This window comes from Pagrus pagrus (assembly GCF_965226575.1).
Source record: "Pagrus pagrus genome assembly, chromosome: 22".
Taxonomy (NCBI): Eukaryota; Metazoa; Chordata; class Actinopteri; order Spariformes; family Sparidae; genus Pagrus; species Pagrus pagrus.
Window position 1 is genome coordinate 15040163 of NC_140204.1, and position 72089 is coordinate 15112251.

The 72089-nt window shown below is 44.6% G+C and overlaps 1 protein-coding gene across 1 annotated transcript; it reads left to right on the forward strand.

Annotated features, from left to right (window-relative positions):
- Positions 1-1472: 1472 nt before the first annotated feature.
- LOC311251270 (uncharacterized protein) lies at positions 1473-35685 on the forward strand (the record flags this gene model as incomplete). Its single annotated transcript, XM_084343647.1, has 6 exons — positions 1473-1478; positions 1614-1697; positions 33652-34783; positions 34991-35055; positions 35220-35404; positions 35553-35685. The coding sequence occupies 3 exons, from the start codon at positions 1473-1475 to the stop codon at positions 34495-34497; spliced, it is 936 nt and encodes a 311-aa protein (XP_084199773.1). The 3' UTR covers positions 34498-34783; positions 34991-35055; positions 35220-35404; positions 35553-35685.
- Between the last annotated feature and the right edge of the window lie 36404 nt (positions 35686-72089).

Here is a 72089-nt window from a genome sequence, read left to right on the forward strand (position 1 = left end):
TACACACTTGCCGTTTGCCATTGACAAGTAAAAGGACATTATACCATAGTTCTAACAAGTGATTAAGAAATATATAAGAGCTCTGCATGGCATTATAAGGAAGTAAGCAAAATCTCCCTCTTAAGCAATAGATGGCTAGCTGAGAAAGTATAAAAAATACAGCAACAGAGGAGACGATGTTCTTCCTCCGCTTTCCTACTGTGGATTAACCTACAAAATGGAGTATGTGAGCAGCCTATCATCGCAGAATGGACTTCAATAGATTAGCATTGGATCCAAGGATAACAGAGCACAAGGAGGATTGACCATTTTCACCAACCAACTGCGGATTATACACTGAACAAAAATATAAACGCAACACTTTTGTTTTTGCTCCCATTTCAGCTGAACTCAAAGATTTAAACATTTTCCATGTACACAAAAGACCATTTCCCTCAAATATTGTTCACAAATCTGTCTAAATCTGTGTTAGTGAGCACTTCTCCTTTGCTGAGATAATCCATCCAACCTCACAGGTGTGGCATATCAAGATGCTGATTAGACAGCATGAATATTGCACAGGTGTGCCTTAGGATAGCCACAATAAAAGGCCACTCTGAAATGTGCAGTTTTGCTTTATTGGGGGGGCCTGGGGGGGGGGGTCAGAAAACCAGTCAGTATCTGGTGTGACCACCATTTGCCTCACACAGTGCAACACATCGCCTTCGCATAGAGTTGATCAGGTTGTTGATTGTGGCCTGTGGAATGTTGGTCCACTCCTCTTCAATGGCTGTGCGAAGTTGCTGGATATTGGCAGGAACTGGAACACGCCGTTGTAAACACCGATCCAGAGCATCCCAAACATGCTCAATGGGTGACATGTCCGGTGAGTATGCTGGCCATGCAAGAACTGGGATGTTTTCAGCTTCTAGGAATTGTGTACAGATCCTTGCAACATGGGGCCGTGCATTATCATGCTGCAACATAAGGGGGGTGCTCGTGGATGAATGGCACAACAATGGGCCTCAGGATCTCGTCACAGTATCTCTGTGCATTCAAAATGCCATCAATAAAATGCACCTGTGTTCGTTGTCCATAACATACGCCTGCCCATACCATAACCCCACCGCCACCATGGGCCATTCGATCCACAACGTTGACATCAGCAAACCGCTCACCCACACGACGCCACACACGCTGTCTGCCATCTGCCCTGAACAGTGAAAACCGGGATTCATTCGTGAAGAGAACACCTCTCCAACGTGCCAGATGTAATACAATTATATCAATGTCTTTGATAGATTTCATGAATTCAGGGTTTCCGCTCTTCGACTCAAAGGTTGAAGAGTGGAGACCCTGAATATTCCAACAGCTCATATGAAATGAACGCATTAAAATACAATCAAAATGAACCTGTATAGTGAGACAAATATTAAGACAGCTACAACTATCTATACATTTATAATACTAAATAATAATTTCATATGAATTCCATGGAGGTATGTATTATTTTCACTAATATTACCATTGTACTGAATACTACTATTGCTATTATTACTATTATTAACTAACAATATATTTCCATGTTGTTCTGTTAATCAAATGGGAAAGTGTTCTGAGTCTGTATATCTTAGCTGGACAGAAGCCGGGTGCACAGGGTGTGCAGCATCTCCCGGATGTACCCCAGCTCAGAGGTAGCAGAGGGAGGGACTGTGGCAGTAGGCTGGGCTACAGCTGCAGCATAGCTCCGCTGCTGTGGGTGGGGAGGGGGACCAGGGGCAGGTGCTGTTGTATAGCTCCGCTGTAGTGGATGGGGAGGGGGACCAGGGGCAGGTGCTGCTGCATAGCTCCGCTGCTGTGGGTGGGGAGGGTCAGGTGCCGCTGCAGAGTTCTGCTGCCGATTCTGTAAAGGGGGGTGGTGGGCTCTCTCAATTCAGTTCAATTCAATTCAATTCAATTGAAAGGGGCTTTATTGGCATGAAAGTTTTACAACAATGTTGCCAAAGCATTATCAATTCAATTCAATTCAATTCATTTTTTTCATTTTTTTTAAATATCTCTCTCTCTCTCTCTCTCTCTCTCTCTCACACACACACACACACACACACACACACACACACACACAATTACTTGTTATAACTCATTGTCACAATGAAGGAACATCGTTGAACATTACATGGAATGCACCAGCAACTTGTTTCACAGGAAATAAAAAGGGAGTGGCTGACTGATAGCTGACAGTCTTGATCGATTTTATCAGAGCCAATCTTTTATCCCAACAGAAGACAGTGTGTGACACTTCTGAACCGTTCTTTTTACCTGAGGAAACACTGGAGCGTTTTGTCCTGGTTGATGCAGGGATGCTTGGTAGAGTTTTCTCCCAAGTTAACCCAACAACCTGCCTTTTAGATCCCATCCCCACATCACTTTTTAAAACATTTTATGGATTTTTTGAGGATGAGTTGTTAAGCATTGTGAATTGCTCTCTCCAGACTGGTGTCTTCCCTGCTGCCTTCAAAACAGCAGGGGTGAGGCCCTTTCTGAAGTAGAGTAACTTAGATCCCAACACTCTTAACAACTACCGACCTGTATCCAACTTACCTTTTTTAAGCAAAATTTTAGAAAAACTGGTTTATATTCAACTCAATGAATTTTTAAATAGAAACAATATTTTAGAGAAGTATCAGTGGGGTTTTAGGATGAACCACAGCACCGAGACAGCCCTGTTGAAAATTGTTAATGACATCAGGTGTAACATGGACTCACAGAAACTTTCAGTCCTCTTGCTACTGGATCTTAGCGCTGCCTTCGATACAATAGATCACCACACCTTGATAAACAGACTCAAAAACCTGGTGGGCCTCTCTGGCACTGTTTTAAACTGGTTCAACTCCTACCTTAGTGACCAACAATTTTTTGTAAGTATGGATGCATGTTCCTCAAAAAACTATGAAAAAACTGTGGGGTGCCCCAAGGCTCAATTTTAGGCCCAATACTTTTTAATCTATATATGCTTCCGCTTGGCGACGCCATCAGGAGACACGGCGTAAATTTTCATAGTTATGCCGATGACACACAGCACTATATCGCCGTGTCTCCTGAAGGCATGAGGCCAGTTGACATTCTTCTTAACTGCATTTTAGATATAATATCATGGATGGCAGAGAATTTCCTGCAGCTCAACCGGGACAAAACAGAAGTTTTAATTATTGGTCCTGAAGCCAAGAGAGAAAAACTTTTACCAAAACTACAAGACTTTAAACCTTCACAATGTGTCAAGAACCTGGGCGTCATTTTTGATTCTGAGCCTGACTTTATTCCTCATATTAAAAATACTACAAAGCTAGGGTTTTATCATCTCAAGAACATAGCCAGAATCCGCTCGTTTCTCTCTCGGTCAAACACGGAGGTGCTGATGCATGCTTTTACCTCATGTCGTATAGATTACTGCAACGCCCTGCTTTCTGGTCTTCCCATAAAGAGCACTACAAACTCCAGCTACTTCAAAATTCAGCCACACGTGTGCTGACGAGGACCAGAAGGCAGGAGCACATTACACCTGTTTTAAAATTGCTGCATTGGCTCCCCGTGCGTTTCAGGATTGATTTTTAGGTTCTTTTATTAGTTTTTAAGTGTCTTAACGGTCCTGGGCCTTCATATCTATCTGATGCTTTTACATTACCAACCCTCGCGGACCCTGAGGTCCTCCGGTTCCAACCTTTTAGTCATCCCAAGTGTTCGGACAAAAACCCACAGTGAGGCATCCTTTTATTACTACGGCCCACGTCTGTGGAATGGCCTGCCGGAGAGCCTCAGGGCCGCAGAGACTGTTGATGTTTTTAAAAGCAGGCTCAAGACACACCTTTTTAACTTGGCTTTTAATTGATTTCTTCTTATCCTTGTTCTAAACTTCTTTTAACTAGTCATTTATGGTGATCTTAGGTTTGTTTTTTAGGAACTTTTAGGATGCAGCTTTAAGAATGGTATCTTAGCTTTTTTCTTTTAGTCTCTTTCTTAATATTCTTAACTACTTTTAACTTCTTTTAATGTTGATTTTATCCTATTTTCTTCTTATCTTCTAGCTCCAGTTTTCCTCACGGGGGGCCCTCCATGCTGGGAGTAGTTTGAACCGCCTATGGGGGTGCTGCCCTGGGGGCTGTCCTGGCCTGGATAGAGTGGCACTGCACCACGGCCATCTCCACAGCTGTGGTGTGGGCTACATCAGGTACATGTCATGTCATTATCCATCATCACCTTTCAAAACATTAAGCACTTCAGAAATGTTGACTGTTTTTATTCCCTCGCAATTAACTTACACACAAGCAGACATACAGCAATAATCCACCAGCAATTGTATTTGTATCAGGAAGAGGTGAAATAACAACAATAATACTGCATCAACAGTGACAATAACAGTCAGAATATCAGTAATAATAAAGCAAGTAAGTAAGAATTTGACTGTTTTTCCATCACAATGTACTTCAACACAAACAAAAATGCAGCAGTATCGACCACAAGTGTTTTTTCTGACATTAAGCCTGGTGTGATTGTCGTTCAATTACCAAGTAATTATTATGATCGTTTCTCAGAATATTACAACTTTTTTTCTCATAGTATGATTTAATTATTGTAATCTCTTTGTGATATCGTTGGTCGTATATAGTTCTCTGACTTTAGTCAAGGTCTTCTTCAGTCCAGCTACAGACAGACAGTCCCTTTGGCCCCTTCACGTGGAGCCTGATGCAGAGACACCGCTTCAGATGTCAAAAGAGAAAGAATGGAGTCTCATTTTACTAAAAACCTGCATCCTTGACTCCTCTTTTCTTTTTATCACTTCCTCATGTCTTCATTGTAATTGACTGTGACACAAGGAAAAGATTTAACCAGTGTCTCAAGAGTGGCCAAACTTTCTACAGCACCCCCATAAGATTGATAACAACTTGATTTTCAGAGGGGAAAAGTGCAAAACAACTGACATTCTTATAGTGTAATTTGACTTTGTCCTTGTCTAATGTCAACATTTTTTAAAGAAGAAACATGATAAAGTGCCCTCTATGGTGCATTTTTGCTTGCTGGTGCCCTTTTCATTTTTTAGAAGGTTTGGGTAGATAACCCGAAACGTTGTTGTCAATAAACTTAATTGCAAGTGAAGTGGACAGTGTGCAGGAGTCTTTTTCCTGATTTTGTCAGCCTTCTGTCTTCTCCAATGCACCTGTCGCCATTAAGGTGTGCAAACGCTGCACTCTATGAATAGAAACATCAAAATTATGGGGAGATGTTTTTGGGCATCCTTGCATGGACTCGTGATCCTGCAGTCAATTACAGCATTTCACCACCACCATCTTTCTTCGGGGTGTATTTTTTTTGGTGGTGGAAGTGGTGTGATGCTGATAAATTTTTTCGATAAAATAGCAATAAATACTTTATTTTAGGTTGTAACGCATTATTGGACATAGTGATTGTAATAATATAACATAAATACTATTAGAAACACATTATATCACTCTGTTACTGCTTAAAGTGATATATTACTGTAGGGTGTTTCTTTTGTCACGTTATCACCAACTTTGATTTATTATTGAGAGCTTGGCATGTGATTGTATTCTACTGCTCTTAAATGCCACTCAGGTGCAGTTTTTTTTGTCAGAGTACACCTTGTGCAAGCCTTCACTAAAAACTGTAGTTGTGCTGCAGAATGGATCCTGGACAGTGATTGGTGGTGAAGACTGAAACAACCCCTTAAGCAAGTCATCTTTATGGCATTCAGCCTTTTTCTTCCTTGCATCAGGCTCCGCGTGAAGGGTATGTATGTTACGCTTACACAGTAATGGTGATGGTGAAATTAACATTTGTGTGAACAATAAACCACACAGAGGGGAAACTTATGCCTGATCAAATATGGTCTCAATAGGGCTGGCTAATATATATGATATATTTATCGTTATCGTGATATGGGACGATATATCATTTTAGATTTTGGATATGGCAGAAGTGCTGTCTTTTCCTGGTTTTACAGGTTGAATTGCAGTAAAGTGATGTGATTTTCTGAAATGCCAGACTGTTCCACTTGTTCTAATACTGAACCCACTGATGATAATTGTGTTAATATTCTGTGAAAGTACCAGCAGTCATCCCTACAATATTGTCGCAATATTGATATCGAAATTGATATATTTGATCAAAATATTGTGATTTGATTTTGACACCCAGTCCTAGCATTAACAAAGTGCTTTTGAGGAGATTTCGAGATATCAAGGTATATATCATGTATCGCAATATGGCTTGTAACTGTATCTACTGCACTAACTCAGAGAAACACTGATGTGCATTTTAAATGTATCATATCATCTATAAACAGATTTACTCCAATAACTACAAATATTATGTACAATATTTATTGAATGTGTTTGAATAAGCAACTTCTTTAGCACATTACTCTTTTTCCTTTGCTAAAACTTTAATTACTTGTGTATCATAACTTGTTACACTGGTTGAACCTCCATGAACATTCTCAAAGGTGGAATGCACCAGCACCTTGTTTCACAGGACAAAAGAAGATGGTGGCTGTGCAATTATACTGAAACAAGAAAATGACAGATTGACAGGTGAAATTCCCATCCTTTCATTTGGTTTTCTTCACCATTGGTGTCACAACATTTTGAAAATGTTTTATCTATGAGTCATGGCATTAGCCTTTTGGTCAATCCATGCCAACTGACTCATAATTTAAACCTTTTCTCAGTCCCAGTGACTGGGAATGAGCTGGTTAAATACATGCAGGGCTGATGAGGGAGAGTGGAAACAGGTGTGGCCAGACAACTGTAGAGTTGATGAGGGAAGGGAGATGTGACAGTCAGGTGATCAGGTGAGGAGGGAAACTGTGGGGACATCTGTTGGACAAGAGGAGAAGGGCTATAAATGTGTTTGAGGAGGTGGGAATGTGACTGGAACCAGGAACACTAATCCCTTACTGCTCCTTTGGGTTGTTTAAAAGCCATTTCAGACACTGAGTGATTGTTCTGCAGGCCTCAGAGCAGATATTACATATTTGAACATTTTTCACCAACTCCTAAATTGCAATTATTGCCTCTGTTAGAGTTAATCATGGGCTTCGCATGGAACTATGTTGACTTTGTAATCCAAGCTTTTCCACATTAAGTGACTTTGAAACCAAATGTAGTTTTGCCACTCTTTATGCAATATCATCTACCACAAGATGTTGCTGTTGATTGTCTTCTAAAACAAGGTGTGTTGACTTCTGAATCTAGCCATTAATACGTTTAAATCCCTAAAGCTTCTAAACCTTGAGAATGGCGCTTTGTTCGAGATCTGAAAACTGTGAATGTGATTGCTGCAATTCCAGTTTTGACTGATGCACCACAATTAGATATTTTACAAAAAGGAAGGCAGGAAAAATTAGATATTTTCTCTTTACTTATCATTTTTTCAATTTTTCAAATCTTATTTTTTTATCCTCAATAATATAATAGTTATATTCGTGGTGAACATACATATTGTTCTGTTAATATGAAGGAACAAAATGTGTACCAAAGTATACCCATGTTCATCCCCAGGGGGTGCCATCACATTACTAACAATGTGTTTCTCCATCATGAGACACAGTACACAATCTGCTCTAGGAGTGTAATTTTAAATTATGTCAGAATTGATCTCAGTTAGTGTGATGTTGTACGCAAAATATAAAAGGATATTCTATACAAACAATAGAATAGGAGATATACTGGATCATGTTGATGTCATGGATTTGCAGTTATCCAGAGAAATATTATAGTTATTTTATTACCAATATTGTCTTAGTTTTTCTTTTCTTGCATGTCCTCTTGCTCTTTTAGCACTTCACTAACATTTCACAACTTTGTTTAAAGTTATTGTCACACTGAAGTAACTTCCCTCAACATTACCAGTGTAAGGTGGAATGCACCAGCAACTTGTTTCACAGGAAATACAAAGGGAGTATACCATGATACTGAGCCAGGAAGTTGGCAGATTAATAGCTGACAGTCTCTACTTAGTGATTTGATTAAGGTCATTACTAAGGTGTCACAACATTTCTTTTGACCAAGATGAACATGTTTCCCACTTGAAATTATTCATTGTAATTCCAAGTCAATATAGTCATAATATAGGCATGCATAATACCTGTCTGACTGACTGAGATATAAGTCAAATTATTGATGAAACTCAACTTGTGCTGTGCTGACTTGCTGTGTCAGTAAGTAAAACACTTAAACCAGCTGCTCTTTAAAGGTGCAATGTGTAAGAATTGGCCCCATTCACAAAATTCAAACAAATAGGGGGCAGCATAACACCAGATTAACCCATAACTGCTGATAGCTGTAGCTGCCGTTTGCTAGTGATTATATTAGCTCAGAATTATGAATTAATTATTGGTAGTAGACTGGGGTAGTTCATTGTCATGAAATATTTGTTTTTGTAGTTTCTTCTTGTATTTTCTGCGTTTTGTATTCACTGAAATCAAGTTGAAACAATAAACAACACTGGTGATTTCCACTTTAATGTTTCCTGCAAATATTATATACATGATGTCAATAGTGGTACTGGGAGTATGCCAATATATATTTATATAGTATATATATATATATATATATATATATATATATATATATATATATATATATATATATATATATACATATATACATATATGTATATATATATAATCACCTAGCCCTAGCAAATCACATGAATGCCAGTTGGGTCAAGACCCACAATTGGCCCGAATGACTCTGAGACTGGATGACTGAGAAACTTCATCAACAACTATAATTCTGTTCTCAGATCTCTGTAACACAAAGTAGAACCACAGTACTGATAGATCTCATCTCAGAAGTCAATTGGTTAGAAAAAAATAGCACAATATCGCACAATGCATGTTGAACAACAGGCCACAATACAATTAATTGTATTAACTGCTGCATCACTGCCCTGGTTATAATTATGAGTCATATGATTATTGCCAGACCAGTCTGACTTATGAAAACAAGTGCTTGGTGGCTAACAATAACTGCAGGAAGTGAAGTGCAGAAACAACACAGGGATAAACCATGTAACCTTAGACGTCATGGAAACCAAAAGCTGTGATAACAAACATGTAAAACAAAAAGAACAGCAGGATACATTATATAATAACGATAATGTTACAAGCTACATTAGCTTGGAAACTAATTGACGCATAAGCTCATTATGGGCAAATATCAATTTTGGTCTTCATTTTCATTGCTTAATCCATTCATCCATTTTATGCTGATTTCTGTTTTCATGTTGCATTAATTGAATTAATCATATCACTAACACTAATTACATTCTGCTTATACTGTTGTATGTACTGTTGACTATTTATTAATTCTGAAAAAGTCTTGAATTTGACAGGATGAACCCTGCAGAAACCCTGTAAAAGCACCTGCACTTTTACTTGTCTTTACTACAATATGCTGTAATTGTTAAAAAAATTCTGTGTTTTCCACTGATGTTGATGTTGAATATCAAAATCCATAAAGATATTCACTATTTATAAAAATGCCAATTTTATACTGGATCATGTAAATGGATCATGGGTTTGTACTTATTTGGATACAAGATTATCAAATAAAACCGAGATGCTATTCTTTTATAAATTATGTACTCTTTACTGTACAGATTTACTCCAGTGTTTGAATATTCCATAATCATAGGTTTTGTTTTCTTGTCTTGCATGTCTCTCCTTCCAACACTTCACTGGAACTCAATTTCTATTTGTGTATCATTACTTGTCACACTTGTTGAACCCCGGCCAACATTCACAAAGGAATGTACCTGTAGCTTTCACAGAAGAAAAGATGGGAGTATGCCATTGTATTGAGCCAAGAAAATGACAGGCATGATTGAGTTTATTCATTGCTGAGAGTGTCAAAGCATTTCAGCAAAATGCATCAGGTATGAGTCACGTCACTAGCCTTTATTCAGTGAAGATATATAAAGGCCTCCATAGATGTGGAGTGTCACTTTGGTGAAAGGTTTAAAATATTACAGGTGTGAATTGGTCTCAACATCTTAGTCCGATAGTAAAGGGGAATTTACAACTTTTCATCTTATATTTTAATTTTGGGTAAGTTCCATTTTTGAGTCCAACCCTAACTCTTTTGTATAAGTCTGCTTGATGTTTGTGCATTTAGTTTTAAAATTGTATAAATTTACAACAATATTTCTATTTCATTCTCATATTATATCACATTTAATGTCACGTGAAGTTAAAGGTGCACTATGTAGTTTTGAGGAAAATATTTTAAGACTAGAGAAAAATCTTCATTTACTGATTTTCTTGACTGAATAAACTAAATAAACAAACTCTCATCAAAGGACAACACAATTTAATACTGTGTCACTTCATATTAGTCAGAATCTTTCAAGTAGATACCTGCTTTAGCTAGAACAGTGTTCTGGGGACCTTATTCCACTCAAGGGCAGCTTGTTTATGTGGAAATGTATCAAAAAACTATTTATGAGTTTGTATTATTACCTTATTAATATTGTAAATATTGATACTGATTTCTTTTCCAAAACTACAAAGCGCACCTTTGATAGTTTTTTAGCAATATGTTATAAATTCTGATTCCGTGCTTTCTCTCTTTCGGCCATTATAATTGCACATGTAGCAGTTTTTTCTCAGCATGGTAAAGATGCACTGTTTCAGGTACAAACACACCAGCATCATAGTATTAAAATCAGATAAAATAAGTATAACAATTCAATTGATTGATAAAATCAATAAGAATGTGATCCATTACTGATTTTTGAAGGGATCTCTTTTTGTCCTCTACTGTCCTGTTTTAGAGTTCAGGTTCAGCCTGTTCCGTAAGAGGTGTACAGTTCTTTGCTCAAAGACATTTCAGTCAGCTTTATGTTTTTTAACCGTTGCACAGACTGAGTGATTAGGGTGGTTAAACAGCAGTCCTCCTCACTCAGTGCACCTGCCTGTTGCAGTACTGTGCCTGTTGATGTAGTGCATGAAGACATGTCTATTCTGTCAACTTTTATCTGGATAAAATCTAATGAGACATACACTCTAAATGATGTTTAAAAGTATTATGATCAAAATAATGATATGATGTTAGCATGTAAAATGTACCTTTAGATGAAGGCTGCAAGTATGAATTTAATGATTTTGTGTTCTCTCAGAATAAAGGCTTTTTTCATTAAAAACAGGAAAGGAACAGAGATACACAGCGAAAACGTATTAGCATTAAATTTAGATTGGTAAAATTATCGTTTTATCTATAGAAGATTTTTAACACATTCTATGTTCCCAGGGATTCCATCAATGACATGACAGTGAAAGTAATGATTCTATGGGCTAGTCACCTTTGTACAAAAGGTTTCGACATGGTGAAAGGAGCAGTTAATCTCTGCATTGTTTGATTATTTATTTATAGAAGGAAGACAAGATGGGTGTGGCACGGATCATCACAATTTTCCTGATTGTAACAGGTAAGATGAGTGATATTACTTCAATTGCCTTTACGGTGTCTTGATACAAAATAATTAAAATAAAAGGTATAAGGAATGACATGACTTAAAGGTAGTATTCTGTCCTGCACTCATCAAGTATTTCTTATGCAAAGACACATCAGAGTCGAGCACCAACCTGAGATAACAATTAGTAAACAAATATAAAAGGGAAGTTGTGGTCTGGTCAAACTTAAATACCTCAGATAACTTTATTTTTTGTGTTTATAACCAAGTTTGTTTAAATTGCATGAAACCTATGGTTAAGTTAGTTGGACCACTGAGTGACCTGCCAAGTATCCAGCCAACCACATACGCGCATACATTTATGTGTTTATGCATTCTCACGACCTCCATCTATTGTTCTCGGGCTGATTTTTTAATTGAGATGAAGAAACTGGACAGTAAATTGTGGTTTTATATTATCATTAAAACAAAACATGAGAAGCACTTGCCAAACCGTGAACAATGTCACAAAAATTGGGTAGAACATTGAAAACAATTGAACAATATAATCTCTAATCCATCTACAAATGTCTGTCAACCCTAGCCATGACTACAAACATGCCGCTGTTCTTGCTTGGTTATGATTGGCTATTCGTCTTCTGCTTCTATACGAAGGCGGGCGGCAACTGGTGGTTCAGGTACAGGTGTTAGCTTTACAGTATTTCTGTCAGACGTTTAAAAGCATTTGTTACATTTCTATGTAGGAAAATTATATTGAAAATATTGTCATTATCATTGATCACTCAGGCCAAATATCAGCCTCAGATGGCCGAAACTGTGGCCACCCGGAGTGGGAAAGTTTTGGGGACTGAAGGACGAACCAACTGAAAGACCAACTGACCATAAGACTGACTGACCAACACACAAACAAAGTGACCTATAGAGCTGCTGCTCGCAGATAAAAATGAGTGCTAACTTCTACATTATAGTTACAGTGGATATAAATCCTATGGAAACAACAACCACCGCTGCCACAACAACAACCACAGCTGCTCCAACAACAACAAGTATAGCTGCCCCGACAACAACAACCACAACAGCTCCAACGACAACTACAGCTGCTCCAACAACAACAACCACAGCTGCTCCAACAACAACAACGACAGCTGCTCAAACAATGACAACCACAGCAGCTCCAACAACAAGTACAACTGCCCCAACAACAACAACCACAGCAGCTACAACAACAACCACAGCTTCTCCAACAACAACTACAACTGCCCCAACAACAACAACCACAGCAGCTACAACAACAACCACGGCACCTCCAACAACAACTACAGCTGCTCTAACAACAACAACTACAGCTGCTCCAACAACAACCACAGCTGCTCCAACAACCACAGCTGCTCCGACTACAACAACTACAGCTGCACCGACAACAACCACAGCTGCTCCAACCACAACAACCACGGCACCTCAAACAACTACAGCTGCTCCAACAACAACCACAGCTGCTCCAGCAACAACAACAACCACAGCTGCACCAACGACAACCACAGCAGGTCTGACAACAACAACTACAGCTGCCCCAACAACAACCACTGCGTCTCCAACTACAACAACTACAACTGCCCCAACAACAACAACCACAGCAGCTACAACAACAACCACAGCTTCTCCAACCACAGCTGCTCCAACAACAACAACCATGGCACCTACAACTACAACTACAGCTGCTCCAACAACAACCACAACAGCTCCAACAACAACGACAGCTGCTCCAACAACGACAACCACAGCTGCCCCGACAACAACAACCACAGCATCTCCAACAACGACAACTACAGCTGCTCCAACAACAACAACCACAGCTGCTCCAACAACAACAACCACAGCTGCTCCGACTACAACAACTACAGCTGCACCGACAACAACCACAACTGCTCCAACCACAACAACCACGGCACCTCCAACAACAACCACAGCTGCTCCAGCAACAACAACAATGACAGCTGCTCCATTAACGATAACCACAGCAGCTCTGACAACAACTACAGCTGCCCCAACAACAATAACCACTGTGTCTCCAACTACAACAACTACAGCTGCCCCAACAACAACAACCACAGCAGCTACAACAACCACAGCTTCTCCAACAACAACAACCACGGCACCTCCAACAACAACTACAGCTGCTCTAACAACAACAACTACAGCTGCTCCAACAACAACCACAGCTGCTCCAGCAACAACAACAACGACAGCTGCACCAACAACGACAACCACAGCAGTTCTGACAACAACAACTACAGCTGCCCCAACAACTACAACCACTGCGTCTCCAACTACAACAACTACAACTGCCCCAACAACAACAACCACAGCAGCTACAACAACAACAACAGCTTCTCCAACCACAGCTGCTCCAACAACAACAACCACGGCACCTCCAACTACAACTACAGCTGCTCCAACAACAACCACAGCAGTTCTGACAACAACAACTACAGCTGCCCCAACAACAACAACCACTGCGTCTCCAACTACAACAACTACAACTGCCCCAACAACAACAACCACAGCAGCTACAACAACCACAGCTTCTCCAACCACAACAACCACAGCTGATCCAACAACAACAACCATGGCACCTCCAACAACAACTACAGCTGCTCCAACAACAACAACGACAGCAGCTCCAACAACAACCACAGCTGCTTCAACGACAGCTGCTCCAACAACGACAACCACAGCTGCCCCGACAACAACAACCACAGCATCTCCAACAGCGACAACTACAGCTGCTCCAACAACAACCACAGCTGCTCCAACAACAACAACCACAGCAGCTCCAACAACAACCACAGCAGCTCCAACAACAACCACAGCTGCTCCAACAACGACAACCACAGCTGCCCCGCCAACAACAACCACAGCATCTCCAACAGTGACAACTACAGCTGCTCCAACAACAACCACCGCTGCTCCAACAACAACAACAACCACAGCTGCTCCGACTGCAACAACTACAGCTGCACCAACAACAACCACAGCTGCTCCTACCACAACAACCACGGCACCTCCAACAACTACAGCTGCTCCAACAACAACCACAGCTGCTCCAACAACGACAGCTGCTCCAACACCGACAACCATAGCTGCCCCGACAACAACAACCACTGCGCCTCCAACTACAACAACTACAACTGCTCAAACAGCAACTACAACTACAGCTGCTCCAACAACAACCACAGCAGCTCCAACAACAACAACTACGACTGCCCCAACAACAACAACCACAGCAGCTACAACAACAACCACAGCAGCTACAACAACAACAACTACAGTTGCTCCAACAACAACCACAGCTGCTCCCACAACAACTACAGCTGCCCCGACAACAACAACCACAGCATCTCCAACAACAACAACCACAGCTGCTCCAACAACAACAACCACAGCTGCTCCGACTACAACAACTACAGCTGCACCAACAACAACCACAGCTGCTCCAACAACAACAACCATGGCACCTCCAACAACAACTACAGCTGCTCCAAAAACAACCACAGCTGCTCCACCAACAACAACAACGACAGCTGCTCCAACAACGACAACCACAGCAGCCCTGACAACAACTACAGCTGCCCCAACAACAATAACCACTGCGTCTCCAACCACAACAACTACAACTGCCCCAACAACAACAACCACAGCAGCTACAACAACCACAGCTTCTCCAACCACAACAACCACAGCTGATCCAACAACAACAACCACGGCACCTCCAACAACTACAGCTGCTCCAACAACAACCACAGCTGCTCCAACAACGACAGCTGCTCCAACACCGACAACCACAGCTGCCCCGACAACAACAACCACTGCGCCTCCAACTACAACAACTACAACTGCTCAAACAGCAACTACAACTACAGCTGCTCCAACAACAACCACAGCAGCTCCAACAACAACAACCACTGCCTCTCCAACTACAACAACTACGACTGCCCCAACAACAACAACCACAGCAGCTACAACAACAACCACAGCAGCTCCAACAACAACAACTACAGTTGCTCCAACAACAACCACAGCTGCTCCCGCAACAACTACAGCTGCCCCGACAACAACAACCACAGCATCTCCAACAACAACCACAGCTGCTCCGACTACAACAACTACAGCTGCACCAACAACAACCACAGCTGCTCCAACAACAACAACCATGGCACCTCCAACAACAACTACAGCTGCTCCAACAACAACCACAGCTGCTCCACCAACAACAACAACGACAGCTGCTCCAACAACGACAACCACAGCAGCCCTGACAACAACTACAGCTGCCCCAACAACAATAACCACTGCGTCTCCAACCACAACAACTACAACTGCCCCAACAACAACAACCACAGCAGCTACAACAACCACAGCTTCTCCAACCACAACAACCACAGTTGATCCAACAACAACAACCACGGCACCTCCAACAACTACAGCTGCTCCAACAACAACCACAGCTGCTCCAACAACGACAGCTGCACCAACACCGACAACCACAGCTGCCCCGACAAGAACAACCACTGCGCCTCCAACTACAACAACTACAACTGCTCAAACAGCAACTACAACTACAGCTGCTCCAACAACAACCACAGCAGCTCCAACAACAACAACCACTGCCTCTCCAACTACAACAACTACGACTGCCCCAACAACAACAACCACAGCAGCTACAACAACAACCACAGCAGCTCCAACAACAACAACTACAGTTGCTCCAACAACAACCACAGCTGCTCCCACAACAACTACAGCTGCCCCGACAACAACAACCACACCATCTCCAACAACAACAACCACAGCTGCTCCAACAACAACAACCACAGCTGCTCCGACTACAACAACCACAGCTGCTCCAACAACAACAACAACCACAGCTGCTCCGACTGCAACAACTACAGCTGCACCAACAACAACCACAGCTGCTCCTCCCACAACAACCACGGCACCTCCAACAACTACAGCTGCTCCAACAACAACCACAGCTGCTCCAACAACGACAGCTGCTCCAACACCGACAACCACAGCTGCCCCGACAACAACAACCACTGCGCCTCCAACTACAACAACTACAACTGCTCAAACAGCAACTACAACTACAGCTGCTCCAACAACAACCACAACAGCTCCAACAACAACAACCACTGCCTCTCCAACTACAACAACTACGACTGCCCCAACAACAACAACCACAGCAGCTACAACAACAACCACAGCAGCTCCAATAACAACAACTACAGTTGCTCCAACAACAACCACAGCTGCTCCCACAACAACTACAGCTGCCCCGACAACAACAACCACAGCATCTCCAACAACAACAACCACAGCTGCTCCCACCACAACTACAGCTGCCCCGACAACAACAACCACAGCATCTCCAACTACAACAACTACAACTGCTCAAACAGCAACTACAACTACAGCTGCTCCAACAACAACCACAGCAGCTCCAACAACAACAACCACTGCCTCTCCAACTACAACAACCACAGCAGCTACAACAACAACCACAGCAGCTCCAACAACAACAACTACAGTTGCTCCAACAACAACCACAGCTGCTCCCACAACAACTACAGCTGCCCCGACAACAACAACCACAGCATCTCCAACAACAACAACCATAGCTGCTCCGACTACAATAACTACAGCTGCACCAACAACAACCACAGCTGCTCCAACAACAACAACCATGGCACCTCCAACAACAACTACAGCTGCTCCAACAACAACCGCAGCTGCTCCACCAACAACAACAACGACAGCTGCTCCAACAACGACAACCACAGCAGCCCTGACAACAACTACAGCTGCCCCAACAACAATAACCACTGCGTCTCCAACCACAACAACTACAGCAGCTCCAACAACAACAACTACAGTTGCTCCAACAACAACCACAGCTGCTCCCACAACAACTACAGCTGCCCCGACAACAACGACCACAGCATCTCCAACAACAACCACAGCTGCTCCAACAACAACAACCATAGCTGCTCCGACTACAACAACTACAGCTGCACCAACAACAACCACAGCTGCTCCAACAACAACAACCATGGCACCTCCAACAACAACTACAGCTGCTCCAACAACAACCGCAGCTGCTCCACCAACAACAACAACGACAGCTGCTCCAACAACGACAACCACAGCAGCCCTGACAACAACTACAGCTGCCCCAACAACAATAACCACTGCGTCTCCAACCACAACAACTACAGCTGCCCCAACAACAACAACCACAGCAGCTACAACAACCACAGCTTCTCCAACCACAACAACCACAGTTGATCCAACAACAACAACCACGGCACCTCCAACAACTACAGCTGCTCCAACAACAACCACAGCTGCTCCAACAACGACAGCTGCTCCAACACCGACAACCACAGCTGCCCCGACAACAACAACCACTGCGCCTCCAACTACAACAACTACAACTGCTCAAACAGCAACTACAACTACAGCTGCTCCAACAACAACCACAGCAGCTCCAACAACAACAACCACTGCCTCTCCAACTACATTAACTACGACTGCCCCAACAACAACAACCACAGCAGCTACAACAACAACCACAGCAGCTCCAACAACAACTACTACAGTTGCTCCAACAACAACCACAGCTGCTCCCACAACAACTACAGCTGCCCCGACAACAACCACAGCATCTACAACAACAACAACCACAGCTGCTCCAACAACAACAACCACAGCTGCTCCGACTACAACAACCACAGCTGCTCCAACAACAACAACAACCACAGCTGCTCCGACTGCAACAACTACAGCTGCACCAACAACAACCACAGCTGCTCCTACCACAACAACCACGGCACCTCCAACAACTACAGCTGCTCCAACAACAACCACAGCTGCTCCAACAACGACAGGTGCTCCAACACCGACAACCACAGCTGCCCCGACAACTACAACCACTGCGCCTCCAACTACAACAACTACAACTGCTCAAACAGCAACTACAACTACAGCTGCTCCAACAACAACCACAGCAGCTCCAACAACAACAACCACTGCCTCTCCAACTACAACAACTACGACTGCCCCAACAACAACAACCACAGCAGCTACAACAACAACCACAGCAGCTCCAACAACAACTACAGTTGCTCCAACAACAACCACAGCTGCTCCCACAACAACTACAGCTGCCCCGACAACAACAACCACAGCATCTCCAACAACAACAATCACAGCTGCTCCAACAACAACAACCACAGCTGCTCCGACTACAACAACTACAGCTGCACCAACAGCAACCACAGCTGCTCCAACAACAACAACCATGGCACCTCCAACAACAACTACAGCTGCTCCAACAACAACCACAGCTGCTCCACCAACAACAACAACAACGATAGCTGCTCCAACAACGACAACCACAGCAGCCCTGACAACAACTACAGCTGCCCCAACAACAATAACCACTGCGTCTCCAACCACAACAACTACAACTGCCCCAACAACAACAACCACAGCAGCTACAACAACAACCACAGCAGCTCCAACAACAACTACAGTTGCTCCAACAACAACCACAGCTGCTCCCACAACAACTACAGCTCCCCCGACAACAACCACAGCATCTCCAACAACAACAACCACAGCTGCTCCAACAACAACAACCACAGCTGCTCCAACAACAACAACAACCACAGCTGCTCCGACTGCAACAACTACAGCTGCACCAACAACAACCACAGCTGCTCCTACCACAACAACCACGGCACCTCCAACAACTACAGCTGCTCCAACAACAACCACAGCTGCTCCAACAACGACAGCTGCTCCAACACCGACAACCACAGCTGCCCCGACAACAACAACCACTGCGCCTCCAACTACAACAACTACAACTGCTCAAACAGCAACTACAACTACAGCTGCTCCAACAACAACCACAGCAGCTCCAACAACAACAACCACTGCCTCTCCAACTACAACAACTACGACTGCCCCAACAACAACAACCACAGCAGCTACAACAACAACCACAGCAGCTCCAACAACAACAACTACAGTTGCTCCAACAACAACCACAGCTGCCCCCACAACAACTACAGCTGCCCCAACAACAACCACAGCTGCTCCAACAACGACAGCTGCTCCAACACCGACAACCACAGCTGCCCCGACAACAACAACCACTGCGCCTCCAACTACAACAACTACAACTGCTCAAACAGCAACTACAACTACAGCTGCTCCAACAACAACCACAGCAGCTCCAACAACAACAACCACTGCCTCTCCAACTACATTAACTACGACTGCCCCAACAACAACAACCACAGCAGCTACAACAACAACCACAGCAGCTCCAACAACAACTACTACAGTTGCTCCAACAACAACCACAGCTGCTCCCACAACAACTACAGCTGCCCCGACAACAACCACAGCATCTACAACAACAACAACCACAGCTGCTCCAACAACAACAACCACAGCTGCTCCGACTACAACAACCACAGCTGCTCCAACAACAACAACAACCACAGCTGCTCCGACTGCAACAACTACAGCTGCACCAACAACAACCACAGCTGCTCCTACCACAACAACCACGGCACCTCCAACAACTACAGCTGCTCCAACAACAACCACAGCTGCTCCAACAACGACAGGTGCTCCAACACCGACAACCACAGCTGCCCCGACAACTACAACCACTGCGCCTCCAACTACAACAACTACAACTGCTCAAACAGCAACTACAACTACAGCTGCTCCAACAACAACCACAGCAGCTCCAACAACAACAACCACTGCCTCTCCAACTACAACAACTACGACTGCCCCAACAACAACAACCACAGCAGCTACAACAACAACCACAGCAGCTCCAACAACAACTACAGTTGCTCCAACAACAACCACAGCTGCTCCCACAACAACTACAGCTGCCCCGACAACAACAACCACAGCATCTCCAACAACAACAATCACAGCTGCTCCAACAACAACAACCACAGCTGCTCCGACTACAACAACTACAGCTGCACCAACAACACCCACAGCAGCTCCAACAACAACAACCACAGCAGCTCCAACAACAACCACAGCTGCTCCAACAACAACAACCACAGCTGCTCCGACTACAACAACTACAGCTGCACCAACAACAACCACAGCTGCTCCAACAACAACAACAGCACCTACAACTACAACTACAGCTGCTCCAACAACAACCACAGCAGCTCCAACAACAACAACCACAGCAGCTCCAACAACAACCACAGCAGCTCCAACAACAACAACCACATCTGCTCCGACTACAACAACTACAGCTGCACCAACAACAACCACAACTGCTCCAACAACAACAACCATGGCACCTCCAACAACAACTACAGCTGCTCCAACAACAACCACAGCTGCTCCACCAACAACAACAACGACAGCTGCTCCAACAACGACAACCACAGCAGCCCTGACAACAACTACAGCTGCCCCAACAACAACAACCACTGCGCCTCCAACTACAACAACTACAACTGCTCAAACAACAACAACAACTACAGCAGTTCCAACAACAACTACAGTTGCTCCAACAACAACCACAGCTGCTCCCACAACAATGACAGCTGATCCAACAACGACAACTACAGCTGCTTCAACAACAACCACAGCTGCTCCAACAACAACAACCACAGCTGCTCCGACTACAACAACTACAGCTGCACCAACAACAACCACAACTGCTCCAACAACAACAACAACCGCGGCACCTCCAACAACTACAGCTGCTCCAACAACAACCACAGCTGCTCCAACAACGACAGCTGCTCCAACAACGACAACCACAGCAGCTCTGACAACAACTACAGCTGCACCAACAACAACCACAGCGGCTCCAACAACAACAACCACCGCACCTTCAACAACGACAACTACAGCTGCTCCAACAACAACCACAGCCGCTCCGACTACAACAACTACAGCTGCACCAACAACAACCACTGCCTCTCCGACTACAACAACTACAGCTGCACCAACAACAACCACTGCCTCTCCAACTACAACAACTACAACTGCCCGAACAACAACAACAACCACAGCAGCTACAACAACAACTACAGCTGCACCAACAACAACCACTGCCTCTCCAACTACAACAACTACAACTGCCCGAACAACAACAACCACAGCAGCTACAACAACAACCACAGCAGCTCCAACAACAACAACTACAGTAGCTCCAACAACAACCACAGCTGCTCCCACAACAACTACAGCTGCCCCGACAACAACCACAACATCTCTAACAACAACAATCACAGCAGCTCCAACAACAACAACTACAGTTGCTCCAACAACAACCACAGCTGCTCCCACAACAACTACAGCTGCCCCGACAACAACCACAACATCTCCAACAACAACAACCACAGCTGCTACACCAACAACAACCACAGCGGCTCGAACAACATCAACCACCGCACCTTCAACAACGACAACTACAGCTGCTCCAACAACAACCACAGCAGCTCCAACAACAACAACCACAGCAGCTCCAACAACAACCACTGCCTCTCCAACTACAACAACTACAACTGCCCGAACAACAACAACCACAGCAGCTACAACAACAACCACAGCTTCTCCAACAACAACAACCACTGCCTCTCCAACTACAACAACTACAACTGCCCCAACAACAACAACAGCAGCTACAACAACAACCACAGCAGCTCAAACAACAACAACTACAGTAGCTCCAACAACAACCACAGCTGCTCCCACAACAACTACAGCTGCCCCGACAACAACCACAACATCTCCAACAACAACAATCACAGCAGCTCCAACAACAACAACTACAGTTGCTCCAACAACAACCACAGCTGCTCCCACAACAACTACAGCTGCCCCGACAACAGCCACAACATCTCCAACAACAACAACCACAGCTGCTCCAACAACAACAACCACAGCTGCTCCGACTTCAACAACTACAGCTGCACCAACAACAACCACAGCTGCTCCAACAACAACAACCACCGCACCTCCAACAACGACAACTACAGCTGCTCCAACAACACCCACAGCAGCTCCAACAACAACAAACACAGCTGCTCCAACAACAACAACCACAGCTGCTCCGACTACAACAACTACAGCTGCACCAACAACAACCACAGCTGCTCCAACAACAACAACAACATCTGCTCCGACTACAATAACTACAGCAGCTCCAACAACAACCACAGCTGCTCCAACAACAACCACAGCAGCTCCAACAACAACAACCACAGCAGCTCCAACAACAACCACAGCTGCTCCAACAACAACAACCACATCTGCTCCGACTACAACAACTACAGCTGCACCAACAACAACCACAGCTGCTCCAACAACAACAACCATGGCACCTCCAACAACAACTACAGCTGCTCCAACAACAACCACAGCTGCTCCACCAACAACAACAACGATAGCTGCTCCAACAACGACAACCACAGCAGTACTGACAACAACTACAGCTGCCCCAACAACAACAACCACTGCGCCTCCAACTACAACAACTACAACTGCTCAAACAACAACAACTACAGCAGTTCCAACTACGACAACCACAGCAGCTCCAACAACAACAACTACAGTTGCTCCAACAACAACAACCATTGCCTCTCCAACTACAACAACTACAACTGCCCGAACAACAACAACCACAGCAGCTACAACAACAACCACAGCTTCTCCAACCACAGCTGCTCCAACAACAACAATCACAGCATCACCAACAACAACAAGCACAGCTGCTCCAACAACAACAACCACAGCTGCTCCGACTTCAACAACTACAGCTGCACCAACAACAACCACAGCTGCTCCAACAACAACAACCGCGGCACCTCCAACAACTACAGCTGCTCCAACAACGACAGCTGCTCCAACAACGACAACCACAGCAGCTCTGACAACAACTACAGCTGCACCAACAACAACAACCACAGCTGCTCCGACTACAACAACTACAGCTGCACCAACAACAACCACAGCTGCTCCAACAACAACAACAACGGCACCTCTAACTACAACTACAGCTGCTCCAACAACAACCACAGCAGCTCCAACAACAACAACCACAGCAGCTCCAACAACAACCACAGCTGCTCCAAGAACAACAACCATGGAACCTCCAACAACAACCACAGCTGCTCCAGCAACAACAACAACGACAGCTGCTCCAACAACGACAACCACAGCAGCTCTGACAATAACAACTACAGCTGCCCCAACAACAATAACCACTGCGTCTCCATCTACAACAACTACAACTGCCCCAACAACAACAACCACAGCAGCTACAACAGCAACCACAGCTTCTCCAACCACAACAACCACAGCTGCTCCAACAACAACAACCACGACACCTCCAACAACTACAGCTGCCCCAACAACGACAGCTGCTCCAACAACGACAACCACAGCAGCTCTGACAGCAACTACAGCTGCCCCAACAACAACCACTGCGTCTCCAACTACAACAACTACAACTGCCCCAACAACAACAACCACAGCTTCTCCAACCACAACAACCACAGCTGCTCCAACAACAACAACCACGGCACCTCCAACAACAACTACAGCTGCTCCAACCGCAACTACAGCTGCTCTGACAACAACCACAGCTGCTCCAACAACAACCACAGCTGCTCCAGCAACAACAACAACGACAGCTGCTCCAACAACGACAACCACTGCACCTCCAACTACAACAAACACAGCAGCTCCAACAACAACGACAGCTGCTCCAACAACGACAACCACAGCAACTCTGACAACAACAACTACAGCTGCCCCAACAACAACCACTGCGTCTCCAACTACAACCACAGCTTCTCCAACCACAACAACCACAGCTGCTCTAACAACAACAACCACGGCACCTCCAACAACAACTACAGCTGCTCCAACAACAACCAGAACTGCTCCAACAACAACAACCACAGCAGCTCCAACAACAACCACAGCTGCTCCAACAACAACAACCACAGCTGCTCCAACTACAACAACTACAGCTGCCCCGACAACAACCACAGCTGCCCCAACAACAACCACAGCATCTCCAACAACGACAACTACAGCTGCTCCAACAACAACCACAGCTGCTCCGACTACAACAACTACAGCTGCAACAACAACAACCACAGCTGTTAGGACAACAACAACGACGGCACCTCCAACAACAACTACAGCTGCTCCAACAACAACCACCGCTGCTCCAGCAACAACAACAACCACAGCAGCTCCAACAACGACAACCACAGCAGCACTGACAACGACAACTACAGCTGCCCCAACAACAACAACCACTGCGTCTCCAACTACAACAACTACAACTGCCCCAACAACAACAACCACAGCAGCTACAACAACAATCACAGCTTCTCCAACCACACAAACCACAGCTGCTCCAACAACAACATCCACGGCACCTCCAACAACTACAGCTGCTCCAACAACAACCACAGCTGCTCCAACAACAACATCCACAGCTGCTCCAACTACAACAACTACAGCTGCACCAACAACAACCACAGTTCCTCCAACAACAACCACAGCTGCTCCGACTACAACAACTACAGCTGCAACAACAACAACCACAGCTGCTAGGACAACAACAACCACAGCACCTCCAACAACAACTACAGCTGCTCCAAGAACAACAACCATGGAACCTCCAACAACAACCACAGCTGCTCCAGCAACAACAACAACGACAGCTGCTCCAACAACGACAACCACAGCAGCTCTGACAATAACAACTACAGCTGCCCCAACAACAATAACCACTGCGTCTCCATCTACAACAACTACAACTGCCCCAACAACAACAACCACAGCAGCTACAACAGCAACCACAGCTTCTCCAACCACAACAACCACAGCTGCTCCAACAACAACCACGACACCTCCAACAACTACAGCTGCCCCAACAACAACGACAGCTGCTCCAACAACGACAACCACAGCAGCTCTGACAGCAACTACAGCTGCCCCAACAACAACCACTGCGTCTCCAACTACAACAACTACAACTGCCCCAACAACAACAACCACAGCTTCTCCAACCACAACAACCACAGCTGCTCCAACAACAACAACCACGGCACCTCCAACAACAACTACAGCTGCTCCAACCACAACTACAGCTGCTCCGACAACAACCACAGCTGCTCCAACAACAACCACAGCTGCTCCAGCAACAACAACAACGACAGCTGCTCCAACAACGACAACCACTGCACCTCCAACTACAACAAACACAGCAGCTCCAACAACAACCACAGCTGCTCCAGCAACAACAACAACGACAGCTGCTCCAACAACGACAACCACAGCAACTCTGACAACAACAACTACAGCTGCCCCAACAACAACCACTGCGTCTCCAACTACAACCACAGCTTCTCCAACCACAACAACCACAGCTGCTCTAACAACAACAACCACGGCACCTCCAACAACAACTACAGCTGCTCCAACAACAACCAGAACTGCTCCAACAACAACAACCACAGCAGCTCCAACAACAACCACAGCTGCTCCAACTACAACAACTACAGCTGCCCCGACAACAACCACAGCTACCCCAACAACAACCACAGCATCTCCAACAACGACAACTACAGCTGCTCCAACAACAACCACAGCTGCTCCGACAACAACAACCACAGCTGCTCCGACTACAACAACTACAGCTGCAACAATAACAACCACAGCTGTTAGGACAACAACAACGACGGCACCTCCAACAACAACAACAGCTGCTCCAACAACAACCACCGCTGCTCCAGCAACAACAACAACCACAGCAGCTCCAACAACGACAACCACAGCAGCACTGACAACGACAACTACAGCTGCCCCAACAACAACAACCACTGCGTCTCCAACTACAACAACTATAACTGCCCCAACAACAACAACCACAGCAGCTACAACAACAATCACAGCTTCTCCAACCACACAAACCACAGCTGCTCCAACAACAACATCCACGGCACCTCCAACAACTACAGCTGCTCCAACAACAACCACAGCTGCTCCAACAACAACAACCACAGCTGCTCCAACTACAACAACTACAGCTGCACCAACAACAACCACAGTTCCTCCAACAACAACCACAGCTGCTCCGACTACAACAACTACAGCTGCAACAACAACAACCACAGCTGCTAGGACAACAACAACCACAGCACCTCCAACAACAACTACAGCTGCTCCAAGAACAACAACCATGGAACCTCCAACAACAACCACAGCTGCTCCAGCAACAACAACAACGACAGCTGCTCCAACAACGACAACCACAGCAGCTCTGACAATAACAACTACATCTGCCCCAACAACAATAACCACTGCGTCTCCATCTACAACAACTACAACTGCCCCAACAACAACAACCACAGCAGCTACAACAGCAACCACAGCTTCTCCAACCACAACAACCACAGCTGCTCCAACAACAACCACGACACCTCCAACAACTACAGCTGCCCCAACAACAACGACAGCTGCTCCAACAACGACAACCACAGCAGCTCTGACAGCAACTACAGCTGCCCCAACAACAACCACTGCGTCTCCAACTACAACAACTACAACTGCCCCAACAACAACAACCACAGCTTCTCCAACCACAACAACCACAGCTGCTCCAACAACAACAACCACGGCACCTCCAACAACAATTACAGCTGCTCCAACCACAACTACAGCTGCTCCGACAACAACCACAGCTGCTCCAACAACAACCACAGCTGCTCCAGCAACAACAACAACGACAGCTGCTCCAACAACGACAACCACTGCACCTCCAACTACAACAAACACAGCAGCTCCAACAACAACCACAGCTGCTCCAGCAACAACAACAACAACAGCTGCTCCAACAACGACAACCACAGCAACTCTGACAACAACAACTACAGCTGCCCCAACAACAACCACTGCGTCTCCAACTACAACCACAGCTTCTCCAACCACAACAACCACAGCTGCTCTAACAACAACAACCACGGCACCTCCAACAACAACTACAGCTGCTCCAACAACAACCAGAACTGCTCCAACAACAACAACCACAGCAGCTCCAACAACAACCACAGCTGCTCCAACAACAACAACCACAGCTGCTCCAACTACAACAACTACAGCTGCCCCGACAACAACCACAGCTGCCCCAACAACAACCACAGCATCTCCAACAACGACAAATACAGCTGCTCCAACAACAACCACAGCTGCTCCGACAACAACAACCACAGCTGCTCCGACTACAACAACTACAGCTGCAACAACAACAACCACAGCTGTTAGGACAACAACAACGACGGCACCTCCAACAACAACTACAGCTGCTCCAACAACAACCACCGCTGCTCCAGCAACAACAACAACCACAGCAGCTCCAACAACGACAACCACAGCAGCACTGACAACGACAACTACAACTGCCCCAACAACAACAACCACTGCGTCTCCAACTACAACAACTACAACTGCCCCAACAACAACAACCACAGCAGCTACAACAACAATCACAGCTTCTCCAACAACAACATCCACGGCACCTCCAACAACTACAGCTGCTCCAACAACAACCACAGCTGCTCCAACAACAACAACCACCGCAGCTCTGACAACAACTACCACAGCAGCTCCAACAACAACCACAGCTGCTCCAACAACAACAACCACAGCTGCTCCAACTACAACAACTACAGCTGCACCAACAACAACCACAGTTGCTCCAACAACAACCACAGCTGCTCCGACTACAACAACTACAGCTGCAACAACAACAACCACAGCTGCTAGGACAACAACAACCACAGCTGCTCCAACAACAACAACCACAGCTGCTCCAACAACAACAACCACAGCTGCTCCAACTACAACAACTACAGCTGCACCAACAACAACCACAGTTGCTCCAACAACAACCACAGCTGCTCCAGCAACAACCACAGCTGCTCCAACAACAACTACAGCTGCCTCGACAACAACCACAGCTGCTGCCACAACAATGACATCTGCTCCAACAACAAGAACTACAGCTGCCCCAACAACAACCACAGCATCTCCAACAACGACAACTGCAGCTGCTCCAACAACAACCACAGCTGCTCCAACAACAACAACCACAGCTGCTCCGACTACAACAACTACAGCTGCACTAACAACAACCACAGCTGCTCCAACAACAACCACCGCACCTCCAACAACAACTACAGCTGCTCCAACAACAACCACAGCTACTCCAACAACAACAACCACAGCAGCTCCAGCAACAACAATGACAGCTGCTCCAACGACAGCCACAGCAGCTCTGACAACAACAACTACAGCTGCACCAACAACAATAACCACTGCGTCTACAACTACAGCAACTACAACTGCCCCAACAACAACAACCACAGCAGCTACAACAACAACAACCACAGCAGCTCCAACAACAACCACAGCTGCTCCAACAACAACAACCACGGCCCCTCCAACAACTATAGCTCCTCCAACAACAACAACTACAGCTGCTCCAACAACAACCACAGCTGCTCCAACAACGACAACCACAGCAGCTCTGACAACAACAACTACAGCTGCCCCAACAACAACAACCACTGCGCCTCCAACTACCACAACTACAACTGCTCAAACAACAACTACAGCAGTTCCAACTACCACAACCACAGCAGCTCCAACAACAACAACCACAGCTGCTCCCACAACAATGACAGCTGCTCGAACAACAACAACTACAGCTGCCCTGATAACAACAACTACAGCATCTCCAACAACAACAACCACAGCTTCTCCAACCACAACAACCACAGCTGCTCCAACAACAACCACGACACCTCCAACAACTACAGCTGCCCCAACAACAACGACAGCTGCTCCAACAACGACAACCACAGCAGCTCTGACAGCAACTACAGCTGCCCCAACAACAACCACTGCGTCTCCAACTACAACAACTACAACTGCCCCAACAACAACAACCACAGCTTCTCCAACCACAACAACCACAGCTGCTCCAACAACAACAACCACGGCACCTCCAACAACAATTACAGCTGCTCCAACCACAACTACAGCTGCTCCGACAACAACCACAGCTGCTCCAACAACAACCACAGCTGCTCCAGCAACAACAACAACGACAGCTGCTCCAACAACGACAACCACTGCACCTCCAACTACAACAAACACAGCAGCTCCAACAACAACCACAGCTGCTCCAGCAACAACAACAACAACAGCTGCTCCAACAACGACAACCACAGCAACTCTGACAACAACAACTACAGCTGCCCCAACAACAACCACTGCGTCTCCAACTACAACCACAGCTTCTCCAACCACAACAACCACAGCTGCTCTAACAACAACAACCACGGCACCTCCAACAACAACTACAGCTGCTCCAACAACAACCAGAACTGCTCCAACAACAACAACCACAGCAGCTCCAACAACAACCACAGCTGCTCCAACAACAACAACCACAGCTGCTCCAACTACAACAACTACAGCTGCCCCGACAACAACCACAGCTGCCCCAACAACAACCACAGCATCTCCAACAACGACAAATACAGCTGCTCCAACAACAACCACAGCTGCTCCGACAACAACAACCACAGCTGCTCCGACTACAACAACTACAGCTGCAACAACAACAACCACAGCTGTTAGGACAACAACAACGACGGCACCTCCAACAACAACTACAGCTGCTCCAACAACAACCACCGCTGCTCCAGCAACAACAACAACCACAGCAGCTCCAACAACGACAACCACAGCAGCACTGACAACGACAACTACAACTGCCCCAACAACAACAACCACTGCGTCTCCAACTACAACAACTACAACTGCCCCAACAACAACAACCACAGCAGCTACAACAACAATCACAGCTTCTCCAACAACAACATCCACGGCACCTCCAACAACTACAGCTGCTCCAACAACAACCACAGCTGCTCCAACAACAACAACCACCGCAGCTCTGACAACAACTACCACAGCAGCTCCAACAACAACCACAGCTGCTCCAACAACAACAACCACAGCTGCTCCAACTACAACAACTACAGCTGCACCAACAACAACCACAGTTGCTCCAACAACAACCACAGCTGCTCCGACTACAACAACTACAGCTGCAACAACAACAACCACAGCTGCTAGGACAACAACAACCACAGCACCTCCAACAACAACTACAGCTGCTCCAACAACAACAACCACAGCTGCTCCAACTACAACAACTACAGCTGCACCAACAACAACCACAGTTGCTCCAACAACAACCACAGCTGCTCCAGCAACAACCACAGCTGCTCCAACAACAACTACAGCTGCCTCGACAACAACCACAGCTGCTGCCACAACAATGACATCTGCTCCAACAACAAGAACTACAGCTGCCCCAACAACAACCACAGCATCTCCAACAACGACAACTGCAGCTGCTCCAACAACAACCACAGCTGCTCCAACAACAACAACCACAGCTGCTCCGACTACAACAGCTACAGCTGCACTAACAACAACCACAGCTGCTCCAACAACAACCACCGCACCTCCAACAACAACTACAGCTGCTCCAACAACAACCACAGCTACTCCAACAACAACAACCACAGCAGCTCCAGCAACAACAATGACAGCTGCTCCAACGACAGCCACAGCAGCTCTGACAACAACAACTACAGCTGCACCAACAACAATAACCACTGCGTCTACAACTACAGCAACTACAACTGCCCCAACAACAACAACCACAGCAGCTACAACAACAACAACCACAGCAGCTCCAACAACAACCACAGCTGCTCCAACAACAACAACCACGGCCCCTCCAACAACTATAGCTCCTCCAACAACAACAACTACAGCTGCTCCAACAACAACCACAGCTGCTCCAACAACGACAACCACAGCAGCTCTGACAACAACAACTACAGCTGCCCCAACAACAACAACCACTGCGCCTCCAACTACCACAACTACAACTGCTCAAACAACAACTACAGCAGTTCCAACTACCACAACCACAGCAGCTCCAACAACAACAACCACAGCTGCTCCCACAACAATGACAGCTGCTCGAACAACAACAACTACAGCTGCCCTGATAACAACAACTACAGCATCTCCAACAACAACAACCACAAATTCTCCAACCACAACAACCACAGCTGCTCCAACAACAACAACCACGGCACCTCCAACAAGTACAGCTGCTCCAACAACAACCACAGCAGCTCCGACAACAACCACAGCTGCTCCTACTACAACTACAGCTGCTCCAACAACAACCACAGCTGCTCCAACAACAACAGTTGCTCCAACGACGACAACCACAGCAGCTCTGACAACAACAACTACAGCTGCCCCAGCAACAACAACTACTGTGCCTCCAACTACAACAACTACAACTGCTCAAACAACAACAACTACAGCAGTTCCAACTACGACAACCACAGCAGCTCCAACAACAACAACTACAGTTGCTCCAACAACAACAGTTGCTCCAACAACAATGACAGCTCCTCCAACAACAACAACTACAGCTCCCCCGACAACAACCACAGCTGCTCCAACAACGACAACCACAGCAGCTCTGACAACAACAACTACAGCTGCCCCAACAACAACAACCACTGCGCCTACAACTACAACAACTTCAACTGCTCAAACAACAACAACAATTACAGCAGTTCCAACTACGACAACCACAGCAGCTCCAACAACAACTACAGTTGCTCCAATAACAACCACAGCTGCTCCCACAACAATGACAGCTGCTCCAACAACAACAACTACAGCTGCCCCGACAACAACAACCACAGCATCTCCAACAACGACAACTACAGCTGCTCCAACATCAACAAACACAGCTGCTCCAACAACAACAACCACAGCTTCTCCGACTACAACAACTACAGCTGCACCAACAACAACCACAGCTGCTCCAACAACAGCAACCACGGCACCTCCAACAACTACAGCTGCTCCAACAATAACCACAGTAGCTCCAACAACGACAACTACAGCTGCTCCAACAACAACCACAGCAGCTCCAACAACGACAACTACAGCTGCTCCAACAACAACCACAGCAGCTCCAACAACAACCACAGATGCTCCTACTACAACGACTACAGCTGCTCCAACAACAACCACAGCAGCTCCAACAACCACAGCTGCTCCAACAACGACAAACACAGCAGCTCCACCAACAACTACAGTTGCTCCAACAACTACAACCACAGCTGCTCCAACAACAACTACAACTGCCCTGACAACAACAACCACAGTAGCTCCAACAACGACAACTACAGCTGCTCCAACAACAACCACAGCAGCTCCAACAACAACCACAGATGCTCCTACTACAACAACTACAGCTGCTCCAACAACAACCACAGCAGCTCCAACAACCACAGCTGCTCCAACAATGACAAACACAGCAGCTCCACCAACAACTACAGTTGCTCCAACAACTACAACCACAGCTGCGACAACAACAACCACAGTAGCTCCAACAACGACAACTACAGCTGCTCCAACAACAGCCACAGCAGCTCCAACAACAACAACCACAGCTGCTCCTGCTACAACAACTACAGCTGCTCCCACAACAACCACAGCTGCTCCAACAACAACAACCACAGCTGCTCCGACTACAACAACTACAGCTGCTCCGACTACAACAACCACAGCTGCTCCAACAATAACCACAGCTGCTCCAGCAACAACAACAACGACAGCTGCTCCAACAACGACAATCACAGCAGCTCTGACAACAACAACTACAGCTGCCCCAACAACAACAATCATTGCGTCTCCAACTACAACAACTACAACTGCCACAACAACAACAACCACAGCAGTAACAACAACAACCACAGATTCTCCAACCACAACAACCACAGCTGCTCCAACAACAACAACCACGGGACCTCCAACAACATCTACAGCTGCTCCAACAACAACAACTACAGCTTCTCCAACAACAACTACAGCTGCCCCGACAACAACAACCACAGTAGCTCCAACAACGACAACTAGAGCTGCTCCAACAACAACCACAGCAGCTCCAACAACAACAACTACAGCTTCTCCAACAACAACCACAGCTGCTCCAACAATGACAGCTGCTCCAACAATGACAGCTGCTCCAACAACGACAACCACAGCAGCTCCACCAACAACTACAGTTGCTCCAACAACTACAACCACAGCTGCTCCAACAACAACAACCACAGCTGCTCCAACAACAACTACAGCTGCCCTGACAACAACCACAGTAGCTCCAACATCGACAACTACAGCTGCTCCAACAACAACCACAGCAGCTCCAACAACAACTACCACAGCTGCTCCGACTACAACAACCACAGCTGCTCCAACAACAACAACCACAGCTGCTCCAACAACAACAACAACGGCACCTCCAACAACAACTACAGCTGCTCCAACAACAACCACAGCTGCTCCAGCAACAACAACAGCTGCTCCAACAACGACAACCACAGCAGCTCCAACAACAACAACTACAGTTATTCCAACAACAACAACCACAGCTGCCCCAACAACAACAACCACAGCTGCTCCAACAACAACCACAGCTGCCCTGACAACAACAACTACAGCTGTTCCAACAACAACAACGACAGCTGCTCCAACTACGACTACAACAACTACAACTGCCCCAACAACAACAACCACAGTGGCTCCAACTACAACAACTATAGCTGCTCCAACAACAACACCTACAGCTGCTCCAACTACAACAACTACAAATGCCCAAACAGCAACAACCACATCAGCTCCAACTACAACTGCCCTAACGACAACAACCACAGCAGCTCCAACAACAACAACTACAGCTGCCCCAACAACAACTACAGCTGACCCAACCACGACAACTACAGCTGCTCCAACAACAACCACAGCTGCTCCAACTACAACAACCACAGCAGCTGCAACAACAACAACTACAGCTGCTCCGACAACAACGTCTACAGCTGCTCCAACAGTATCAACTACAGCTGCAGCAACCACAACACCTGCTGCAACAACCATTGACCCTGTTACTTATGTCATATCAGCAACCTTGCAAAACGAAATCTTTACCACTGACTTGCTTAACTCCACCAGCCCTCGATTCATAGAACTTTCAGGAAAAGCTACAGGTCGTGTGAGTAATTTTAAAGTTATTGCATTTTCAAATGATTTTGTCAGTACTGAGCATAATTATGTGGACAGAATGTTTTAGCTGAAGTACAAGATACTTAATAATCATTAAAAACTTATTTCAGTGAAAACTGCATTTTGTTAAATTCCTTTTGAAGCATATTGTCCTTGATGGCTAATCAAGCTTTTTAATCTTGTTGTCTTTCTGCAGTGTAATCAAATATATCAAGCAAGATTTGGTTCTGACTTTGACCAGTGCATTGTGAGACGATTCAGGTAAAAACATTTTTAACAGTGGATTAAGGCTCTGTATGCATCTTTATGGTCTTAAAATGTGTATCTTCTGATATTGATAGTGTCACCTACATTAGAAATGACACGAAGATAGAATGGTCTCATATCATTATTTGACATTTGTCCTCTTCTGTTTTATGATGCAGGGCTGCTCCAGCTCAACAAACACGAGTGGAAGGAACTGAAGTAGAGTTTTCAGTTGTGTTCAATCGGTCTGTCCCTGTTGCAGCACTCCCAATGAATAGTGATGTTGCTCAAACCTTAGTTGATGCTGCAAATGATTCCAACACCTTCAATGTGACCTTTGGTGCCTCTTCAGTTGCATTAATATGTAAGTAAGCTGTTTAGCCACATAAGTCTATTATACTGGTGCTCAGTGATGACAGTTTGACAGCAAACAAGGATAAAAGAAATGCTTTTGGTTCAGCCACAAGTACTTTTTTAGTTTATAACCTATTCCTTAAAACATTTTTTTACAGCGGGTCCAGTTCCTGCAACTACAATTGCTGCAACGACAACTGCTGCAACTACAATTGCTACAACAACAACTACAGCTGCTCTGACAACAATAACCACAGCTTCCCTAACAACAACAACTACAGCTGTTACAACAGCAACAACCACAGCTGCAGAAACCACAACACCTGCTGCAACAACCATTGACCCTGTTACTTATGTCATATCAGCAACCTTGCAAAACGAAATCTTTACCGATGACTTGCTCAACTCCACCAGCCCTCGATTCATAGAACTCTCAGGAAAAGCTACAGCTCGTGTGAGTAATCTTAAAGTTATTGCATTTTCAATTGATTTTGTCAGCACTGAGCATAATTATGTGGACAGAATGTTTTAGCTGAAATACAAGATACTTAATAATCATTAAAAACGTATTTCAGTGAAAACTGCATTTTGTTAAATTCCTTTTGAAGCATTTTGTGCTTGACGGCTAATCAAGCATTTTAAATCTTGTTGTCTTTCTGCAGTGTAATCAAATATATCAAGCAAGATTTGGTTCTGACTTCGACCAGTGCATTGTGAGACAATTCAGGTAAAAATATTTTTAACAGTGGTTTTAGACTCTGTATGCATCTTTATGGTCTTAAAATTTGTATCTTCTGATATTGATAGTGACACCTACATTACAAATGACACGTAGATAGAATGGTCTCATATCATTATTTGATATTTGTCCTCTTTTGTTTTATGATACAGGGCTGCTCCAGCTCAACAAACACGAGTGGAAGAAACTGAAGTAGAGTTTTCAGTTGTGTTCAATCGGTCTGTCCCTGTTGCAGCACTCCCAATGAATACTGTTGTTGCTCAAACCTTAGTTGATGCTGCAAATGATTCCAACGCCTTCAATGTGACCTTTGGTGCCTCTTCAGTTGCATTAATATGTAAGTAAACTGTTTAGCCATATAAGTGTATCATACTGGTGCTCAGTGATGACAGTTTGGCAGCAAACAAGGATAAAATAAATGCTTTTGGCTCAGGCACAAGTACTTTTTTAGTTTTTAACCTATTCCTTAAAAAATGTTTTTACAGCGGGTCCAGTTCCTGCAACTACAATTGCTGCAACGACAACTGCTGCAACTACAATTGCTGCAACGACAACTGCTGCAACAACAACTGCTGCAACAACAATTGCAGGAACAACAAACAACAACGTGTCCTTCAGATCTGTTAATCCATGCATCTCTTTAATGCTGCTTATATTGGCCCATGTCACACTAATTTAATTAATTATCACCAACAACAATTATTCTATACTGCTGGGATATATATCATAGTACTGTTGTACACACAGTTTGTTAAGCTGTATATAATCAGTTATTTAAAAAGTCTTGAACAGGTTTAAATTTAATTGGATGACCCCCACATCAACCCTGTAACCCATGTACATTGTTATGTACTCTTACTTATTTTGTTGTAAGATTCATTATAATCTTAAGTGTTGTATCATTCCCAACTCGTAAAATAATGACACTTTGAGTTTCCCAACTCGTCAAAAACTGACACCTCGGGATGGTGGCCGATCCGTCCTACAATCCCAAAGCGTCAGTTATTGATGAGTTGGGAATGAGACTCAAAAATCAACAAAAATCAACTTACTGTAAAGCATACTGTAAACGGAACAAATAAAGAAACACATGCAACTCATATAGGACTGTACACCCAAAAATGAACCAATGGTTAAAGTTTTATCAAGGGTCATGGTATACATAATATATATGTCAAGACAATGCACTCTCAATTTTCTTGTTCATGCAAACTGTATTTATTTAATCGTGCATAGCTGTATTCTGTGAGATTTCTTATGCTATTTATAGTTTCTGTCAATAAGGTTAAAATGATCAGAATACAAAATATTTAAAGAACTTAAATTGTCTCTTGTGTGATGTTTTCCAGTCTTTCCAGTGGGTAAAACGAAAGTGAATCAGGGCATGTTTAATGTCAGGAGTTTATGTTTACAGACAATCAAATCCTTGCCTGTGATTTCATATAATTAAAGCCTTAAAATGAGCCGGGCTCAGCTAGGGGTGCAACGACTAGTCGGCGAATAGTCGACTTAAATTAGTCAATGACTAATTTAATAGTCGACTAATCGTTAGTGACGTCATCGTGTGTGTATCCCATGGCATGCAATGCCACGCTAAACAATGTTTCACTGTAGCCAATTGAACTAGCTCTGAGTGAGTAATCTCACTTTTCCCAACTCAATGATACACTGACAGCACATGCGCTCTTGTGACTGGGAACAGGAGCAACATGGAAGAATTACAGCAAGAACTTGGACTTTCAGCAGGAAGGTAAAGGCATACTGGCTGGAAAGGCTTGACCCTCTTAATCTCTACTACATCTAAGTATTTTAACCAGCCTCAGCTCTTTTAGATTAATCTTTATTATATACTGTCAAATAAGTGTAAACATCTGCTTTTATTTTACATCCACGATAACAACATGAGCAACATAGTCTGACCTCTCAGCTCAACTTGCCAGTTCTTAACTCCACCTGGCTCTTTATTCTAGTTCCCTGATTGGTCACATGAGGCATCAGTATACATGTATTACCCAATTCCTTCTATCCATAACAAATGCATTTATTTCTCACCATAACTTCTTATCAGGATATGACAATACTCTTACATGTCCATTCTTACAACAGGTCTACACACTCTGCCTAACCTAGTTACCATCTGGCCTTCAGATGCGTTTCCAATAAGTCCATTAGAGTCACCCTGTCTCTGACAGGAGGCTTGTTTTGTTTCAGTTCCTTTTAACTCGGTGTCTGCTTCCTTAGTGTCTGAGTTCGCTGTTGCTGCTCTTGTTGGTCCAAGTTGAAGGTGTTGTCTGTTCCTACGCACCTCTCCTCCCCATGGCAAGTTCACCTGGTAGGAGCGGTGTGTGCAGCTCTCCTGTATGACAGACGTTGGTCCTTTCCACGACTTGTCCTTGTCCAGTTTCAACAAGATTTGATCTCCCGGCTGTAACAGTGGCAAGTTTTTAACTCCATATCTCTTGCTTCCTGTTGTTTGGCCTCAGCATCTCTGTGTCTAATAAGAGCTCTGTCAGGCCACTTAGGGATCAGATTCCTGTTAAGCAAAGGGAGTGTGGTCTTGATCTTCCAACCCATAAGTATTTCAGCTGGGCTTACACCAGTAGCAGTTGTTGGTGTTGCTCTATAGCACATTAATGCTAGCAAAGGATCGTCCTGTTTGAGGATGCGTTTTGCAGTTTGGACTGCAAGCTCTGCATGTCCGTTACCCTGAGGATTGTGTGGGCTGGATGTAACATGCACAATGTCATATTGTCTGCATAAGTCTTTCCAGGCCTCACTTGTATATTGAGGTCCATTATCACTGACAATCTGGGATACCAAATCTTGCAAATGTAGCTTTTAACATCTTAACAACCTGTTCTGTTGTGGTGGTTGTTTAGTGCAAGATTTCCAGGCAACGTGAGTAATAGTCCGATATCACAATGTAATGTTTGCCTTTATACTCACATATGTCTGTGGATATCTTTTGCCATGGTCGCTCAGGAAGAGGTGTAGGTTGTAGTGGCTCCTTGCGCTGCGTGCGCTTGTTTTCCTGGCAAAAGTGGCAAGTCTCCACCCTACGCTTAATATCCACAGATATCTTAGGCCAACACACAGTTTCCTGTCCGTGTTCCCTGCATTTTGACAGGCCTTGGTGTCCATCATGTATGTGCTCCAATATTTCTTGTCTCATTGACTGTGGAATTACAATGCGACATCCTAGTGTGACGAGGCCCTCACACACTGATAATGAGTCTTTCATGGTTTAATAGTCTTTTGCACTGTAGGGGGTGCTATTCACTCATTCTTGCCATCCATCTTTGATCAGCTTTTGCACACTCTGCAACTGCTCATCCTTTTGTGTAGCAGACCTGATCATATCCAGTTTGTGCTGTGATATTGGCCAACTGTGAGTGACAGCATTAACATGGCAGGCAATGATTGTCACTGTGGTGTTGTCACTGTCATTAATTGGGCTGCGCAACAAAGCATCCGCTATGACCAGTGTTTTTCCTGGTGCATATTCTACCTTGGCATTAAACCGCATTAGCCGCATCAGGAGTCTCTGACATCTCACCGGCACTGCATCTAAGTCCTTACTGTTTATCAGTGGTACCAGTGGCTTGTGGTCTGTAATAAGCTTGACTCTGTCCATGCCTTCCAGGTACTTTTGGAACCTCTCACAGGCCCATACTCCTGCTAAACATTCCTTCTTAATTTGCACGTACCTGGTTTCTGCGTTTGTCAGTCTCCTGCAACACTATGCAACTGGCTTCCAGCTTTCATTGTGCAGCTGTAAGAGGACACCCCCTATCCTGTAATTGCTCGCGTCTGCTGAAACAGTTGTCTGTCTTTGTGGGTCATAGTGAGCCAAGACAGGTGATTGATGAGGGCTTCCTTGGGGTTGCTGGAATGCCCACTTCTGTGGCTGATCCCATGTCCAAGCGGTTTCTCCCTTCAGCAGATCATACAGAGGACCTGCTGCTGTTGCCAAGTCTGGTATGTATTTACTCATGTAATTATTCATGCCCAGAGCTCGCTTTAGCTCATGAACATTTGTGGGCTCTTGTAGCTTGCTGATGGCGTTTATTTTATCTGGGTCTGCCCTGACTCCACTGGCGTCTACTATGTGGCCCAGGAACCACAGCTCTGGTTGTCTGAACACGCATTTCTCTTTGTTGAGTTTGAGATCTGCCTGCTTCGTCTTTCAGGTGGATCTCAACTGGCTCTGTTTTAAGAATCCCATGATGTCCTTCTGCTACCTTGACCTGGGGTCCGTTTCACAAAGCAGGTTCAACAAACTCTGAGTCTAACCTTGAACTCTGAGTTGATCTACTCTGAGATAGAAAACTCTGAGTTTTCGGTTCCAGAACAGCTGATTTGAGTTAGTTTGATCAACTCGGAGCAGTTTCACCTGGAGTTAAGCGCGTCCGCCACAAGTCTAAAAAGACAGCGTCAATGGAGCCCCGATTCGACGAGTCACCATGGCAACGGAGAAGAGGAGGGCTACGTTTTTTTTATTAATGCGCTCATACGGTGAGTTTGAGCACGTTTTTAGAAGGAAGTGTAAGCAGCTTAAGATGAAACATAAAAACATTGTTCAAACAGGTAAGACCTCAGCATAATCTCACGGGGTACCTCTTTTGATCATGTTTTACATTGTAAAGTAAATATTAAGTGGCTGTTTGACTGTACAGTTGTTTTATCCCCAACATAATGCTGTTTTCACACACATAATTGTCTTCTCATCTATATCATGTTCTGTTAAAGAATTAAGCCTATTTAAACTAACACAGACTTCTACTCAGCCAACAGAAAGAAAGCAGATGCCCGTAAAACGGGTGGTGGCCCAGCACCGCCATCTCTAACAGAGGCAGAGGAGCTGGCCCTAAGCCAGAATTTAGGAAGGCCAGTGGCTGAGCTCATCCTCTGAGCTCACCCCCCAAGACACAAGTGCTTTAATAAAATGTAATATGCCTAGAACTATCTATATATTTTAAGCCTATTCATAAAAATATTTATTTCCCTTTCATGACTTTTTTTTACTTTTGTAAAGTGCTTTGCATCTCCCACGTTGTATAAAAAACTCCCATTTGCAAAAAAGCGCAGCGCAACACACAATATCTGCTGGGATGTGAGAGCATGACTTCGGTTGGTAATGTTGGAAATGTAAGGACGGATTAGGTTGTGTATGTAAATGATGGACTGTGACGTGAAACGGACCGCTCAAAAAGATAATTGTCTGGAAATGCAAGAACATCTATGCGCGGTCTGATAATCATCTCCCGACGAGTATTTAGTTCTCTGCGCAGTAATGCTGCACCTTCATCCACGGGATCATTATCAAAAGGACATGCCACGGTAGTGAAAATAGTCGCCACCTAATACAACTTCTAATGTAGGCCTACTGACTGATTTTTGCAATGATTTTCTCAAAAAACAGACGGCAGAACTATATTACGCCAAAACTCGCCTGCTGACTGAATGAATGAGGAAATCAAATACCGTGTGTGGCTGAAAGAGGGCGGAGACAGAGAGAAACTCAAGGTTTGTTGAGAAAAACCTGGTCCCGACCAGGTTAGGTTCATAGAGCATGTTACCATGGTAACTGACCGAGAGCTTAAGTTACCTCTCTCTGTGAAACAGGCTAGTGTTACCCCTCCTTCTCTGGTTTGAGTTACCTCCCTTTGTGAAACGGAAAACTCAGAGTTTCCCTCATTTCAGGGTTAACAGACTCAGAGTTTTCACTAAACCTGCTTTTTGAAACGGACCCCTGCTCTACTCTTTTCACCAGTCCCATCTCTACCACTGTCTCTCTGCCTAGCAGGTTACTGACTGTGGGCCCTCTCGCTACATATATGGTAAAGATGTACTTTTTCTGTTTATGTAAAGTACTGGCTGTGAACTGTCCCACAATGTTTAGTGCGCCCCCGGGACTATCTAGGGGTCCACTACTTTGAACTAATTTTCGTTCTGGCTTAAGTGCTCTGAATGTCTGGAGGTTAATTACAGTAACATCGGCTCCTGTATCAATCCTAAATCTTACAGGGGTGTTTCCTACATTTATTTGTTCTGTCCAATGCTTTGCACTGCCCTGATTTGCTTTACTCACTGCCCCCAGGTAAAAGCTTTCCTCTGTGTCTTCAGTGTAGACGACGACCAGTCTGTCCCTAATGTGTTCACGCTTCTTCGCTAGAAAGTCACAGTTCTCACTCAGTTCATAAAGGGCTCTGATGAATGATTCGGTCATTTCTCCTGGCTTTTGCACTCATTGGTAAAAGCATGGTCTCTCATGAATAATGTTTTTCTTTGGTATGAAATTTGGCGAGCACCTTTTTTATATTCGTCGTCACTCTCCTCGTCGTTGAAGGTGAACGACTTGAAAATATTTTCGCTGTCTCCAGGCAGGCCAGTGTTCGGGCGGGTTAATTTTGCCATTGCGTCGGGTATCTCTCTTCCAAAACGCCTCTGACACCATGTCAAACAAGTGTTGGCCGACACACTTATTTGTGCTCAACATCTGCTTTTATTTTATATCCATGATAACAACATGAGCAACATAGTCTGACCTTTCAGCTCAACTTGCTGGTTCTTAACTCCACCTGGCTCCTTATTCTAGTTCCCTGATTGGTCACATGAGGCATCAGTATACACGTATTACCCAATACCTTGACATATACTGAATTGTGATCTTTATCAATAGGTATTCTTGATAATGATTGATAGTAACTGAGATAAGATTGAGCCGTATGCTTTGCCCTTGCTAAAACTTTGTAATAAACCTTCAGCTGTAGTTAAAGTAGAAATTGTGGACACTGATTTTATGAAATTCTTTGATGGAAGTAAAAAGTAGGTGATAAGTGTGCAAAATATCTTAAAGGTTCTTAAAGGTTACTCTAGCCTATTGAAACGGTCCCTTAGGGTTTACAAAAAGCACCTAAAATTCATCCTAGCACCATACCAAGTGCTCAGATCATTTAGAGGAGAGCTGTTGTTCACGGGCATGGCTGGTGGCTGTATCCGATTCAAGGGCTATGCAAGTCAGGTGCCAAGCCAGAGGAAGCAGGGTAGACGTTCGGACGTAGGCAGTGAGAAGCTAGGCGAGTCTCCTCGCTTCCATCTTAAGCAGTCCCTATTTAATTCCATTTTAAAGTAACACCTTGTAGGTTTAGGGACCTAACCTTTTATAATGAAGAGCTGGTCCAGTACCTCCTGGACAGGGTTATACTCGGGATCTAACACTAGCTAGGAGCTACCTGAAAAAGGCACTCGGAAGCGAGCATGCACATCATACGCTTCACGGCGACATCATTTTTCCGGGAATCCGCTATCTGAAGCACCTCAGAAGATGAGCTGGTCACAGGCTGATAGAGGCAACAGAGTAAGAAGGGGGATGTCTCAAATTAAATTAAAAAGTGATTAAAAAACGTTTTAAAACACAGAAAAGTTGACTAAGGATGATGCACCATTCAATAAATATGAAATAAGGTGCAAGGTGCACAATTGCTTGTGGTTAGTTTGTTTGTAACATCCAAATAAGACATGGCCAATGACAACCATCGACAGAGGGATGCTTTCAGTTTGTCTGTCCCAAGAATGCCTTGGAGGAATTTCTTAAATTTTGGTAGAAAAGCTCCACTGGGACACAAGGAACAACTGATTAGAATTTACTTTGCCTCACAAAACATGATTTTGTCCATAGCTAAAGAATTTCTACGGTAACTTGTGGGAGGCATCCACCTTTTACTATTTGCAGGTTCTTTGCAGTAACGTTAATATTTTTATATGCTGAGCTACAGGTGATTGTCATCAGTTTTTGTCTTTGCACTCTCTACCTGAGGTCCATTGTGCATCAAACTCACCTCTGGAGCTGAGAAGGTGGACCCAAATGCACAAGACGGCATGCGGGAAGTGGAACGGATTACAGTATGTTTTTTTCAGGATCACGGCACCCAAGGAGCAGAAAAAGACAAAGGAACATCAGGGAAACACAACAGATGATGATGCATTAAACTACTAATTTCATTCACTTCACCACATTGACATTACTGTACCTCTATCTTTTTAATGTTTTTTTTCCTCTTCTTTCCTTGTTTTCCTTCCCTGGGCGCCGGATGGTTTCAATCTTTTGGACATTGTAATTCTGCTACAGTATCAATAAATCTCTCTCTTGGTCTTGTGGTCCCAGTCTGGTCAGACTCAGGCAACTCGCCTCTCGAGTTTATATGTTGTGAATTCCTGCTTCAACTGTTCTTTAATTTTCCATTATTGTGGCACGTGTAGCCATTCTTAGCATGATAAAAATGCACTGTATTAGGTACTAACACAACAGCATCATGTTATTAAAGCAACATGATACAACTTTTTACCTTAAAATAACAGCTTCAAACTCCTGGGAACCGGAAGTGCAAAAATGCTAACTGATCTCCAGGTTTTAGGACTCATTACTGCAGAATGCTATACCTTGAAAAATACTGATATTTCATACCATGGGAAAAAAATGACAAAACATTGAAGGCATAACATTTTAGATTTTCATTAAAAGATCAATTTAACAAGGCTTGTGTACACAAGGAAAATATCTCAAGATTTTATAGAGCATTACAACATGATCTTAGAATAAGGATTTAGAGAGTAAAGAAAGATGGGAACTTGAACTAAATACTTTAATTGCTGATACTGGAAGGTAAAAACTAGGTATTTTAGAACTCCGGTTGTTATGGCCAAATATGGAAAATCGACAGGGTTATGTTGGAGGGGTTGTGGCCAACAAGGTGACCTTACGCACATACTATGGGTTTGTCCAAATATACAGGGGTTCTGTTAGGATGTTCAGAAGGAAATAGAACGAATTCTGGGTATGAAATTGAACCTTGATCCGAAGTTATTTGTATTAGGCATCCCAGTAGGAATCCAAACTGGGAAAAATAAATTATACTTACTGCGGATCCTTCTCCTGATAGCTAGAAAAAACATCACAACATTATGGTTGCAGCCACAACCCCCCAATATCATACAATGGCAACAAAGGGTGAACGAGCTGTTTATAATGGAAAAAGTTACAGCTAAAATGAATGCTTTTGTTGATGTCTGGACACCATGGATGTTAGCCATACCTAAAAAAAATTTTAGATTATGACTGCTATGTCTCATGAGTATGTTTTTTGTTTTTTGCTTTTTGTTTTTCCTCTCTCCTTTTTTTTCTCCTTTGTTATTATTGGTGTGTGTCCTTCTAGTTTAGTTTTCTCTGTAGTTTTCGGCTGTTATGAATTGTGCATGACTTAAGAATTGAAATGAATACATAAAGCACAATACAAATAAAAAGTTTTTTTTTTCAAAAAAGAAAACATGATGGAGTACATGGATGGATGTTGCAGGAAAATTGTACTAAATGTATTTTTATTTATTTTTTGGTTGTTAATTATATACTCACATCATGTTTCAGTTAAAAGGCTGGCTTGGACAAAGTGCAATACGTTTCTCCTTAATGGAACGCAGTATAATTGAATTGCCATAATGTGCTTGTCAGCCCAATAAACATGCATTTCTACCTGCAAAAAAACGAGGCTTGTGTACTGCGTTTTAAGCACTGTTGTGTTAAGTCTTATGTCGGGCGATAACAATGACGAGACGGAGAGCAGAGTACATCCAACTTGTGTTTACTTCTTAACTCAAGTGTGCATCACATAAACAGGTCCGTGTAGCAACCTCAACCTAGCGTAGCTAGATCCCTAACAGAACACCTCCCCCTTTAAGTAAGAACTCTCATCTCTTTAACACTTTTAAATGGTACTGACTCTTACAATAATTTATAAAACACTTTTTTTTCCTTTTCTTCTTCTTTTCTTTCACACAGTCACTTACAACTCCAGGCGTACTGGAGGGCGTGACACTCTGCCTGAGAGAGTGACATATGGTGTTGTTAGTGCTATCAGTAGTTGTGTGTCTGATTGTGTCTCTGATGACAGGAGCGAGTGTATCAGTGTTATCTGGCTCTGTGTTTTTGTTAAGTGTATCCGGTGGTGGCTGTTGGGATTGAGGGTGTTGTATTGGGCGCATGTGTGTGCGATTTCTTCTGATCTGTCCATCATCAGTGTGTATTATGTATGCCCGGGGTGTTGTTGCATGTTGTATGACAGTCCCTTCTTTCTTCTCTCTTGGGAGCCACACATTTTGACCAGGTCGTAGCAGGTGCAAAGGATGCGCTGTGTGGCGTAAGTTGTAACGCTGTTGTTGTTTGTCCTTTGCCTGCTTCTCTGACTTCCTGAAACTTCTGACATTGGGCCAACGAGGCCGTAGAGATGTTGGGAGCTGTGGTATGGTGGAGCGAATCTGTCTTCCCATGAGAAGTTGTGCAGGAGAGTAGCCGCTTTCCAGAGGTGTGGCGCGGTACGACAACAAAGCCTTTGATTTCTCACCTCCTCCTTTCTACAGTCCTTTGACCATAGCCACAGCACGCTTGGCCTTCCCATTTGCCTGAGAATACCACGGGCCAGGGGCGGACTGGGGAGGAAAAGTGGCCCGGGAGTCATTGACAGACCGGCCAACTTCATGCGCGGTGTGGGGAGCCAGCCAGCCAGCCGGCAACACAAGTTTCATGTACCTTGATGAAAAAAACTGTATTTGATGGTGTTTTGGACCATAATCATATAGTAATCATTAACCTGAACCCTTAAGTAGCCTACAGTAAAATAATTAGTATAGTAGTATAGTGATTTTACAGCATGTAGTGATTTTAATGCAAACAGGTCATTGATGCAATAAAATTGGCCGACCAATTTGCCAGGCTGTTAGAACTGAATGACACTGACTGTCTATACCATGAGTAAACCACTAGAGGGCAACATAATTACAACCATAAGCCCATTTCAATAAAAATGTTATTTAAAAATAATATTTTCATTGTGATCAAGATAATGACATACACACTAAGTATAGCCAAGACAACCTGAACCAAAATAATTAATAAAGTTAATTAAGACATGGTAATAAATTATATCTTGTAGCCTCAAATTATGACTTAATGACCTGTATCTTTTGTGCACATCAGCACATTATTTATTTTCCTCCCCATGACCACTGTTGGGCTCCATACATGTTTATTTATCATAAGTCATATCGTTATCGCAATATTGAACAAGGTTATCGCACATTGCAGTTTTTCCTCATTTCGTGCAGGCCTATTACACACTCTGGAATATTATTACTGAATGAAGTGGTGTCTGTCTGATGATGATCCCATGTAGGATAGGCCATGTACAGACACATAAATAAACTATTCATTCATTTATACTCATTTAGTATTAGAGTCAATTCAAAGACAGTAACAGGTTGATTTCAACCAGACGATAACATTATCTATAAGCACGTTGACAAATACAGGAAACATCTGGTCAGTGAATGGTGCTCATTTTGGACTCCGTAGGCTAGCTAGCACTAGGCTAGGCACTTCGCGGCATTAACTTACGTTAGCCAAATGAGCATTTTCACCTAAAGCATCACCAAGTTCCAAACACAACTTAGCCTACCATTATTATATCACTGGTTCTTTGACTGGGCTCTGGAGGCCGCTTTGTTTCGTGCTCTGCCGTGTCAGAGTCAGACTCATCATCCTTGCTGGACTCAGGTGCATGTTTGGAAATATCCAGCTGTCAAAGCTCACCGCTGCTAACGCTGCTAGTGCTGGGTATGGCAACATCATCAGGTTCTTGTCTGGTGGTGATGGCTAAACCCGAACGACCACCAAACAGGTCCGTCATTTTCTTACTTGTTGCTGCAACTTCCTTGAGGGATTTCTTTTTTTTTTATCCCTAAGCTTTTCAGCACCACCTTCACATTTTTGGGGTAGTTTTTTATGCTCCATCTGCCCAGACAGCGCTGGCTCTCAATCCACCAAAGCTGTCTTGCGCCGTTAGCGCAGTGTGATTGACAAGTGACAATTGACAATACTCTGTTTGACAGTTTACAGACCACCAAAACGTTGCACTTCTTTTATTTCAGATTTTTCAGAACTTCTCACAATCATTCACACAAACTACGAGAGGGTCATTATCTCAGGTGATTTTAATATACACGTGGACAATCAATCAGACAATTTTACCTTGGAATTTTTAAACTTACTCAATTTTACAAATTTTACTCAACACGTTACCCAGCCTACCCATAACAGAGGACACACTTTGGATCTTTTAATTACCCACGGCCTGTCTGTCAACATCTCATCAGTGATTGATGTAGGTCTGTCTGATCATTTTTGTGTCTTTTTTAATGTCTGTGATTTTATACAACAGGATATTCTAGAGCGAACTGTCAGGAAACGCTATCTTACTAATGAAGTGACTGCAAATTTTATTAATCTTTTACATGACACTCCTGCAGACATTTTACCCGCCTCATGTGATTTTATAGTAGATAGTTTTAACAGTAAAATGAGATCAATCCTTGACACAGTTGCTCCACTCACTTTGAAAAAGATCATTACCAAACCAACTCCTCCCTGGCGTAATGAAAAAACTAGACAGCTCAAAAGAAACTGTAGAAGAGCAGAAAGAAGGTGGAGAAAAGACAAATTAACTGTGAACTTCCAAATTTTCCGTGAGCATTTGAACATTTATAATAAAGCAATTAAAGATGCAAGACAATCACATTTTTCAAAACTAATAGCTGACAACTGGAACAACCTCAAAATCCTATTCACAACAATTGACCATCTTATTAACCCTGTTTTTATGAAGTCTAGCAGTGAGTCGTCCATTTCTAAATGTGAAGATTTTGCAGATCACTTCAGAAGTAAAATAGATGACATTAGATCACTTTTATCCAAAGACCAGAATCTCAATTTTATCACAACAGAACCTTTGTTTTTACATGAGGAAACACTAGAGAAGTTTGTCCTGGTTGATGCTGAGATGCTTGGTAAAGTGTCTTCCCAACTAAAACCAGCAACCTGCATTTTAGATCCCATTCTCACTTCCTTTATTAAAACATTTTATAGCTCTTTTAAGGATGAGTTACTCAACATTGTAAATTACTCTCTTCAGATGGGTGTTTTTCCTACAGCACTTAAGACTGCCACAGTGAAACCCCTTCTGAAGAGAAACAATTTAGATCCCTCCATACTTAATAATTACAGACCAGTATCCAATCTACCATTTTTAAGCAAAATTTTAGAGAAACTTGTTTTTAATCAGTTAAATGATTTTATGATAACCCATGAACTCTATGAAATGTACCAATCAGGTTTTAGGACAAACCATAGCACTGAGACTGCACTAGTAAAAATTGTTAACGACCTCAGGTTAAATTTGGACAGGACAAAACCATCTATTTTAGTACTTCTTGATTTAAGTGCAGCCTTTGATACAGTGGACCATTCAATTCTTTTAGACAGACTTCGCAACCAGATTGGAATCTCTGGTACTGTTTTTAACTGGTTTAAATCTTATCTCACCGACAGAACATTTTTCGTAAGTATGGAGGGATACTCATCTAAGAGCTACAAAATTACCTGTGGTGTCCCGCAAGGCTCAATTTTAGGTCCAACACTTTTTAACCTATACATGCTGCCACTTGGGAACGTCATCAGGAAGCACGGCATCAACTTCCACAGTTATGCTGATGACACACAGCTGTATATCGCCGTGTCTCCTGATGACCCAGGGCCAATCGATGCCCTTTTTAATTGCATTTTAGATATCAAGTCCTGGATGGCAAAAAATTTTCTTCAGCTCAACCAGGACAAAACCGAGGTCTTATTTATTGGTTCTGAAGCTCAAAGACAGATGATTAATACAAAATTGAATGCCCTGGCATTAAAACCGGCTAACCAAGTAAAAAACCTTGGTGTCATTTTCGATTCAGACCTCAGTTTTACCCCACACATTAGAAACATAACTAAGACAGCTTTTTATCATCTTAAAAACATTGCCAAAGTGAGACCGTTCCTCTCCCAAGCCAGTACAGAGACACTAATGCATGCTTTTATCACCTGCCGCATTGATTATTGCAACGCTCTACTTTCTGGTCTCCCAAAAAAGAACTTGGCTCAGTTACAACTTCTCCAAAACTCTGCAGCACGAGTGTTGACTAAGACCAGAAAGAGAGCACACATCACACCAATTCTAAAGTCTCTGCACTGGCTACCTGTCTGCTTCAGGATTGATTTTAAGATCCTTTATTAGTTTTTAAAGCTCTTAATGGCCTTGGCCCAACTTATTTATCAGATTTGCTTTTATCGTATGAACCCTCCAGGGCCCTCCGGTCCTCTGGTCACGGTCTTTTAACCATCCCAAAAGTGAGAACAAAAACTCACGGCGAGGCCGCCTTTCAATACCGCGGTCCACGTTTGTGGAACAGCCTACCAGAGGACCTGAGGGCACTGGAGAATGTTGATACTTTTAAGAGCAACCTTAAGACTTACCTTTTTAGGCTGGCTTTTAGCTGAATTCTATTTATTTATTGTTTTTTATCCTGCTTAAACCTGGCTTTATTCTATTTATCTATTCACTTTCTATTCATTTATTTATTTTAATAATCTTGTTTTATCTTGTTTTACTTAATTTATGATTCATTTTCTATTTATTTATTATTAGACTTTTAAACCTCTTTTAGTATTTTATTATTATTTTTTATTATTATTATTATTTTTTTTTATTTTTTTTATTTTATTTATTTATTTATTTTTTTTCATTCTTAGTTAGTTTTAGAGTTTTATTATTTTATCTTTATTTTACTTATTTTACTGCCTATAGTGTCTCCTCAGTGAAATACATCGATGATAGCGTTTCCTCAGTTCCTCAGTTCTGCAATACCTGTTGTTAATGCCCTGCTTCATTTATCACTATTTAGTTTTTTTTTATTACTACTCACTTGTGTGTCACGTGTGTGTGTGTGTCTGTGTGTGTGTGTGTGTGTGTGTGTGTGCGTGCGTGCGTGCGTGCGTGAATGTCCGTGGTGGGCTGGGATGGAGGGGGGGCTGTTGTTTTAATTGTTGCTGCTGCTGCTTTTAATTTCTGTAAAGCACTTTGAGTTACATTAACATGTATGAAAAGCGCTCTACAAATAAAGTTTGATTGATTGATTGATTGATTGAAGTGGCAGCTGCAACAGCCTGAGGAAATGGGTGGGACTTACCCACATGGACGAAATGTGATTGGCTATCAGCATAGGCAGTGATACGTGAACACAGGTATAGCCTATCACAACAATAGCCGCCCGACCCAGCCCCCCAGTGGACCACAACGCTGTTGGCCGTTGCGATAGACTTTTTTCCCCTTTTCCTTTTCTTTTTCTCATGGCCCGGCCCACCGGCCCACCGGGGGAATCCCCGGTGTCCCCGTACGCCAGTCCGCCCTTGCCGCGGGCTACTGGTGATGTGGGTGAACCCATACTCTGTGGCATAGTCCTTAAAGGGAGCCCCACTGTACTGTGGCCCATTATCAGACATGACTGTCTCTGGCACTCCATGACAGCTAAACACATCCTTCAGAGCTGCCACAACTGTCTCCGCAGAGGCCACATTGAGATGGGCCACCTCTATGTAGCGTGAAAAGTAATCCAGTAATCCAGACAGACCCAATGCCAGGGTCTGTCTTGCACTGGTGTAGTCAGCAAGGGCTCTCTGTGTTCTGCTCTGTGCTGTGAACATGTACTGCAGTTTTCCACCATCTGACTGATGTGTACAGGCAGACCTGGCCACCACACTGACTGGCGGGCCCTAGCTCTGCACTTGACAATACCTTGGTGTCCACTGTGAAGATCCTGGAGAATTTCTTGTCTCATGCAGTGGGGAATCACAATCCTCTGGCCCCTGAGTAGCAACTCTCCAGCCAAGGTGAGATTTTCTCTTTCAGGCCAATATGGTCCCAGTTCTGGTGGGAGGGCATGTTTTTCAGGCCACGCGGTCTTGCAGTAATTGATGAGTTTAGTGCAGACAGGGTCAGCTTTCTGTTTCACTTGTATCGTTGTCAGCCTGGCTTCTGTTGCAGGGAGGCTTTGAATGACTGCATCCACGAACACTTTAACCTCTGCCTCATCCTCTTTTTCTTTTTGTGTCCATGTGTGTTTCACAGGGGCTCTTGATAATGCATCTGCTGTTATCAAGTTCTTCCCAGGAACATGTACAATGTCAAACCTGAATCTGAGCAGCCTCAGCCGGAACCTCATCACTCTTGGTGGGAGCTCATCTAGTGCCTTGGTGCTGAATAGTGGCACAAGAGGCTTGTGGTCAGTTTCCAATCTGAACTTCAGTCCCAGGAGGTATGATGAGAGACGTTCACAAGCCCACGTAGCCGCCAGGGCCTCCTTTTCGATCTGTGCATACTGTTTTTCTGTCTCCGACAGTCCTCTAGAAATGAACATGACTGGCTTCCACGTTCCTTCTGTCTGCTTTTGGGTCAAGACACCCCCGAGCCCAAAAGATGAGGCGTCAGCTAAAACACATGTCTCTGCCGTAGGAGAATGCGGGGCCAGCACCCGTGATGAACTCAGTTCCGTTTTAAGTCTATGAAACGCCTCCTTCTGTGGCGCCTCCCAGCACCATTCATTCTTTTCACACAGCAAGTCTTTGATTGGGCGGGTGTATGAGGCCAGGTGGGGTAAAATCTTACTTAGATAGTTGGCCATCCCCATTACTCTTTTCATCCCCTTCAACATCAGTTGGTTCAGGCATCTCCATTATTGCTCTGACCTTGCCTGGATCCGCCATCACGCCGTCTGCTGTGACTCTGTGGCCCAGAAACATGATGCTGCTCTTTGCAAACTCACATTTTTCAGCATTGAGGGTCAGTCCCTCACCCTCCAGCTTCTTCAGTACCTGATGGAGTCTCTCATTGTGTTGATGTATGTCTTCTCCATACACCAGTATATCATCAGCATGACAAACAGCACCTGCACACTCCTCTAGCATCTGTGACATGCAACGCTGGAAATGCTCAGGAGCCGATGAGATCCCGAAGGGCAGGCGATTGAAGGCATATCGCCCAAACGGGGTGATGAAAGTTGTTAGAAGTGAGCTCTCCTCTGACAATGGGATTTGCCAAAGTCCGGAAGCTGCATCCAGTTTTGTGAATACTTTCGATCCTGCCAGCATGGCAAGTGTGTGGTCTACTGCTGGGAGGATGTGTCTCTCTCGTCGTACCCACTTGTTTAAATGTGTCAGGTCGACACACAACCGAATCTTCCCACGAGGCTTGGGGACCACTACCAAACCAGCGCACCACGGTGTTGGTTGTGTCACTCTGGAAATCACACCCATGTCCTCCATTGGGTTTGGACATCCTCCTTTTGGCCTTTGACTGTGTGGAGACGCTTTATTAGTTTGAGGGCTTCTATTGCAGGGAGGCCGAGTAGGGGCTTAGACAGATCTCCAACAGCATAAACAAGTTGTTCTGTTGATCTCTTTTTTTATTGTCAACTTCCCTTTAAAGCAGCCTTTAACATCCGGTCTGTGCCTGCCTGGTCCATACAGTACTTTAGGTGCTGGTTGCAGTGTCCGATGCTTTTTAATGGAATACATGCTGCTTGGGATTGCTGTGACCTCAGCCCCAGTGTCCAGTTTGAAAACAGTCTCATCCCCATTCAACTGTAGCATTTCAATCCACTCATTGGCTTCTTTTGAGCGCATTTCTCCTAAGAAAGCAAAGTCCTCCTTTTCGTTACTTACCATTTGCACCTGTGTAATGTCATGGACAACGCAGCCTGATCTGCATTTCTTTGCAAAATGTCCTTTTTTGTGACATTTCCTACACTTGGCGTCACGTGCGGGGCAGTCTTTCCACAGGTGTTTCCTTGAATTTCCACATCTGCCACATCCTGAAGACTGTGTGTCACTTTTCTCTTTCGTCCCTTTTTGTCCCCTGTTATTCTTTTTATAAATGACTTCCACTTGTCCAGTTGCTTGCTCTGTCCCTCTTAGCACTGGCTGTTGTTTTTTCACTGCTGCACTCTGTTTTACTCTCGTAATAGCTTTTTCTAATGTTAAATCTGCATCTAACCGTAAGCTTTCTGATAGCGTAGCATCTCGTATGCCTACCACAATACGGTCCCTTATTAACTGTTCTCTCAAGGCACCGAATTCACAGTGTTCAGCCAGCGTGTGTACTGCCGTTATGAAGGACTCCACACTCTCACCGGGCTCCTGGCTCCGTCTGTTGAAGCATGCTCTTTCAAATATGACGTTCCGCTTGCTGACACAGTGCGCATTGAAAGCTTCTGTGACACGCTTGTATGACTTTTTCTCTGCATCCGTCAGAGGTAGTACATTCAAAATATCTTCGGCGTCGTCACCAGCCGCATACATAAAAGCGTTCACCTGAAACTCCTCCGATTGCTTGTCCAGTCCTGATGCCATTCTGTAGCGTTCAAAGCGTTTCATCCATCTCGGCCATTCATTAGCGTCCATGAAGTCGAACTTGCCTGGTGGAGTTACCTGCGGAGCTAGCGGCGGGGCTACCCGTGTGTCCGCTGCTGCTTGCATATTTCTCTCGTTCTCTCTTTTTTTTCCTTTTTTTTTTTTTTCTTCAGGTTTAGTTCGTCTTCTCTGATTTTACAGATCCCACACTGACACCATGTTGTGTTAAGTCTTATGTCGGGCAATAACAATGACGAGACGGAGAGCAGAGTACATCCAACTTGTGTTTACTTCTTAACTCAAGTGTGCATCACAAACAGGTCCGTGTAGCAACCTCAACCTAGCGTAGCTGGATCCCTTACAGAACAAGCACAACAGCATCAAGTTAACTTGACCTAAGCAAAGGCTGCTGTAATTATCGTTTTAGCTAACTTGCTTTCCCTTTTGCAGTTAGCAAACCCCTTTCTTTTTTTTGAGCTACCTCTCTTTGTCTGTGTGTCACTGGGAGTGCCAGAATTGCTAGCTTACCCTGTTCTGGCAATGCTGGTAAACAGGAGGATCCTGCTCTCTGCGCATTCCGGAGAAGACAGGACCGCCTCTGGAAAATGTATTTTCTCTTTTACAGCATGAGCAGGGGGAGGAGAAACATGGATTACTGACCAACACTCTATAACAGTGATTACTGTTGGAACATAGAGCTATTTAATGCTTATTTCATTAAGAAAATAATGCTTACAGCAGCTTGAAAGTCTTTTTCTGGCAAGTGTTACTCAGTTATCAGAGATTCCTCAGGCTGGATAGCTCTTAGGGGGATCAGCATAGCTTTGAGAATTACAGTACAAATGGCTGTTGGGCCAACAACAGGACAACACACTTAACAATAACAGTTTACTGAGCCTTCTTATTTAATGCTTCAGTGTTGTTGAAGAGCCCTGAAATTTTTATAAGAGGTTGGTGTGTTGGATCTTCAGGTGCTTTGCTAAACTTGGTGTGTTGGCACTGGCCTGCAGCATCACTAGCATATGGACTCGCTTGTATCCTTTGACTGTATCCCTGGTGCTCTTTTCTTTGCCTACCAAAACTGGTTGCAGAGACTGTGCACTTGCCATCTTTAATGTGCGTGTGTGCGTGTGTGTGTGTGTCAGACGGTGATGGTAGTGAAGAATGAGGACTCAGCTCCCCTTCATGAAGTTGATAAAAATAAATGTAGCCAGGTTTCATGATACTGTTAAGTCTTGTCTTTTACTGTGGAGGTTAACTGCCATATTTGAATGGTCTGTTAGTTTAGCCATTGTATATGCATTTAATTAATAATAATATTTAAATTCCTATTAATAAAATTTACATGAGTTTCAAGTGAAGTTTGCCATAGGATCTGTCTCATCACGTCATCTTTCAATGTGCTCCTTGTGAAACCCCATTAGTAAGTGACGGCTGTCACTGGTGTGCAAAACTTATTAGTGTCCTTTATTTACAACAGATGACTGTAAATTGCGATTGTATGGACTCACAAGAAAAGTGACTGAAAAAATGTCAAACTGGTCATATTGTAACAACTTTGCATTACTGTTAAGAGATGAGACAAGATTTTAAGTTTGGAAACTTCGCTGTTTATTTTGAGGACATTACAAGGTTTATCACATGAGTGCAGCAATGACACTGTTAGACATTGAGTACAGTTAGTAAATTCTTGCACGAGGTATGAACCAGGAGCAGGTCCAGCTTCTGCCCCCAACGAAGAAACTACCACGCCTGCAGACTTAAAAGATCCTGCTTTATCAAGCATTGGACGGAGTGACAGTGACAAGAAAGTCCAAAGTAGCTTTACGTGATCATATCACTGTTCACACTGTAAAACAAACACATTTAACACGTTCTAATACAAACAATGTGTCTGTCCTACCACACCTTTGTGTTTTTAGGACCAGAATTCCATTTTTGACTATCATCCCATGACACATATTCTCTATACTTTGAACTTTAGCACATCCCATGATGAAGAGCACGAAACTGTACAGCTTTATGATTCTGAAACACTCATACTTGGTTTAGTATTATATTTTCATTGTAATTTTTGTATTCTATATTTGTTATATTGTTCTTGACTGCTGTATTAATTAGACTTAATTTAATGCATTTATGCACCAAGGCAAATTCTGTGTCCACTATTGCACTGATATTTTTGTAATAAATATCAAAACATGAGAGGCTCCTTGTGTTGTATGACTGAATCAATATGCTTTAATACATTTGCATTTAATTGTCATTGCTTAATCCATTCATATATTTATGCCCCTTATCTGTTTCTGTCACATTTATTTAATAAATGATATCAATAACAATAATTATATACTGCTGGGATGTATATTATTATACTGTTGGGTATTTAAAAAGTCTGAAAAGTCTTAAATTTAACTAGATGAACCCTCAGAAAACTTGCAAAAGCACCTGCAGTTTCACTTGTCTTGATTAGAATAGTTAAAACTTCTATATTTTCCACTGATGCAAAATCCATGTAGATATTCACTACTTATAAAGCAATTTCAAAATGGATCATGTTAATGTTTCATGGATTTGTACTTTTTCAGATAAAGGTTATGAAATAAAACCAAGATGCTTTTCTTTTGATGTGCACATACTATATATGTGTACTTAATATCTATTTCTGTATCATAACCAGTTACACTGGTCAAACCACTGTCAACATTCACATAGGTGGAATGACCCTGCAGCTTTCACAGAACAAAAGATGGGAGAATTCCATTGTACTGAGCCAAGAAAATGACAGGTGTTATTTAGTTAAATTCATTGCTTAGGTGTCAAAGAATTTCTGTAGAATGCATCCCGTCACTAGCCTTTAGTCAGTGGAGATATATAAAGGCCCCCACAGATGTGGAGTGTCACTTTGGTGAAAGGTTTAAAATATTATAGGTTTGAATTGGTTTGAAATGTCGTAGATGTTAACTGAACTGAATTTGAGGACACTTAAATAGTTTTAAAAGGATCTTAATCCGATAGTAAAGGTGAATGTATAACTTTTGATCTTATATTTCCAGTTTGGGTAAGTACATTTATAAGTCTATGTTAACTTTTTTATATTTCAACACTGTGTGCCTGATAGAGAAACAGAGTGTCTGTATATTGCTTGTGTGTTTAGTTTTTAATTGTGCCAATTTCCAACCGCTATTTCATTCTCACATATTATCACATATTTAAAGTGATAACAAGTGATTGTCACATGAAGTTGTTTTTTGCAATATGTCATGAAATTTTGATTCTGATTTAAATTCCACCATTATCATTGCACATGTAGTAACAAACCAGCATCATATTATCAAATAAATAAAATAAGTATAACAATTCAGATATAAATAATAGGAATGTGATTCGTTACCTGTTCTTGGTGGGATCTCTTTTTGTCCTCTATTATGGATTTAGAGTTCAGGTTTATCCTGTTCCACAAGAGTTGTTCTTTGCTCAAGGACATTTTAGTCAGGTTGACGTTTGTGAACAGTTGCACAGACTGAGTGATTAGGATGGTTGAAGAGCAGTTTCCTCATTCAGCTCACCTACCTGTTGAAGTGCTGTGCTTGACATTCAACTCTCATCAATAAGAATATGAAATATATAAGTGAGATGTGAAGACACAGATGGAATTTGTAAGGCAGGGTTTTAGTTTTAGCTCTAACTTCTGACAAGTCAAGTTTCTTGTGAGAAGAAATTGGTGTTTTACCGCAAATAAGTCATAGCCAAACTCCCAATGCTTGGAATTGTAAAATAATGCTGAAAATTCTCCAAAACATAGAGAACATCCATATTTTCTCAATTTTACTGAGGCTATTATTATCCTACATTGTCAGAACCCAAAATAAATGAAATATAATGTAAGAATTGTATTTCATCAGCTTATTCAAACAAAGAAAAATCTATATAGTTTGGGATTATTATGAAGGGGACACATTCTGTACTACAATTGTTATTTGCACAAAAGTCTGCCTTTGGACATTTTTATACTGTCACTCTGTTTGGATGTTAAAAGTAATAATCTAAAAATGTTGAGGAATGTTACCATGTAAAATATACCTTGATATGTAAAGGCTAGAAGTATGAATTTAATTATTTGCCAACTGAATAGTGATTTCTCACTGAATGAAGGCGGATTTTTGTTATCATCTGTTTCAGTTAAAACACTGCTGGACAGAAATACATCAAACAAAGAATTACCATAAAAGTTTGATTGTTAAAATGATTGTTTTGTTGAAAAATTGTTTAAAATGTTTTCATACATTTGGGCTCACTCGGATTTCAGCATTAACATTACAGTGATAGTAATGATTCTACTGGTTAGTAATTGTTGTGCAAAATGTTTCCTGTCAGTACATCTCTGCATTGTTTGCTTATTAATTTATAGAAGGAAGACAAGATGGGTGTTGCACGGATCCTACCAATTTTCCTGATTGTAAAAGGTAAGCACAGTACTATGATGTGATTGCTGGTACAGTGTTTTCATACAAAACAGTGGAAACAATTTAGGGATTAACATGAAATAAAGGTAGAATTCTCTCCTGCATCTCATCAAATATTTCTTATGCAAAGACACATCAGAGTCTAGGACCATCCTCAGGTCACAATCAGGAAACAATGACAAAAGTTGTGTTTTGGTCAGACATTAATTTAGTTTGGTAGTGTTGTTTATTATCCTTTCAGAAATTATTGTTATGCCTGTGGAAATTGTTAAAACAACAACAAACAAAATACAATACAAAAACAAATATACCAAAATGCAAGTGACACAACCCTCATATCACAAGTATTTTTTTTAACACAGCTTTACTGGAAGATAAATGATCTCTGAGCACAGGAGGTGCACAAATGTGGTAACCTGTACTGACAATCCTAATGGTAACAACTTGTATTTAGCATAGAGAGGGAGTGATACATAAGTAAGACTGCCCGTACTTTTCCAGCCACTCCGGACTCATAAAGCAGTGACACACTGTTTTGTTGTTGACCCGCAATTTTGCTACACATAATAACAAGTGCTTATTAATAAATACCTTAGTTAACTTAATTTTTTGTTGTTGAGATTACATTAAACCTATGGTTAAGTTAGTTGGACCAGTACGTGACCTGGTGAAATACTGTATATATTCAAATATATTGGGTTTTGAATTGTAAACACTTATAAAACAATTAACAAGTCCCCAACAGCAACCCCAACATATACAATAATAAAATGACAATAATAACAAAAACAACAATAATAAAAAATAAAAAATAAAAAAAACCTGACATATTACAGAGTTACAGAGCCTGTGAATCAATTATGTCCCAATGTTTCCAGCAGGGAATTGTAAGTTAAAATAATTCAGAAATGGCTGCCAGACCTTATAAAATCTCTGGGTTGAACCCCTGATCGTGTGTTTCAACTTCTCAAGTTTCAAGTGTGCCATTACATCCTCAACCCAGCGCCTGTGTGGGAGGCATATCTGACTTCCAATTACACAAAATAAGACGTCTGGCCAATAGAGATGAAAACGCAATGGCGTCTGATTGTGCACCAGATATCGCCATCTCAGCAGGGGTCACACCAAATATTGCGATTTCAGGAGCAGGACTTATCTCTCTGTCACAGATGTAAGAAAAAAATTAAAGACCAAAACTGTATCAACTTTGGGCAAGCCCAGAACATATGATAGAGGGTAGCCGGAGCCTGACAGCATCGGGAGCAAGTCGGATCGACATCTGGATATATCCTGGCAAGCCTACTCCTAGATAGATGAAGCTTGTGGAGCACCTTAAACTGAAGAAAACCATGTCTGATACAAATGGAAGTTGAATGTATTCTCTTAATTGCGCTTTGCCAGGAGACGTCTGACACTTCAAATCCTAGTTCCTCCTCCCACCCTGTCCTAATATGGCTAAGTGACGGCGAGGCGATCATCTGGATATCCACATATAATCTGCTCACTCCTCCTCTTTGATTTAGATCCCCCTCCAACCACTCATCCATCCAGTCATTTGACAAGAGTAACAGAAAGGAAGGAAAATGTTTCCGAACAAAGACACACACCTGCTGATACCTGAAATAATGTGAACTGGGGATATTATACTCATTTACCAGCTGCTCGAATGACATGAACACACCATCCTTAAAAAGATCCTTCACCCGTTTCAGACCATTCCTGAACCATAACTTAAATGTTGTATCCATGAGTGAGGGTGGAAAGAGTGCGTGGCCGAGGTTGGGAGAGAGGGCATAGCCTGTCTATGTTTGAAGTGGGTCCTGAATTGGGACCATATTCAAAGTGAGCCACTCACAATAAGATTATTTGTGAGGCGCTGCTTACTGAGTGGCAATGGCGCACATACTAAAGAAGGTAGGGACACCGGATGAGCGGAATGTTGTTCCATTTCAACCCATACAGTTCCACCCCCATCATAAGACCTGGTGAAATACTGTAAAGAACAGGTTTGCATTAATGGTTAACTACAGATTAATTTGACCGGTGCTGTAATTAGAGACGTCTGCTTAAAAGTTGTACTTCATTTATAGTATAAAATAATACATTTTGAAAGATATCTGCAAGTGTAAAATTGTAGTTTGCAAGTGATGCTTTACAAAATAAACACTACAAGCACAAATTTGCAACAGCTGTGACCAGCCGACCACTTACACACATTCAAATGTTTATACATTCATGAATACACACTCTCACTCTCTCTCTGTCTCTCTCTCTCTCTCTCTCTCTCGCACGTACACACACACACACACACACACACACACACACACACAGTCTCACACACGCACAGTCTCTCTCACACAGACACTCTCAGTCTCACATACACTGAACGACAGACTGAAAGAATGACTGACAAAGCAACCAACAGGTTGACCTATACAGCTACTGCTAGCAGCTAAAAATGTGTTTCGACTACTGTTTCATAGTGATGGTGGAATGTGCAACTGCTCAGGCAACAACAACTGCAGCTGCTGCAGCAAATACAACGACTACAGCTGCTCCAACTACAACAACCACAGCTGCCCCAACAACAACAACTACAGCTGCTGTGATTACAGCAACTACAGCTGCTCCAACAACAACCACAGCGGCTACAAGAACAGCGGCCCTGTCAACAAAAACCACGGCTGCCCCAACAACAACAACCACAGCTGCTCCGACTACAACAACCACAGCTGCCCCAACAACAATCACACTGGCTCCGACAAGAACTACCACAGCTGCTCCAACTACAACAAACACAGCTGCCCGAACAATAACCACAGCTGCTCCAACTACAACAACCACAGCTGCCCCAACAACAACAACTACACCGCCCCCAACAACAACAACCACAGCTGCCCCCACAACAACTACACCGCCCCCAACAACAACAACCACAACTGCCCCCACAACAACCACAGTGGCTCCGACAACAACTACCACAGCTGCCCTAACAACAACAATCACAACGGCTCCAACAACAACCAAAGCTGCCCCCACAACAACAACCACAGCAGCTCCGACAACAACTACCACAGCTGCCCAAACAACAACAACAACAACAGTGGCTCCTACAACAACAACCACAGCTGCTTCAACTACAACAACTACACTGCCCCCAACAACAACCACAGTGGCTCCTACAACAACAACCACAGCTGGTCCAACAACAACAACTACAGCTGCACCAACAACAACAACCACAGCTACCCCGTCAACAATAACTACAGCTGCCCCAACAACAACAACCACAGTAGCTCCTACAACAACTACCACAGCTGCCCCAACAACAACAACTACAGTGGCTCCTATAACAACAACCACAGCTACTCCAACTACAACAACTACTGCTGCCCCAACAACAACAACCACAGCTGCTCCAACTACATCAACTAGAGCTGCACCAACAACACCAACCACAGCTGCCCCAACAACAACAGCAGCTCCGACAACAACTACCACACCTGTACCAACAACAACAACCACAGCAGCTCCAACTACAACAACTACTGCTGACCCAACAACAACAACCACAGCTGTTCCAACTACACCAACTACAAATGCACCAACAACAACAACCACAGCTGCCCCAACAACAACCACAGATGCCCCCACAACAACAACCGAAGCAGCTCCAACAACAACTACCACAGCTGCTACAACAACAACAACCACAGTAGCTCCTACAACAACAACTACAGCTGCACCAACAACTACCACAGCTTCCCCAACAACAACAACTACATTGGCTCCAACTACAACAACTACTGCTGCACCAACAACAACAACCACAGCTGCCCACACAACAACAACCACAGCGGCTCTGACAACAACTACCACAGCTGCTCCAACTACATTAACTACAGCTGCACCAACAACAACTACCACAGCTGCCCCAACAACAACAACCACAGTGGCTCCTACAACAACAACCACAGCTGCTCCAACTACAAAAACTACACTGCCACCAACAACAACAACCACCACAGCTGGTCCAACTACAACAACTACAGCTGCACCAAAAACAACAACCACAGCTGCTCCAACTACAACAACTACAACTGCACCCACAACAACAACCACAGCTGCCCCCACAACAACAACCACAGGGGCTTTGACAACAACTACCACAGCTGCCCCAACAACCACAGCTGCTCCAACTCCATCAACTACAGCTGCACCAAAAACAACAACCACAGCTGCTCCAACTACAACAACCACAGCTGCTGCAACTACAACAACTACAGCTTCACCCACAACAACAACCACAGCTGCCCCCACAAAAACAACGACAGTGGCTCCTACAACAACAACCACAGCTGCTCTAACTACAACCACTACAGCTGCACCAACAACAACCACAGCTGCTGCAACTACAACAACTACAGCTTCACCCATAACAACAACCACAGCTGCCCCCACAAAAACAGCCACAGTGGCTCCTACAACAACAACTACAGCTGCACCAACAACAACAACCACAGCTGCCCCCACAACAACAACCACAGCAGCTCCGACAACAACTACCACAGCTGGCCCCAAAACAACAACCACAGTGGCTCCAACTGCAACAACTACTGCTGCACCAACAACTACCACAGTTGTCCCAACAACAACAATCACAGCTGCTCCAGCAACAACAACCACAGCTACTCCAACTACAACAACTGCACTGCCACCAACAACAACAACCACCACAGCTAGTCCAACGACAACAACTACAGCTGCACCAACAACAACAACCACCACAGCTAGTCCAACGACAACAACTACAGCTGCACCAACAACAACAGCAACGACAGCTGCCCCAACAACAACCACAGCTGCCCCCACAACAACAACCACAGCAGCTCCGACAACAACTACCACAGCGGCCCCAACAACAACAACCACAGCGGCTCCAACTACAACAACTCCTGCTTCCCCAACAACAACCACAGCTGCCCCAACAACAACAACCACAGTGGCTTCTACAACAACAACCACAGCTGCTCTAACTACATCGACTACAGCTGCACCAACAACAACAACCACAGCTGCCCCCACAACAACAAGCACAGCGGCTCCAACGACAACAACTACCACAGCTGTCCCAACAACAACAACCACACTGGCTCCTACAACAACAACCACAGCGGCTCCAACTACAACAACTACTGCTGCCCCAACAACAACAACCACACTGGCTCCTACAACAACAACCACAGCGGCTCCAACTACAACAACCACAGCTGCCCCAACAACAACAACAACCAGAGCTGCCCCAACAACAACAACCACAGCGGCCCCAACAACAACTACCACAGCTGCCCCAACAACAACAACCACAGTGGCTCCTACAACAACTACCACAGCTGCCCCAACAACAACAACCACAGTGGCTCCTACAACAACAACTACAGCTGCACCAACAACTACCACAGCTGCCCTAACAACAACAACAACCAAAGCGGCTCCAACTACAACAACTACTGCTTCCCCAACAACAACAACCACAGCTGCTCCAACTACATCAACTACAGCTGCACCAACAACAACAACCACAGCTGCCCACACAACAACAACCACAGCAGCTCCAAAAACAACTACCACAGCTGCCCCAACAACAACCACAGATGCTCCAACTACAACAACTACAGCTGCACCAACAACTACCACAGCTGTCCCGACAACAACAACCACAGCCTCTCCAGCAACAACAACCACAGCTTCTCCAACTACAACAACTACTGCTGCCCCAACAACAACGACAACCACAGCGGCTCCAACTACAACAACTACTGCTGCCCCAACAACAACCACAGCTGCTCCAACTACAACAACCACAGCTGCTGCAACTACAACAACTGCAGCTGCACCCACAACAACAACCACAGCTGTCCCCACAATAACTGCCACACCTGCCCCAACAACAGCAACCACAGTGGCTCCTACAACGACAACCACAGCTGCTCCAACTACATCAACTACAGCTGCACCAACAACAACAACCACAGCTGCCCCAACAACAACCACAGCTACCCCCAAAACAACAACCACAGCAGTTCCAACAACTACCACAGCTGCCCCAACAACAACAACAACCACAGTGGCTCCTACAACAACAACCACAGCTGCTATAACTACAACAACTACAGCTGCACCAACAACTACCACAGCTGCCCCAACCTCAACAACCACAGCGGCTCCAACTACAACAACTACTGCTGCCCCAACGACAACAACCACAGCTTCTCCAACTACATCAACGACAGCTGCCCCAACAACAACCACAGCTGCCCCAACAACAACTACTACAGATGCCTCAACAACAACAACCACAGCTGTCCCCACATCAACAACCACAGCAGCTCCGACAACAACTACCACAGCTGGCCCAACAACAACAACCACAGCTGCTCCAGCAACAACAACCACAGCTACTCCAACTACAACAACTACACTGCCACCAACAACAACAACAACCACAGCTAGTCCAACGACAACAACTACAGCTACACCAACAACAACAACAACGACAGCTGCCCCAACAACAACCACAGCTGCCTCCACAACAACAACCACAGCAGCTCCAACAACAACTACCACAGCTGCACCAACAACAACAACCACAGCTGCCCCCACAACAACAACCACTGTGGCTCCTACAACAACAACCACAGCTGCTCCAACTACAACAACTACAGCTGCACCAACAACTACCACAGCTGCCCCAACCTCAACAACCACAGCGGCTCCAACTACAACAACTACTGCTGCCCCAACAACAACAACCACAGCTTCTCCAACTACATCAACGACAACTTCCCCAACAACTACCACAGCTGCCCCCACAACAAAAACCACAGCAGCTCCGACAACAACTACCACAGCTGCACCAACAACAACAACCACAGCTGCACCAACAACAACAACCACAGCTGCCCCCACAACAACAGCGTCAGCTGCCCCAACAACAACAACAACGACAGCTGCCCCAACAACAACCACAGCTGCCCCCACAACAACAATTACAGCAGCTCCGTCAACAACTACCACAGCTGCCCCAACAACAACAACCACAGCGGCTCCAACTACAACAACTACTGCTTCCCCAACAACAACCACAGCTGCCCCAACAACAACTACTACAGATGCCTCAACAACAACAACCACAGCTGTCCCCACAACAACAACCACAGCAGCTCCTACAACAACTACCACAGCTGGCCCAACAACAACAACCACAGTGGCTCCAACTACAACAACGACTGCTGCCCCAACAACTACCACAGTTGTCCCAACAACAACAAACACAGCTGCTCCAGCAACAACAACCACAGCTACTCCAACTACAACAACTACACCGCCACCAACAACAACAACCACCACAGCTAGTCCATCGAGAACAACTACAGCTGCACCAACAACAACAACTACTACAGATGCCCCAACAACAACAACCACAGTGGCTCCTACAACAACAACCACAGCTGCTCCAACTACATCGACTACAGCTGCACCAACAACAACAACCACAGCTGCCCCCACAACAACAACCACAGATGCTCCAACGACAACAACTACCACAGCTGTCCCAACAACAACAACCACACTGGCTCCTACAACAACATCCACAGCGGCTCCAACTACAACAACTACTGCTGCCCCAACAACAACAACCACACTGGCTCCTACAACAACAACCACAGCGGCTCCAACTACAACAACCACAGCTGCCCCAACAACAACAACAACCAGCGCTGCCCGAACAACAACAACCACAGCGGCTCCAACTACATCGACTACAGCTGCACCAACAACAACAACCACAGCTGCCCCAACAACAACCACAGCTGCCCCCACAACAACAACCACAGATGCTCCAACGACAACAACTACCACAGCTGTCACAACAACAACAACCACACTGGCTCCTACAACAACAACCACAGCGGCTCCAACTACAACAACTACTGCTGCCCCAACAACAACAACCACACTGGCTCCCACAACAACAACCACAGCAGTTCCGACAACAACTACCACAGCTGCCCCAACAACAACAACAACAACCACAGTGGCTCCTACAACAACAACCACAGCTGCTCCAACTACAACAACTACAGCTGCACCAACAACTACCACTGCTGCCCCAACAACAACAATCACAGCTGTTCCAACTACATCAACTACAGCTGCACCAACAACAACAACCACAGCTGCCCCAACAACAACCACAGCTGCTCCAACTACATCAGCTACAGCTGCACCCACAACAACAACCACAGCTGCCCCAACAACAACAACCACAGTGGCTCCTACAACAACCACAGCTGCCCCAACAACAACAACCACAGCGGCTCCAACTACAACAACTACTGCTTCCCCAACAACAACCACAGCTGCCCCAACAACAACTACTACAGATGCCTCAACAACAACAACCACAGCTGTCCCCACAACAACAACCACAGCAGCTCCTACAACAACTACCACAGCTGGCCCAACAACAACAACCACAGTGGCTCCAACTACAACAACGACTGCTGCCCCAACAACTACCACAGTTGTCCCAACAACAACAAACACAGCTGCTCCAGCAACAACAACCACAGCTACTCCAACTACAACAACTACACCGCCACCAACAACAACAACCACCACAGCTAGTCCATCGAGAACAACTACAGCTGCACCAACAACAACAACTACTACAGATGCCCCAACAACAACAACCACAGTGGCTCCTACAACAACAACCACAGCTGCTCCAACTACATCGACTACAGCTGCACCAACAACAACAACCACAGCTGCCCCAACAACAACCACAGCTGCCCCCACAACAACAACCACAGAAGCTCCAACGACAACAACTACCACAGCTGTCCCAACAACAACAACCACACTGGCTCCTACAACAACATCCACAGCGGCTCCAACTACAACAACTACTGCTGCCCCAACAACAACAACCACACTGGCTCCTACAACAACAACCACAGCGGCTCCAACTACAACAACCACAGCTGCCCCAACAACAACAACAACCAGCGCTGCCCGAACAACAACAACCACAGCGGCTCCAACTACATCGACTACAGCTGCACCAACAACAACAACCACAGCTGCCCCAACAACAACCACAGCTGCCCCCACAACAACAACCACAGATGCTCCAACGACAACAACTACCACAGCTGTCCCAACAACAACAACCACACTGGCTCCTACAACAACAACCACAGCGGCTCCAACTACAACAACTACTGCTGCCCCAACAACAACAACCACACTGGCTCCCACAACAACAACTACAGCGGCTCCAACTACAACAACTACTGCTGCCCCAACAACAACAATCACAGCTGTTCCAACTACATCAACTACAGCTGCACCAACAACAACAACCACAGCTGCCCCAACAACAACCACAGCTGCTCCAACTACATCAGCTACAGCTGCACCCACAACAACAACCACAGCTGCCCCAACAACAACAACCACAGTGGCTCCTACAACAACCACAGCTACCCCAACAACAACAACAACCATAGCTGCCCCAACAAAAACTACCACAGCTGCCCCAACAACAACAACCACAGTGGCTCCTACAACAACAACCACAGCTGCTCCAACTACATCAACTACATCTGCACCAACAACAACAACCACAGCTGCCCCAACAACAACCACAGCTGCCCCCACAACAACAACCACAGCATCTCCGACAACAACTACCACAGCTGCCCCAACAACAACAACCACAGTGGCTCCTACAACAACAACTACTGCTGCCCCAACAACAACCACAGCTGCCCCAACAACAACAACCACAGCTGCTCCAACTACAACAACTACAGCTACACCAACAACTACCACAGCTGCCCCAACCTCAACAACCACAGCGGCTCCAACTACAACAACTACTGCTGCCCCAACAACAACAACCACAGCTGCTCCAACTACATCAACTACAGCTGCCCCAACAACAACAACCACAGCTGCCCCCACAACAACAACCACAGCAGGTCCGACAACAACTACCACAGCTGCCCCAACAACAACAACCACAGTGGCTCCTATAACAACAACCACAGCTACTCCAACTACAACAACTACAGCTGCACCAACAACTACCACAGCTGCCCCCACAACAACAACCACAACTGCCCCAACAACAACCACAGCTGCCCCCACAACAACAACCACAGCTGCTCCAACTACATCAACTACAGCTGCACCCACAACAACAACCACAGCTGCCCCAACAACAACAACCACAGTTGCTCCTACAACAGCAACCACAGCTGCCCCAACAACAACAACAACCAGAGCTGCCCCAACAACAACAACCACAGTTGCTCCTACAACAACAACCACAGCTGCCCCAACAACAACAACAACCAGAGCTGCCCCAACAACAACAACCACAGCTACTCCAACTACAACAACTACAGCTGCACCAGCAACTACCACAGCTGCCCCAACCTCAACAACCACAGCGGCTCCAACTACAACAACTACTGCTGCCCCAACAACAACAACCACAGCTGCTCCAACTACATCAACTACAGCTGCCCGGACAACAACAACCACAGCTGCCCCCACAACAACAACCACAACTGCCCCAACAACTACCACAGCTGCCCCAACAACAACAACCACAGTGGCTCCTACAACAACAACTACTGCTGCCCCAACAACAACCACAGCTGCCCCAACAGCAACAACCACAGCTGCTCCAACTACATCAACTACATCTGCACCAACAACAACAACCACAGCTGCCCCAACAACAACCACAGCTGCCCCCACAACAACAACCACAACATCTCCGACAACAACTACCACAGCTGCCCCAACAACAACAACCACAGTGGCTCCTACAACAACTACTGCTGCCCCAACAACAACCACAGCTGCCCCAACAACAACAACCACAGCTGCTCCAACTACAACAACTACAGCTGCACCAACAACTACCACAGCTGCCCCAACCTCAACAACCACAGCGGCTCCAACTACAACAACTACTGCTGCCCCAACAACAACAACCACAGCTGCTCCAACTACATCAACTACAGCTGCCCCAACAACAACAACCACAGCTGCCCCCACAACAACAACCACAGCAGGTCCGACAACAACTACCACAGCTGCCCCAACAACAACAACCACAGTGGCTCCTATAACAACAACCACAGCTGCACCAACAACTACCACAGCTGCCCCAACCTCAACAACCACAGCGGCTCCAACTACAACAACTACTGCTGCCCCAACAACAACAACCACAGCTGCTCCAACTACATCAACTACAGCTGCCCGGACAACAACAACCACAACTGCCCCAACAACAACCACAGCTGCCCCCACAACAACAACCACAGCTGCTCCAACTACATCAACTACAGCTGCACCCACAACAACAACCACAGCTGCCCCAACAACAACAACCACAGTTGCTCCTACAACAACAACCACAGCTGCCCCAACAACAACAACAACCAGAGCTGCCCCAACAACAACAACCACAGCTACTCCAACTACAACAACTACAGCTGCACCAACAACTACCACAGCTGCCCCAACCTCAACAACCACAGCGGCTCCAACTACAACAACTACTGCTGCCCCAACAACAACAACCACAGCTGCTCCAACTACATCAACTACAGCTGCCCGGACAACAACAACCACAGCTGCCCCCACAACAACAACCACAACTGCCCCAACAACAACCACAGCTGCCCCCACAACAACAACCACAGCTGCTCCAACTACATCAACTACAGCTGCACCCACAACAACAACCACAGCTGCCCCAACAACAACAACCACAGTTGCTCCTACAACAACAACCACAGCTGCCCCAACAACAACAACAACCAGAGCTGCCCCAACAACTACAACCACAGTGGCTCTTACAACAACAACTACTGCTGCCCCAACAACAACCACAGCTGCCCCAACAACAACAACCACAGCTGCTCCAACTACAACAACTACAGCTGCACCAACAACTACCACAGCTGCCCCAACCTCAACAACCACAGCGGCTCCAACTACAACAACTACTGCTGCCCCAACAACAACAACCACAGCTGCTCCAACTACATCAACTACAGCTGCCCCAACAACAACAACCACAGCTGCCCCCACAACAACAACAACCACAGCAGGTCCGACAACAACTACCACAGCTGCCCCAACAACAACAACCACACTGGCTCCTACAACAACATCCACAGCGGCTCCAACTACAACAACTACTGCTGCCCCAACAACAACAACCACACTGGCTCCTACAACAACAACCACAGCGGCTCCAACTACAACAACCACAGCTGCCCCAACAACAACAACAACCAGCGCTGCCCGAACAACAACAACCACAGCGGCTCCAACTACATCGACTACAGCTGCACCAACAACAACAACCACAGCTGCCCCAACAACAACCACAGCTGCCCCCACAACAACAACCACAGATGCTCCAACGACAACAACTACCACAGCTGTCCCAACAACAACAACCACACTGGCTCCTACAACAACAACCACAGCGGCTCCAACTACAACAACTACTGCTGCCCCAACAACAACAACCACACTGGCTCCCACAACAACAACTACAGCGGCTCCAACTACAACAACTACTGCTGCCCCAACAACAACAATCACAGCTGTTCCAACTACATCAACTACAGCTGCACCAACAACAACAACCACAGCTGCCCCAACAACAACCACAGCTGCTCCAACTACATCAGCTACAGCTGCACCCACAACAACAACCACAGCTGCCCCAACAACAACAACCACAGTGGCTCCTACAACAACCACAGCTACCCCAACTACAACAACAACCATAGCTGCCCCAACAAAAACTACCACAGCTGCCCCAACAACAACAACCACAGTGGCTCCTACAACAACAACCACAGCTGCTCCAACTACATCAACTACATCTGCACCAACAACAACAACCACAGCTGCCCCAACAACAACCACAGCTGCCCCCACAACAACCACCACAGCATCTCCGACAACAACTACCACAGCTGCCCCAACAACAACAACCACAGTGGCTCCTACAACAACAACTACTGCTGCCCCAACAACAACCACAGCTGCC